The sequence below is a fragment of the Rhamphochromis sp. 'chilingali' genome (genome assembly GCF_963969265.1).
Source record: "Rhamphochromis sp. 'chilingali' genome assembly, chromosome: 7".
Lineage (NCBI taxonomy): Eukaryota > Metazoa > Chordata > Actinopteri > Cichliformes > Cichlidae > Rhamphochromis > Rhamphochromis sp. 'chilingali'.
The window spans coordinates 36,538,642-36,610,730 of NC_137934.1; the positions used below are offsets into that span (position 1 = coordinate 36,538,642).

A 72,089-nucleotide genomic window follows, 5' to 3' on the forward strand; every position below is an offset into this window, starting at 1 on the left:
CTGGCTGACAAAACTGCGACGAGGTTTCTAAAACGGGACTGTTATGCCGAGGTGGCCAGTGTAGCAGCGGCTGATGCATCAGTGCACCGATGCCAAAGGACACCTTGACAAAACCGTGCTACATCACAGCCCAGTGACTAACTTGACTGGCCTCAGACCTTTCGGCTTGTTGGGGTCATTGTCTTCCTGCTGAATAAACTGCTCTGAAAAATGTGACCCACTTGCAGAAGTGTGGGCCACGTATTCTCTCCTGTGTGTGTGTTTTTTAAACTGATCTGTTGTTACCTGCTTTCTTCTCTTCCATAGTCAGTCCTCTGAATCTTCAGATAGGTGTTCACCTTCTGGTTTGAAGGCAATCTCGACATATAGAAAGAAATGATAAACATTTCCACATTTATGTGAACATTTTTTTAAAGCCCCTCGGCTTACTTAACTCATTAGTTAAATTTATTTTGCACATAAAAGCTGCAGGAGAAGTTTGCCTTCAGTGCTTTCTGATGAGAAGGGTTCTGTAAAATGAAGGTTTTAAAATGTTGCACTAGACTCAAACTATGATCTTTTTCCCAAAGTCATCAAGATAGTTTTGTGCCTTTAAAGCCATTAAGGCAAGCCTCACCCGCCAGCAGAAAACGGGGACATAAGACACGAATGGCTCATAAACAATGATTCAAAAAAAAGAGCAAAAACAAGTTTTTAAATCCATCTTCACTCTAGTGTTAAATTACTGTTGAAGAAATCTCAGAGGTGTTAGAGGCCCTGAACTTTCCGATTTAGGATAACACATAACATACAAAGTACAGAAGCATATAAGCAAACAGAGAAGCACAGGCTGTCCTGTGTCTTTTAAAGAGTGATTTACTGATCCAATACAAAATATCCACATCACCAGATTATTGCAAAAATAACCAAATGTTCTTGTTATCATTAAAGCTAATGAAGTGTACCAAAAGCATTTCACAAACACATGATGAGAAGAACTAAAAATGATTTCTCCCTCCATTAGTTCTGCTCATTTCTCTGGATAAAATGATCTTCATGGCTCCTGCTGCTGCTGCTGCACTAGTTTATGTGTTTGGCAGATTTAGTTCTTTGTGAGGGAAGCTATGTGCTTCAGCTATTGCTGTTTTTTTATTGTGTAAAATATTACTCGGAGATTAACAGTCTCAGCTCTGATCCTCCAACAGATCCTCCAATCCACCGCCAATCAAAGCTTAAAGAAAATCACATTTCATCACAGGGTCTTTGTCCCATTTAAAACAATTCTTTTGTCTGTCAGATGAAAGACTCTACCAGCTGGAAACAGCTTTCTTAAATGTGTTGACAAGGCATTTTGCCTTTATGGAGAAGGATTTAACATTTTCAGTGATTCTGCAAATGCTTTAAATAATGTAAAGTTTTTCTTTTTAAAGGCACTATCTGCTTAACTACATTGAGCAACTCATGTGGTGTTATTATTATGGAGAAACAGCACGCTCCGGTGGATATATGAGGTACCTCTCTCTACTGCCTACTAAGCAACACATGTATAGTGACTCATTTTCGCTTTAAGATATATATATACACAAATTATAGCCTAACTATGTTGACACCTATTAGCTTTTGGACTTACTTTCTGAGAGTCTTCCATTTTGGTTGTCCTGGTCTTGTTGAGAGGGTGGAGCTGGGAAATTGGAAGGGTTGGTTTTGGCTGAGAGCCCAACTATGTCATCCACACACAGATGTTGACTTTTAAGTTGCAAGGTACACAAACCCTTAATTTACAAAATTATGAGACTAGTTAGTAGTGGGAAAAGACTAGTAGTAGTGAAGACTTGAAATGTGAAGTAGTAAGGAAAAATTTAATTATAAATCACGTTAGCAACTAGCTAAACATAACTACCTTTATCTGCTTTACATACCTGTGAGCTGACTGCCCAAGCTTTCATAACTTATGTTCATCAAATGACAAACAAGCAGTCCCTCTCAGTTGAGCAGATAACAGTGTCAGTGGTAACACATGTCAAAAGGGACATTTCTATCAGGTTTATCAGTACTGTTGGCATTTTAGTCAGAGATCTTGCACTGCCTCATTCTAAATCACATGGGTACGGAAGAGGATTAGGGCCACTGGGAAGAAAAGTCTCAGAATTCTGACTTTTTTCTCAGATTTTTTTTCCAGTGGCCCTAATCCTCTTCTGTACATGGGTCCCTGTGAAACCTCTGTTTTTAAATTTGTGACTACAGTCACTCTGTACAATAGCTAGTTAGCTTTGTTACAGTTAACTTGCCAAGTAAAAGAGTTTAGCTACTGGTATGTGATTTTCTGATTCAGGGAACAGTATCATATGAGTGTGATTAACATCACATCCACTGGCTGGTGTGTAAATATAATTCTGATTTCATAAGATCTTTGAATGGTCCTGTTTTCTAAATCAGGACATTATTCTTTGTCAAATATAAATAATATCAGGCTGATCCTGCCACAATTTGTTCCCCCTGTCCAAATCACAGACAAACAGTACCCCACTGTTGTTAATAATTTTGAACGCATTTTGCACAGAGAGACATTTTTTGAAAAATGTATTGATAGTGTAACCCAACCAGTGCAGGGGCCTCCCTACAATAGCAATGTTGAATATTATTACACAGGAGAAAAAACAACTACACATAAAATAATTACACCGTGACGCCTCTGCCTTTCTAAATGGAGGTACAGTAATTGCGTGTGTATATGTAATCGTGTAAAATCTGAAGATAGTAAGATTAACAGTAACAGTATTTTGTCTCTATCCGCCATTGTAGAAATTCATTTCATGTAAACAATAACGTGGTGCACGGCGTGAGGTGAAAAAAGGCACATACCTTTGATGTTGTGAGACGAACTCCGGGGTAAAACAAAGGGGGGCCTAGCAAAAAAAGTTGAGAACCACTGTTTTAATGCAAGATAAATGTCTTTATGTCTGTGTAAAACAATTCCTAGTATTCTAGTGGACTAGATTTTAATTATTTGACATTAACTTTTTTAGACAGACTGTGGTGGGACTAACAGCAGAGTGTGAATGTTAGATAGAAAGTACTTAAGCATATGCTTCTATGAATTGGTGAATGAGGCAGGCTGTATTAAGTGCTTTAAGTGCTTGAGCAGAAAAAGGCTATACAAAAACTAGACCAAGGACCACAAAAGATATGTTGAGAAATAGAGATAAACTCAAACGTATTTATAAAGCAAACTATGTTATACAATCAAAGTGTTCAAACATCAAATAAATGAAAAATTAAAAAGATAAGAATTTATAGAAATAATGTTTCTAGTCATATAAACATAACATTACCGCAAAAACATGTTATTTAGACAGAATTTAAGAGCAGGCAGTGTTGAGGCCCTCTCAGCTCGCAGAGATAAGTCACATTCCCCCCTGTGGTTCAGGCTGGATCTTGGGATAACCAGACCCAACTGGTCAGTGGACATGAGTAACCTTGTTGGGAGGTTGGAGCTAGCCCATCGAATGATTTGTAAGCAAACAGTTAAGTGAAAATCAATCTGAAACCATACAGAGGGCCATAGAAAAGAGGCCAGTGCAGGGGAATTGAGCTCTTGGCCGTGTGCTTATGTGAAAAAAAATCATGGCAAATAATTACCAAGATGACATAATAGCATGTATTCTTCTTCCAGAGTCATTAAGCAATACAAAGGTCTTCAAGCTCCACAAGTGGGACCAACCCCACAGTTTAAAAGTGAGGGGATTATGTAACGATTGGTTAAATGAAGCCTATGTTAATTTTCCATTTCTACTTATACCACTATCTGCTTTTTTTTGGTAAAGGATACGTTTACTACATTTAGTTAGCTTTAGTTCTTCAAATTTCTGTACAGCATAAAACGGTTAACCTAGCAGAAACAGGCTTTATTAGACATGCAAGTGTTTTAGCAGCTAACCAGGAAGCAAACTCCATGAATATATAGAATAACCTGTTCTGGTCATAATCTGTAATCACATCAGATACATTCTGCCTTGCCACTGTTGCTTAACATACACACTATCATTTTGTGAATGCGTAGCTGTACGTCTATGCCTGTTTGTCAAGATTTGTGTGTGCTTGTGTGTGGCGTTTCCTGTGAGGCATCGTTTTCTTTTATCGCTGTGTTGACACATGTGTGCTCACCCTTAAAACTACGTGGGGGGGAAAAAAAACAATGTGCAAATCATACGTCATGCTACGGTTGCTGCATGGGAAGACAACTCCCCACTATACACTATACACACACTCTGAGAGACTTCCCAGCATTCAATGGGGAGCGGTATAGGGCACTGAAGGTGAGAGTTGGCATTCTAGATAGAAAACATGTAAACTGATTGTGCCCTTGAGAGAAACGAAAAGCTACAATGGTTTGTGTTTATTATTCCAGCTTTTCGTTGATGCAATTTTAGAATTTGATCATTGCAAATCATGAAAAATGCTGTTTTCAGAGACACGTTTTTTATTCCCCTCTGCAAAGTAAAATGGTTTGCCCCCACTTGTGGTCAGTTTATTAAGCCAAATGTTCATTTCTAAAAATATCATGTTGACAGGAAGGGGGCGGGCCCCATTTTGCAGGTGGCAGGCATTTAAACAAAGCACTGGCTTCACACTCAGCAGAGTCGCTAAGAAGCATGCCATCCGTAGCTCCGGAAACAATAACAGTGTCGCTCAGGGACTTCTTTGAATCCCCTCCTAACCCCTCCTGACCATCCAGGTAAAAACTCAAGGAGAGGAAAACGAGGGGAAAAACTCATTCCTCTTGATAAGACATGGCTGCTTAGAAAATTCAAGAGGCCTTTGCAAGTTGTTCGACTGTCTGATGGAAAAGTACAGGTCTTTGGCCTGCCACCCACACGCCTAATCATCATCTGTATGGGAGCATCATCCTCCTGAGCCGCTGCTCTGTGTATAGAATTAGCACAACTCAATTTGAGAAAAACAACTGGCGCATGACGTTCCATCGCACAAATCCCTGTTTGTGCAGACACTCTCACGAGGGGCGACTTCTCATTATGAGTGGTGACACAGCAGAAAAAACAAGTCGGGGAAGGACACTGGAATATTGTGTTCTCGATCCAGGTGTTTTGAGAAATTAAAGCCTTTTTTCTTAAGTACAGGTTATTAAGTAAAGGATCTACACAGCTTTCTGCCAAGAACAGTTTTGATTATTTCACTAAGTTCATGTTTTCCTCATCTGACCTTAAACCCTGTTGTACAGTCCCTGCTGACAGTTACACCCATAACTTCTCTGATAATTGCACAGTTTTTGTTGTTTTGCCTGTCTACACCACCACAGTGGATTTCATACAATCAATATATGACTGAACGGCTGACTTTCAACTTTAAGTCAAGGGGTTTAACTAAAGTACTGTATTTACTATTTAGGACATTTTTATATGCAATAATTGTCATTTGAGGATTGCTGCTAATATTTTTATAATTTAGATTAAAATTAGTGCTGTCAGCGTTAATCTCGTTAAAATGGCGTCAACGCCATAACCGCATTACACGGCAAATCTCCGTTAGCGAGTTCACCCCGTGCATGGGGCTGCACAGCACTAACGCATTAACGAGCTAACGCGTTGACGCCGTGCAGCCGCACGCACCGGGCGATCTGTGTTAACTCGCTAACAGAGAATTGTTGCGTTAATGCGGTTGTGGCGTTAACGTCATTCTAATGAGATTAACGCTGACAGCACTAATTAAAATCCTTTGAAGTTTGTTGCCTGAAGTCTAGAAGCCCAGGGACATCACTAAATGTTTCTTCTCTTGAGATGATCTGGAAAGCCTTTATTGCAGCCACCTTACTGCATGTTTGTGGGTCTCCCTCTCCATTTAGTTTTCTATTTAATAACTGGAAAGTGTGCTCTATTGGTTTGAGATCCGGTGACTGCCTTGGCCATTGAAGAATATCTTGTTTCTTTACCTTAAGAAACTCATAGGATGCTTTTGCAGTATGTTTTGGGTCATTATCCATGTGCACTGTGAAGCAATGTCAGATGGTTTTGCAGTTTTGAGTATAGCCCTGAACACTTCACTGTGCAATTCATTAACAAGGTCCGCGTCAGGTGTCAGGTGAACCAGGACACTCTGATGATAAGTGGGCTACAGGAGCAAGAAAACATAAATGGAAGAGGGCCAAAGCCATGGCCAACTACCAAGACTTTGTGAAGTACCCTCTGAAAGTCTCCTAGAAGAAGTGAATGCAGTATTACAGACAATCTCTACTGCGACCATCATTGAAACCAACCAGCTGATATACACCACAGCAACAGTGATCCTTGAGATGCTTGGCTACAATATAAACGCCTGCAAGGAGCAGGACCCTCCCTGGAGAAGGAGACTAGAGGCCAGACTAGATCACAAATACTGTAGATTGCACTAAAAGGTATAGAAAAAAGTGCTTGCTTAAATTAAACCTTGGCACACATGCTAGACGAAGAGAAATTCACTAACTATCAGAACCGCAGAAAGGTGTGGTAAAGAAAGAGGTTCTTTAGAAATACAACAAGCTGAGGCCTTAGAAACTGCCAAGCAATGACTAACAGCCTTGGCTAGCTGCCTAAAGAGGTATACCAGAGACAGAAGCCAGGAGAATAAACCAGATTTTCTGCTCTGAACCACCCAAGGTGCGCTTTCAGCGGGAACAGCCCCACCGAGGCTTTAGGTCAAGGTCAAGGTCAAGGTCAGATTTATTTATATAGCACATTTCCAACAGCCGATGCTGCACAAAGTGCTTAACAATAACAATAAAATTAAAAACTACAGTGTAATACAATAATAACAATAGAAACAATAAAATAGAAGAATTGAAACAATACTAACTAATTCAGATAAATCCAAAATGCTTGGGTCATAATGTGTTAAAAGCCAGAGCGTAAAAGTGTGTCTTTAGTAAAGATTTAAATTGCTCAAGAGTTTGAGCAGATCTAATATTAAAGGGGAGACTATTCCAAAGTCTGGGACCTGCCACGGAGAAGGATCTATCACCACGAGATTTGAGGTTAGTCCGTGGAATGGACAACAATAGTTTTGAACTAGATCTCGTGTGTTTTCCTGGAGCATAGGCAGAGAGGAGCTCTGACAAGTAGGGGGGGGCTCGGGCGTTGAGTGACTTAAAAACAAAAAGTAAGAGTTTAAATTGGATCCTGTAGGGGACAGGGAGCCAGTGTAAAGAGGCTAAAATTGGGGTTATATGCTCTCTCCGTTTGGTACCGGTTAGCAGGCGAGCAGCAGCATTTTGAACCATCTGAAGGCGATGGATGGTGGCATGATCTAGGCCATAATACAATGAATTGCAGTAGTCCAATCTGCAAGTAAGAAAAAGGTGGATGATACGCTCGAAGACGTCAGCCGGAAGGTATGGCTTTATCCTGGCTAGCTGTCTTAGCTGAAAAAAACAGGACTGAACTACTGCACTCACCTGCTTATTCAATTTAAAAGAACCATCAATGTAAACTCCGAGGTTTTTTACATGTGTTTTACAATACGAGGAGAGGGTACCCAACGTGCTGTCGATATGATTGAAATTGCCAAAAATGACAACCTCAGTTTTGTTTTCGTTTAGCTGTAAAAAATTTAATGATAACCACTGTTTAACGTCGTCAAGGCAGCGTAATAAGAGCTGCGGTTGATCTGATCCTGATTTTAAAGGTAGATAAATCTGTAGATCATCCGCAAAGCAATGAAATGAAAGGCTGTACCGCGAGAAGATGGAGCCCAATGGCAGCAAATAGAGTGCGAAGAGGGCGGGACCCAAAATAGAGCCTTGAGGAACGCCGTATTTAAGAGGAGCTAATTTGGAGTTGTGGGGGCCCATATTGACATAAAAGAACCTTTCTGTCAAGTAGGAGCGAAACCACTGAAGGGCAGATCCTTTTAGGCCAGCATGCGATTCTAGCCGTGATAACAGGATGTCGTGGTCAACCGTGTCAAAAGCTGCTGACAAGTCCAACAGTAAAAGGGCAGCAGGGCTGCCAGAATCCATAGTTAAGAGAATATCGTTAAAAATCCTTAAAAGTGCTGTCTCAGTGCTATGTAATGATTTAAAACCAGATTGAAATTTTTCTGAGATCATATTAGAATCGAGGTGTGCCTGCAACTGTAGATAGACCACTTTCTCCAAAACTTTAGATAGAAAAGGAAGCTTTGAGATGGGCCTGTAATTAGACAGAACAGTTGGGTCCAGGTTTTGTTTTTTAAGAAGAGGCTGAACTACAGCTTGTTTGAAGCATAGTGGGACGCAGCCTGTAGTAAGGGACGTATTAATCAATTTCAGAATAAAAGGGCCAACAATATTAAAAGTGTTTTTGAGCAGACTCGGGGGAAGAGAATCAGAGGGGCAGTGTGATGATCTTAGGCCACTAACTATCGCGGTCAGGTCCTTAAGGGAGACGGGATCGAACTGCTCTAAGACAGCTGAACACACAGGTGGAGGGCTTTGAACTGAGACAACAGACAACGAAACAAGGGCCCTAATCGATAAGATCTTGTTATTGAAAAATGCTAAAAAATCATCGCACATACTTGGTGAAAAAGTAACTCCAGGATTATCACATAAACTAAAAAAGCGATTAAGAATGTTAAAAAGTACCTGAGGCCTATGACCGTTTGCTGATACTAAGTTTGAGACAAATTGTGTTTTTGCAGTTTTTACAGCTTCTTGATAAGCAGAGAGACAAGTCCTTAAAATCTGTAAGGAAACATACAATCTGTCCTTTTTCCATCTCCTTTCAGCGCGTCTGTAGTCGCGTCTGAGGGAGCGGGTATAATCGTTCAACCACGGTTCTGATGAATTCTTAGCGCGCACAGTTCTGAATGGTGCAATAGAGTCCAAGATATAAGTGCAAGTAGAATGAAGAATAGCCGAAAGGTCCTCAACATTTTTACAATTGGAGTTCAATATTCCAGAGTCCATAAAGGCAGCAGAAAAGGCAGGTGCTGTTAGTACATTAAGCGCTCGCTTTTTGCGCAGTGGGGCGTTCGACTTGTCCATCGAGCAGCGCAGAGTTAGAGTGAACAACACAGGAAGATGATCGGAAATGCGTAATTCGGATATATCCGTGATGCACACTTCCAACCCGTGGGAAAGCACCAAGTCCAGTGTGTGACCTTTTTCGTGCGTGGGACCAGAAACCCACTGGGTCAAGTTAAAGGAATCAATAATATTTAAAAAGTCCTTGACCAAAAATTTCGAGTCACAACAGACATGAATATTAAAATCGCCAAGAATCAAAAAGCTGTCGTATTTAAGAGCGATTCCAGCCATAAAATCAGAAAACTCTTTGATAAAATCCTTATTAAACTTGGGAGGGCGATATATAAGGGCACACAGCAGAGGCGCAGCAGGATTAAGGTGTAACTCAAACAGCTGGAGTTCAAAACTAGAAAATGAGTCATGCTGTAATATTTGATGGCAATGAAATCGAGGATTGAACACAGTGGCTAGGCCTCCCCCCCTGCCAGAGGACCGAGGGAGGCTGAAGAATGAGAAATTGGGAGGGACCAGTTCCGAAAACGCTACAGACTCACCGGGTTGGAGCCATGTTTCCGTCAGAAATAGAAAGTCCAACTGTTGTGACTTTATGAAGTCGTTTAATACAAACGTCTTGTTTGCTAATGATCTTACATTTAGCAAGGCCATTTGGAATGTGTAGATCCTAGCATCGGACGCTCCAGCTCGGTTAAGTGTGCGAAGATTTCTGTGGTCCACACCGCATCCACGGGTCCGAGGCCGCTTAGGAAAATAAAAAGCTGAGGACGGGGGATCAAGTGACGTGGAAGTTCCAGGGACAACAGGCAGGATCCATCTCGAGATGCACTCTGCTGGTCCAGTAGTTCCGCGAGAAGCGCGGAGAACAGCTCGGAGTTTGATGAGTGTACCAGCCCGCTTTCCTCGTTTCCTCGGACGCTTTTTCCAGGACGTTGTGAAGGTGTGTTGACACAAGTAGGCCGGGATACAGGGCTCTAGGAGTGGTGGAGGAGGCCCATAAGCATTTCCTACCACCGATTGTTTAAGAGCGAGGTCATATGAAGCTTTGATTTCAAGGAGTAACTGGCGATTATACACACGCAGAGCGAGAGCATTTTGGGATAGAAAGGAGAAGGATAAGGCTAGCCAAAGCCAAAGCAAAGTTAGCAGGGTTAGCGGACGTGTCGCCGTGCATACTGCTGGCGCCATCTTGTCAGCTTTAGACAGAAATGCCGGAAGAGCATATGGGAAAGGGACGCAACGCCTATCAACAGTGCTGTGGATAGTGCATCTAAGAGCAGAGCACAGAAACCTCCCTAAAAAGTAATCCAGTAACCATCACAGTGGCAGACATCCAGACAGAGTCACAAGCATTGGCATAAACACCAGAGGGACTAAACACCAGCTAGAAGTAGACAGAGCAGTCGCTTGAGACCGTAAGACCAGACTGACGAACATGTGCACCGCCTGGATTGACTACAAGAAGGTCTTTGCCTCACACATGAATCCTGGAATGCCGAGAACTGTACAAGAGGAATTCAGGGGGATGCGGGAACCAACACTAGAGGGAAACTTCAAACCAGCACTCTGAGACATCCTGAAAGAAAGAAAAGGAAGAAAAAATGTTCTGACTAATTTTAGACTTGTGGACAAATATGTATGATATGGTTTCAAAAAGGCAAATCTAGTTTACTTTAACTGAAAAAAGCATTTTTCTTTCCTTTCTCAACATATGTCTTAAATAGCCACCATTTTGAGTTTTCAAACAGCCAACGGGGTTTTATCATAAAAGTAACCATAAAAGTGTCATGAAACGCTGTGTGGCAGGCAGGGATTGGACCCAAACGCAAACTCACGGGGACAGAACTTGAACTCAAAAGCACAGCTTTATTGCTGGAAAATAGAAAACAAGCAATACAAAACTAAACTGGGAAAAGCTAATTATAACACATACAGAAGACACGGGGAGACTCACACACAGCATGAGGGACAACACGACACTGACTCAGAGAAACACAGGGTTTAAATACACTGGGGAGTAACAAGGGGAATGAGACACAGGAGGAGGGCACAGCTGGGAGAAATCAGGACTGACGAGACAAGCAAAGCAGGACACATTCACATAAGACATGGACCTTCAAAGTAAAACAGGAAGGATCACACAGAGACACGAACTTGACACAGTGGAGACAGCAACTAAGAAACACAGAGACATAAACCATAAGGCAGAGGACTCTAAGAACCGAAAGACACAGAGGGGAACTCAAACATGCAGACACAGACTTACACAGAACAGAGGGGACATAGAGAAACATGAAGGGCAAGGGATCGAAACTAGAAACCATAGAATAACTCACACAAGTACAATAATACAAACATCACAAAGAACTAAAAACGCTGGGTCAGGAGACCCAGGACCGTGACAAAAAGAGTCTGCACCACTCGTTGTCCTTGTATTTCACCATTAACGATTTCCCTGTAACAATATCTGTTACACTCTTTCTTTGGGCCTTATATTTAATACACCCTGAAGCAAAGTCTGGACTTTTCGATTCTATGATGTAAAATCCACTGTGGTGGTGTACAAAGGCAGAAGTATAGAAAATTGTGTCTTTGTCGAAGAAATTATGGACCCAACTATCACTGAACTTAATCTCCAATGTGTTTAGCTCAACAAAGCATTCAGACTATGACTCTGCTTGCTAAATTGGCTGGATGGAACAGGTCATAATAAATAAATAATAAATCTGATAAAGAATTATATCAGAAAGACTAAACCTAAAATTTATACTAAAGTTGCTTGTGTATAAGTAAATACAAGTTTTTAAACAAGTGGCTGTTTTACCTTCCTGGTTCGTGGTCACTGGCTGGTGTTTATTAAAGGACAGGAAATGTTATATGTGACTAAACCCATCTATACCCTTAGCACTCTTGAATGGTAACTCCCACAAAGGTTTGTTCTTTCCATATTCACAGTGTTACTGATTGAACTGTCATAATAAGAGCTGACATTTAAATGGAATGAGAAGGACAAATCCACTTCTACTAGTAAATATCCTTTCTGCTGAAGGATCTTTGAGCAATATATATATTGGCTTCCCACTGGTTCGGGGAAGGCAAAAGACTAAGGGACCAATCATATTTGCTCATGTGAACAGTGAAGGTAGCTAGAAGCTGTTTCTGTAAGTCACATGAGGACAAAGATAGCTGATGTCTATTTTGGTGTCCCCGTTGCCCCTGTTGATTCCTTGTATTTATTATATTACAAATAGTGAACATTTGCATTATTGCACATAACCATTTTTAAATGCAGTAATTAAAATAAACGGAGAGCTATTCGATACTACAAATCAGTGCCAGATCAGAAATATTCTGTTTTAAATCTGACGAGTATTTACAATCAGTAGTTGTGGTAACCTTGAGTACAGCGTATATAGCCAGGATAAGGTGTTCTGCCTGTCAGGGTCCACTAATTACTTTTCAGGCTTTCTCCCAGCTGCACCAACCTCTAAAGGAGAGGGAAAAAATAAAACAAGTATCACATTATCACAGTATTACCAACTAGGAAAGGAGGCTAAAGTTCATTTCCTTAAAATAACCCCAGAACCACAGGGCGAAATATGTGAACATATGACAGTTTTAAACCTGCTCTTGTGAATATTTTTATGTTGTCAAAGGAAAAGATGAGTGACTAGAGACATGTGGACGATGCTGTCATTGAGGAAAAACAAAAAAATGTACTCTCCTTTAAACCTTTATTGTCTTTGAGCTCATTGTTTCAGTTTTAGAGTCATAGTTTCAGTCTCATTGACTCTGTATTAGTGTTAAAGTCCTGAAAAATCCCCTGTATTTGTCAACCTATAGACAGCAAGTAGCTGATCTATCCATTATACTCCCACTTTGTGTCATCAAGAAGTTATTACTAATTAATTATTTCACTTTCCTTTATCTTAACAGACAAAACAGACACTGTTAATCCAGATTACAAATATGTCACACCAGATTGCTCATGAATCATTCTTTTGTCTGTCGAGTTTCCAAACAAAAATAAGTCTACCCACAGGATAGCCCATGCTGCGCTGTAACTGACAAACTGCATACGTCCCCTGTTTTCTCCACACACGTGTGGATCGTGACCGGTGGGCTCTCCGACACAGCCGACTGTTTATGGCCTGTTTGGGTTCATCAGAGCCAAACATCCACATCAGGAAGGGGAGCAGGGGGTGAGCTTTTGAATATAAACAGCATCTTCAGCCATCAAAAATGTGCCCCCGGACCTGTTAGTGAGCGGAGCCCTGAAAAATAGACATCAGACATTGCATAATATCTTATGTAACAAGCCTCAGAAATTAATAGATGGGGCAGAGAGGCGGAAGAATTGGGAAATTATGCCATGGCCTTGCAGTATTGTATCGGTGCCCTGGCATGAGGGGCACACAGGAGGGCTCAAAGGATTTTAGGGGGGAATGTCAACTGCTTGATGAGAACAGAACGTTTGAAGAGTTTCAGACTTTCAAGATAGATTAAAAATTCACAAATTATTAGACTAAGCGTCTTTTAGACTAAAACAACCTGATGCTTTTTCCAGTAATTCCAAGTCTTTTGGTTCATCATAGGTTGATAAATTCCTGACTAGTTAAGATAAAAACATGCCATAAGAACAGAGTAAGATAGGAAATGTGATCTATACCTTGTTAAACATTTTAACTCAAGACTGAGTTTGAGTTAAGAAGAAACTTGCTAGTTTCCTGTCTTTGGTTTTAGGCCAATGACAGTTCTCCACACCAAGGGAAGTGGGGTGATTGGTATTGATAACAATGCATCGAAGTGATGTGGTGCAGCACATGCATGCTTGTGCAGAAAAGGGAAGCATTGTTTTTGAAATTTTATTTTGACACTAGCAGGGCTGGCTTCTGCTTTAGTAAGACCAGAAGGGAAGTTTTAACTAATCTAACCCATAGCAAGCCTGAAGACTTTGTTTTTCATGATAATGAGTGGTGCAGATTGAACAGTATAAAGTGGCAAGTGTAAAAGATTTTGATGAATTGACGGCTCAAGGCATCTGCTAATGAAAACAAACTTTGAACTTGGAGCAATTTCTATGTCTTTAAGTTACTACTACTCAGTCACCAAGCCTAGAGACTGAAATCTGACCCTCTTGGCAACCACTGGTCAGTCAGGAATAATGTGTATTCACCAACTGCTTTGCAAATTGTGAATTTAACTAAACTTCGTGATTCCTTTGGTCAGATTGCCATAGTCTCCTCCAGTTTACATAGAAGATGCATACTTGGCACTTAAGCGTGATTGAGATTTCTATCAGAAATTTATTTTTAAACCAGAAATTCCTTATAGCCCGACACTGTAACCTTTCCACACCATGGGGTATGTGTCGACGTGATTTGTAGTTACATTTCTCAAGAGGTGCACATCAAGTTATGTAGAAGGTTGTGGCGTGGGGTTAAAATGGGGTTCAGGCTATAACGTAAATTACAACGTGGATCTGATGCAGAATATGTATTGAGCTTTGACAAAGGACATAAACCTATGAAAGAAATTTGTAATTACATAATTAGAGTTAAACATTATATTGTTAATTAACAACTCAAGTAATGTTTAGAATTAGGTAAATGTAGCAAGTGCATGATAATAATAGTGTAAGAATATGCATTACTATAACTAATAATATGTAAAAACTAATTTAGTTATGACACTGCCTTTTCTAATCTTAAGTGGTGTAAGTGTAACTGAACTGATATTGCAAATGCAAAGTACAACATCTGTAATGCGCATTTATAAACCCTTTCTAAAATGCTTTGCAATTAGGCATTCACATTTATTTAGCAGCACTTGATTCCTGAATAGAAAACAACATTAAATTGGTTAAATGTAGTTAACTCTAGGTGAATTAAATCTTTAACCACAACTCATGTGCAGGGTCTGTGTTCTTCACACACAGCAGAATATATTTCCTACTTTAACTGCACTGTTTTCACTAATGCAAACTGATATCAACCTATGTGAGCTCAGCCTTAAATAGCTGATAGCATTTTATTTTTGCATTGAATGAAGATGTGTATTATTCTACACATAATATTATATATCTAAAAGGAACATTGGACAAATTATATACACATAATTTGCATGTTTTGAAGCATTTTAGGATCAAATCTGACAAGTGCTAAAATAAAAATTTAAAACAGCCTATTATACCAAAATATTCAACATAACTGTATGAAACAAATTTACCATATGGACACACTGCATAATCAAGGAATTTATCTTCTGTCAGATAAAGCTTGACATATACATATGCAGTTTTACAGGGGGTGTGGATTTCATGCCAGCAGATCTGATTTTGTTTCCTAGTACTATTACACAACTTTATTTGGTCTCACGTGTGCAGTACATCTGAGCAGCCTACACTGACGTTCAATTAATTAAATGTGAATTAACCAGGAATCTGATTACTATTATTTGTGATTTTTTTGTGCGACTTTCTTACCACAAGTGAGTCATAAATAAAGTTTTATCCTCTGTAAATCAATTATGTGCTTTGGCTCTTATGGTCAGAAAACACCCATCTGGATAAACATCTATTTGTAAGAGGTGAAGGGTCTTTGTCAGGGTCTCGCTTCTCGTCTTCAAACACTTCTTTTATGCTAAATCGGGAAGACAGATGTTAGATTTAACAAAAACACTCTGGGGTCCTACGCGTTTGCCCTCCCCTTTGATTTTTGTAAACATTGTTCAGCCGTGTCAAAACACAGATGTGGTTATTATTCAGAAAACAGGGTCTGACATTGAACAAGGGCCTGCAGGGCCTAAAAGTTCCAAATTCCAAATCTAAAGTTTTTATCTGTCCCAGCTCACGTGCAGTAAACTCAACCTGTCCCAGCGATCACTCCAGCAAAAGTTCAGAAAGTTGGCAAATGCATTTGTGCAATGTCTTTCTCAGTTTGTCAGTTACATAACGCAAGCGTTCGTTTGACTGGTTTGCTGAGTGGGAGTATTATCATGCAGCAACAGGTATGTTCCAGTCTAAAGTTTATCTAAGTTCTGTTTGCTAATATTACGATCCAAGTCCAAGTTATGAAGTTCAACAGTATTTGAACAGAGAGGGTGGGATGGCTTTGAGCAAATAGAACTCTTACACCGTTGTTGGGCCAATCACGATAACCGATAAACGGGATACACATGTGTAACATCAAATCAAAGGAAAGGTCACACTGCTTTTAAATAGCTTATTAATATATACTTAAAAGCAGCCAGCCCTTTAATTGCAGCATGATAAAAAATGTGACATTTGTCTTAATTTGTAACATTTTTTAATCTATATTTAATTGTTGTTACTTTGTCACTTGAATTGTGCATGTGTATCCCACCACAGTGATCACTATTAATAAAATATTAATAATCAGTTTTATTCTTCCTTCTGTAACCACTAAAATTGATTGCTGTAGATTTTAGTCACAAGGTTTGTTGATATGTCCAAAGTAAATGTACCAATTATTGTTATTATGTACCAGCCGTGGTTACACCAGCCTCTTATTAGCAGGCAAACATCAAAGTAGCATAGCAGCATGTAGCTCTACAGCACAAATATTTTTAGCTCATTTTTTTTGTTTAATATTTAAGCAAAAATCACAATTCTGAGAATCATGTTTTAGTATTTTCACCCTCTTTTCTTTTTCTGAAAGTTGTGAGTATAATATTATCTTTTACCTTCAATTAAAACTTAAGTGCTAGAAAGTTTATTATCATTTTTGCTAATTATTATCTTTCTGCTCAGCATTAGCACATTCTTCTTTACATGCTCAACAATAAAGAGCGATATTTATCATTATGTTTATGTTACTTATCCACTTTAGCAAGACTTTTGTTCTGCTTACCCCAGAGCAAAATCTCTTCCTTCTTAGCTAACATAAGGAAATATTTTGGTTTGGGGTTTTTTCCTCAGCTAACATTACAGCTAACTGTTCATCTGTCATTTGCTAATAAGTAGTTGGCTTTTCTACATGGAAAAGAAACTGCCACACCAGACAGCAGAGGCATAAGAGGCATAAGTCAAACAAACCTAGTGATATGCTATGCTATAAATTGCCGTTTTCCATTGAAAGTATGGGCAACTGTAGCAATCTTCTAGCAACCAAATCTGTCACAATGAGTTTTTGGTTATACTATGTTCAACACAGGCATGTCGATACCTGTGAGATTGCTTATATGGTGTTTGCCACACTGCAAACTGACATTATGTGTGTTTTCAACGTTATACAAGTCACAAAGAGCAGCACATTTCAGCAACATATAACAGAATTTTAGTAGTAATGTGATTAATTGTTTCACCTTGCTCTTAAATACATGCAGTATCTGTACTGCAATTGTTCAACATCGTCCATTATAAAGTGTTTAGTTTTAATTGTGTTTTGTTTCCTGCTTTTTAGATTTTGATTTTATTCTCCCATTTAAATCACCAGTAAATTCAGAAGCTAGGTAGTTGACATCAGGGAATAGACATTTTCCCCTTGTCAGCAGTGATTAGCAGGAAGTCCCAGCCAGTCTTTAGGCTTGTGTGATTGGGCCTCAATGTTCTATGAAGACGTTTGGAAGGAATATTTTATATTTTAAGAGTTATTATTTGAATGAAAGTATGAATGAACCACAAAGCCTAGCATTTTTCAAAGGAGAAGATCCTGTCACAATCTGCTGTAAACAGTTAACTAACCATCAGCATTCATTCCTTTTCAGGTAGGAAAGAACAAAGGTCATTACAGTTCACTTCTAAGATTCTATGTAATTCATTTTGTAATTTCAAAAGCTAAAATAAAAATTGGCCTTGAAAATGTTAGTTCTTTAGATCCATTGACTGCTATTTATAAAGGACTAATTTTCCTCGTGGTAACCGCATCTAAACATAGAAGGCACTTTTAGGTTCTGTTTCTCTTCTGAAAACAAAAGAAGCACATGATGGGAGTGTTATGATGAGAGTGTTATGATGAGAGTGTTATGATGAGAGCGTTATGATGAGAGTGGCTGGATGGCTTTGAAGCCCAATTTTCTTTGTTTCTCTAAACTGTTTGCTATCAGTCTCAGGTGGAATTGCTGCGCTGGCTTCTCTCACTGGGTCCGCCTCTGGGCAGCATTTCCCTATAGTTCCCTCCTTCATACACCTGCTTCACATTTGCGATCGAGTGCTGGGTATATCTGGCTGGTGGATTCACCAGTTCTTTGCAGGTTTGTTACAAATAACAGGTAATGAAGGTGGCTCAATGGGCGCCATGATGGTGATGACAATCTGTTTGTTTCCTCCCAGTTACCTGTCTGAGCTGTTGTGGAAACTTTGGCTCTTTGGAAATACAAACCTCCTCCATGACTCCATTCACCTAGAAAACAAGTAAGGCTGACACAGTTTTCACCTCTGTCAACAGTGTCCCACTACTGGACTGCTTTTAGCTCCCTATTTAAAGGCAGTGCTCACTAATGAACTGCAGAACCTCCCGACCATCTATCCACTACTTCTTCATTCAGTCGTTGTCAATAAAATAAATCTTAAACTTCCCAGCTGTTCTTTGAGTCTGCTCTCTGGGTCTACAATTAGCCACATTATTACAGGAAGCAGTCATCTATAAAACTGAATAAATCTCATTCAACCTTTATGATCCTGTACATTAAACATAAAAGTTTTTAATTAAATGTATTCGTGTCAAGGTGTCAACTTTTGCACCATATCTATTTATAAACGGCATGTTGCAATTAGAACATCGCTCATGTGTGCCGGTTTTGTTTTTAGATACAGAATGTAACCCGCAGCTCAAAGGCTCTCAAATAGTTGCAGCTCTGCTATTGAAATCCATTTTTAGGTCAAGTCCCAGACATGCACTCCTTTCCATTAATCTGAGAGCATTTGATCAGGTCAGCTTCATGTCCGAATGTGCACACTTGTCGCTCTTCTATAAAATTAGCGACTACAATCTTACAAGGTTGATCTGGCACAGTAAAACTGTAGTAACATTTATGTGTCACTGTCAGCACAGCACACGTCACATTAATACGATTACAACTGCAGGTGTCCTCTGCTCAAACTAGTTTAAAGGGAGACTAATATTTTTTTGAAAAGCAAATATTAACAGATGCTGCCCTGGACAAAGCCTGAACGTGGTGCATCAGGCCGTTTTTTCCACATTTTGGCAGCAGCATTGTTTCATAAACATAAAAGTGCAGAGCTTCTAAAATCCCATAATGGTAACTTGGCTTAGTTCATCAGTGTTGTAGGTGTGTTTGAACGAAAGCATGAGGAGCATAAACATAATCTATCAAATCCCTGCGCTATGCGTGAGTAAGTGTATAGTCTCTGAGTTTCATACAGGTGGGTTCTGCCTGGCCTGCAGTGCTTGTTTGATCACTGAAAATGTGGCACATACTTTGAGTTTAACAGTCTTACTTGAACTGTTATCACCTAATGATGGTCAACATTGCAAATATATTTATGTAATATACATTACATTTACAATAAAACGCTTTAAATATATGGTACCAAAACTTTACTTCAATTCAACATTCGCCTCAAGGTCCTTTATACTGTACATTCAAGACCCTACAATTATACAGAGAAAACACCAACAATTAAATGATCCTCTATGAACAATCTCTTGGTGACAGTGGGAAGGAAAAATACCCTTTTAACAGGAAGAAACCTATGGCACAGCCAGGTTTATGGAGGAGCAGCTATCTGCTTTAAGTGTCTGAGGGTATAAAATATTACTATTACACTGTACTAAGTGTTGAAGCATTGATGATGAGTTGTAGATGATATGATGATGATGATGCTCACCCAAACTCCTACCTCTTATCCCGATGTTGTTGACATCTGCTCTGCTGTGTTATGTTCCTACCTTGTGCTTTTATTAGCTAATATCAGTAAGTTAACGGCCACTCATCTGCACTGCAAAGATGGCAGTTTTGCAGTGACCATAAAGATGCATAGCATAACCAACATGCACAAACTACAACAAACATAGCATTCGAACACCAAACGTCCAGAAATGCACATGGTGAATGCAGTATTAAGGTAGGTAGGTAGGCAATATTTATGCAGTTTCATTAAGATCTGACTTCTTCCTCGTTTGCTCTCTCCTTGGCTCTCCTCTCAGTGAGCATGAGCGTGTGTCTTCCAGGAATTGGCCCAGGCGCACCTGTTTTCCATCTGTAGTCACTGGCAATATTTAAACCCAGCTTTCATCTCCACGTTTCGCCAGATTGTTAACCTACTTCATGTGGCTGTGAAGTGCAGGCCGCTTGCATTTCAGATTTATGTTCTACTTACCTGCTGTTAACTTGTGCTTTCACTTACCTGCTTCTCTCCTCCTACTCTTGGAATAGCATACACATCTACATACCTGCCTGACCCACTATCATCCCAGACTAGGAGTCAACCATGTATCATCGATAGAGGACAGAAAGGAAAGACACTTCTGATTCAGTGACGAGTTACTTACCTGAATAAAACATTCAGGTGACTGCAGAAACTTGTCTGATTTTCTAACAAGAAGCCTACCTGAGTGGCTTATTCACGTTTCTGAGACATCCCAGGAGTATCACCTGTTTCTTTGTCGTAAAATTCTCACCTAGGTTGAACACCCAGCTTTTAAGAAGCTCCATGGTTAACTTCTATTGCTTTTGTAAAACCATCTTGGCTTTTTTCATTAAACGTTATGAATCTGTGATCAGCGATCTGCGTGTGTGTCCTCTGTGCGAATAGTGACACTAAAAGTTATCTGCATGTGTTTTACCTGCACTTTAACAGCGTGGAGAACCCAGCAATGTTCTGTGCCTGAAAAGGAACTCGGAAAAAGTAGGTCATCTGGCTTCATGTTCATACACGTGTTGCACTGTTGGGATGTGCAGTTTATAATATCTGCCTGCAAATCCTCTGGTCTCAGATATAGCTGCTCCATGGACCAGCTATCGTGTGACAATAGTTCACATGAACTTGTTACCTGACAGAAAAAGCCAAAGTGATGTAGAAGCGGACGAAGATGCCAACTTTTGGATGGTTAACTCGTTGAGGTATTAGAGACTTCTTCAGGGGACTTACTTCCTGCTGACAGATGCTCCGTCTAATTACTGCCAGTGTGGTTCAAGTATTCATAATCGCTGTCAGCTGAAATGAGCCGACTCTCATGAGATGATTTATAGCATTTCTGTGCTGTTATTCAAAACATGAGACAACACATGACACGTAGCACCAAAAAGGGGGAAAAGCATGTCGAGCTGGCCTGTAACACCACACACAACTATTTCTGACCTCAGTGGGCACGTTGGCTAATAATAAGAAGGCATAATAAGAATAAGAATAATAAGAAGCTTATTTTTTAATGCAATCAATCACCCATGCTATTCCAAAATATTGTTCTGCCCACTGTTATCAGCTGTACTGCGCATATAATAAAGAAAACTATCACTTGTTGCCTGCTTGTTGCCACATGAATGCCTGCTGAGAGGTGAAACCTGAAGGCGGATAAAGTCGAACCAACATCAGCTTCCTCTTTCCATCCTGTAAATACGGAGCAAGGATGTAGCAGAGAACAGCAGGTCAACAAAGCACACTTGGAATGTTTTCATAAACAGACGTGTTCAGTGTGTCGTTTCGGTGATGTTTGACGATAATGAGCTTTCAAATGTAAAACCAAAACATGCACAAAGGTGCACAGCAACAAACTTGAAGTGACAGCTGATGAAAGTCAGTTAAATGAAGAAAATGGCCTATCTATATAAAAATCCCCACTCACCACTGTAAGCAGTCTTCCTTCATGCTCGGGTCCTCTACCATAAGCCCGGGAGGTTGAGGGTGCTGCACAGTATCTTTACACTTCTTAGGACTGTGCGCTTCTGGACGGAGAGCTCAAATGTCATTCCTAGTATCTGCTGGAGCCACTCGCCTAGTTTGGGTGTCGAACAAGCTATAGGTTCATGTAACCTGGCTGGAGCCTACAAAGCCACACCCCTCCCCCACATTGGACAATCGGACCATCTCGTGAGGACACCTCGGTATTCACCACTCATCCAACGTGTGAAACCTGCTGTGAGGACAATTAAAGTGTGGCCAGAGGGGACAGACGCAGTGCTCCAGGACAGATTTAAAAACACAGACTGGAATATGTTCACCCACACAGACCTGGACCAGTACGCCTCATCTGTACTGGATTACATCTCCAAAACCACAGACAGTGTCACCACCCAGAAACGGTTCACCATGTACCCCAACCAGAAGCCTTGGATGAACCGGGATGTTCGTCTCCTCCTGAAGGCCCGCAACACTGCCTTTAGGTCAGGAGATGCACACGCCTACAGTACAGCCAGGGCTAATCTAAAGAAGGGCATCAAAAAAGCCAAACACCATTACAAAAAGAAGGTAGAAGAACACTTCTCCAACTCCAACCCCCGACGCATGTGGCAAGGACTCCAGACCATCACAGACTACAGGACCACCAAACCCTCCCCCGCATCCTCTGATGTCTCCTTCCTCAACGAGCTCAACAACTTTTATGCTCGTTTTGAGCGAGGGAACCCCACAACCACAACCAAAGCAGACATGACGCCAGACCACCAACCTATGACTCTCTCCCCCACCGATGTAGGAGCGGTGCTGAGCAGGATCAATGTCCACAAGGCTGCAGGCCCTGATGGCATCCCCGGGCGTGTTCTCAGAGCGTGTTCTGGGGAGCTTGCAGGAGTGCTCACAGACATATTCAATCTGTCCTTGGCCCACGCTGTGGTACCGGCCTGCTTCAAATCCACCTCCATCGTCCCGATACCCAAAAACTCCAACCCATCTTGCCTCAATGATTACCGCCCAGTAGCACTCACCCCCATCATCGCTAAGTGCTTAGAGCGACTGGTCCTAGCACACTTCAAATCCTGTCTCCCCCCCCACCCTGGACCCCCACCAATTCGCATACCGCCGGAACAGGAGCACAGAGGATGCAGTCTCCATCGCAATGCACTCTGTCCTCTCACACCTGGACAACAACAACACCTACGCCAGAATGCTGTTTATAGACTTCAGTTCAGCATTCAATACAATCCACCCCTCACAACTCATCAGGAAACTGACAGACCTGGGTATCAGTTCCCTCATCTGCAAATGGTTACTGGACTTCCTGACCAACCGCCCCCAACATGTCCGGCTAGATAACCGCTGCTCATCTACCATCACAATGAACACCGGTGTACCACAAGGCTGTGTGATGAGCCCTTTCCTCTACTCCCTCTTCACCCACGACTGCAGACCTGCTGATGGTTCCAACACCATCATTAAGTTTGCAGATGACACCACGGTGATTGGCCTCATCAGTGACAACGATGAGGCCGCCTACAGGGAGGAGGTGGATCGTCTGGCTGAGTGGTGCGACACAAACAACCTGCTGCTTAACACCGAGAAGACCAAGGAGCTCATCGTGGACTACAGGAGGAATGCTGACCCACATCCACCCATCCACATTAAGGGGACGGCTGTGGAGCGTGTGAGCAGCTTCAAGTTCCTGGGAGTCCACATCTCCGAGGATCTCACCTGGACGACCAACTGCTCCAAGCTGGTCAAGAAGGCTCACCAGCGCCTCTTCTTCTTGAGGACTCTGAGGAAGAACCACCTGTCCTCAGACATCCTGGTGAACTTCTATCGCTGCACCATCGAGAGCATCCTGACCAACTGTATAACAGTCTGGTACGGGAACTGCTCTGCCTCGGACCGGAAGGCGTTGCAGAGGGTCGTGAAAACTGCCCAGTGCATCGCCGGAGCACCACTTCCTGCCATAAAAGACATCTACAGGAAGCGGTGTCTGAAAAGGGCTGGGAAAATCATCAAAGACCCCAGTCACCCATCACATGGACTCTTCACCCTCCTGCCCTCTGGGAGGCGCTACAGGAGCCTCCGGACTAAGACCACCAGGTACCGGAACAGCTTCTTCCCCACAGCTGTCAGACTCCTGAACTCTGCCTCCTGACATCTGACCCACGTTAAACTCATGGACTGAACATACACACACCCACAATGGACAACTGTACCCTCAAACACAATAATAACATGGACTGAACCACCACTCACAACCACTAGCACTTTATATAGCCTCTGTAGAAACTATCTACACCCTCACTTATCTTAACTGCACTACTGTATAGCTCTGTGTAAATAATCATTCTGTACATTCGATAATCTTTAATCCTACAACTGTTTACAACTTGCATAGTTCCCATTTCTGTATAGCTGTATATCCCAGATTCTGTAAAGTTATTTATTTCATATTCTGTATAGTTTTTCATATTTATATCCTGTTCATATCCTGTACATAGCTTGTACTCACTACAGCCTGTACATACTTATAGTTATAGAATATTCACAACATACTTCATACCGTGTACATTATAACATACCATAATAGACCCATTTCTGTAATATACTCACATATCTATATTATTGCTAATATATATTGTAATATATCTATATCACTAAAGCACTTCTGGATGGATGCAAACTGCATTTCGTTGCCCTGTACCTGTGCATGTGCAATGACAATAAAGTTGAATTCTATTCTATTCTATTCTAACCCCTTCTGCTGGGATTACTTGTGTAGTAGCATTCCAACAGCTCCCTATTCCCATCCCTTGTCTACGTTCTTGTTCCAGTAGCCCACTTCTCATCAATGTGCCCTGATTCCGTAACACCTGATGTGGTACTTGTTAATCTAGGAGATGTTCGAGCCAGCATGGCATCCTGTATGGTTTAGGTAGCATGGGGGGCCTAGCCAGATGGACATCATGGTCGAGATTGGTATCCCCACCCTGTTCTGCTATATATATATATATAGAGAGAGAGAGAGTGAGAGAGAGAGATAGAGAGAGAGATATTGTACATATATAGCTAAGTTATCTGGCAGATAATTGTTTGTAATGAAAGACAGACAGAGAGTACCGCAAACACTGGAAGAAATATTGAAAGTCTACAAAATGTAAGAAAAACTGTTGAGTCCATTTCATATTGTTTTAAAATGTTTGCATTAAGTTCGATGTATTACATACAAACACACCATATTGTGAAGACACCCAGTCTCAATAGGCTTATCCAGTAATATCTCCTTTAAATCGGTCAAACAGTGTTTGGCCCAGTGATGAGGAAAAGATAGCAAAGAAGGTTTTCAGCAACAGACCTGTCGCATCAAGAAATTCTTTGACAAGTGGTTCCTATTTTATTTTCATGGAAGAAAAGGTGCTCAAACTGAGCACCAAAATGGGGAAGAAAGGTGATTTAAGTGACTTTGAATGTGCCATGATTGTTTATGCCAGATAGGCTGATCTGAGTCTTTCAAAAACTGCTGATCTGCTGGGAGTTTTCCACACAACCATCTGTGGTTTTTCTAGAGAATGGTCTGAAAAACAGAAATGAGAGGCGGTCAGTGTTGGTCAAGTTACTTGAAAAAAGTAATCGGTAACTAATTACCGATTACTTCCCTTAAAAAATAATCCCGTTACTTACTGATTACTTATTTTCAAAAGTAATTAATTACTTAGTTACTTAGTTACTTTTTAAAAACACGATTTACAACCTGAATAGGTGATAAAGCAATAGATCTTTCAGCCCAATTCTACTTTTTCTACATAATCCATCATACAAAATGTAATCAAATGGAAAAGTCTCTTTTTAAAACTTGTTTTATTAGTTTTAACCTTTTAACTTTATGCATCAAGCAAAAATGTAATTATATGCAACATTCTCTGACTGGAAGAAATTTGTTAAACTTATTTTCTGCACATTCCAGCACATAAAATATTTTTGTGTGTGTGTGTGTGTGTTTACACTCACTCTTTCAAATAGATGCAAGTAAAACACAGCAGAAAATAAATAAAGTCAAAGACTAGCGGTCCTGTTGCTCTATTTTCACCTGTAAAGCAGGAGTGGCGTAGGCGGAGGTTTACCCTGGTGCAGGTGTGCCGAGAGTTTCTCTGTGAGTTTCCCATTACGTCATAGCGCACTCGGTGCTTGCTTGGAAGTTTAGGGGTGGGGGGGGGTTTCGCTTTAAAAAGAAGTTTTCATCCCACGCACAACGGACACTAATGTTTTTGTCACTTTTTATGGAATCTAACTCAAAGTAAGGTCAGTACTTCCACGCTTTGAATGCTGCACGCTCATACTCTCTCCCGCACCCATATAATCCATTGTTGATCTGCACACAGCTGTTGTCAGGAACGTCGCACTCGCTTACGTCACTGTTATGAGACATTCTCGCAAAAAAATCACGTTTTAGTAACGCAGTAACGCAGCGTTCCTACGGGAAAGTAACGGTAATCTAATTACCGTTTTTGCAATAGTAATCCCTTACTTTACTCGTTACCTGAAAAAAGTAATCAGATTACAGCAGATTACTGCCCATCTCTGGTGGCGGTGAGCGGCAGTGAGCGGCAGTTGGACAATAAAAGACCGGAAAAAACGCTGCCTGATGGGCTGAGTCTTAATTTCTGCTGTGACATTCAGAGTTTGCCATAAACAACATGAAAGCATGGATCTGTCTCCTGCTGCTGTAATGTGTAACGTGTGGGAGATACTTTGTTGGCACACTTTGCCAACTGAAGTTTTGTTCTAACGCAGCGGTCCCCAACCCCGGGCCTCGGACCGGTACCGGTCCGTGAGTCGTTTGGTACCGGGCCGCGAGAGTTGACGCTCAGGTGAGAAATGTATGGTTTTCAGGGTTTTTATCGGTTTTCAGCGTCATTTTGTTATCGTTTTTATCGTTAACTCGGTTTTCCTGGGTCTTTTCACGTGTGTTATGAATAAATCTTCTTTTTTTCGGTACCGGTACTAGTTTTATTTTGTTGTATTTATCAGCGACACCTTAAAGGCCGGTCCGTGAAAATATTGTCGGGCATAAACCGGTCCGTGGCGCAAAAAAGGTTGGGGACCACTGTTCTAACGTGCACTAACCAGTGTCACAGTCACCAGATCCCAATTTAATAGAGCACTTTTGGGATGTTACACGGGAGAGTCGCACCATGAACGTGTAACTGATAGATCTGCAGCAACTCTGTAATGCTGTCACACCAAAATCTGCCAGCAATATTTCCAACACCTTGCTGAATCCATCCCACAAAGGCTTAGATTTCTATGCCTGCTGTTAAAACTCACGACACTAAGATTTAATGTGTATTTGTGTAATATTTATTCCTTTTGGGGGGAAAGTAGTTAATGCAAGGCAGTAAAATAATACAATGGATAATAAATGCATGGCAAATAAAGGCGACAGTAAACTGCAGCTTCCTCAAACTTGGCCACCACCACAGGAACGCCCAAATGATAAGTCCGTTCCAGGTCCTGCTCGCTTTAAAAGCAGTGAATTGCACTGAACTGGCAGCGTGAAGCTGTTTTTCTCCAACAATGTGGTCAGCCAGAATGTAAACAACGACTCCCTGTCATTAAACCTGTATTTATCCTAAACACTGCCCAAACATAAAATTGGACACTCATTATAAATGGCTAAGACTACAACGCCTGTTTCAGGTGGAAAAACTGGTAAAAGACTGACTGAGCGACTCCACTCAGACCGTCACTTTCTGAGCTCTGGGCTGTTTAAGTGTATCCTCAAATCAAATGAGGTAATTGGGAGAAGAAGGAGCCCCCAGCAGCGGTGGGTGTAACACGACGCTTAAAGAGTTGCTATCATCACATGGCAGATGGAAATTTCCATTCAGTGTCCTTGCTTGTTAAATGGGAAGGGTCTGAAGCGCTCGTTTCCAGTAGTCCGCTTCCTCCTGCGCCGCTCTTACACAGTAGGTAAGACCCCGACATTTCCATTAACATCTGCTCTTTACTTTAAGTTTTTTTTTTTTTCCATCCTTCTTGTGATTAGCTGCCTAATCATTACCCTCCCTTTCTGATACTCTGGAAGCGGGCAGTTTGACTCGGAGGGCTTCCCCCCGCCTGGTAAGCAGTGTGGTGAGGTTTAATGACTAAAATTAGAACATGTAAGTCAAATCATAAATAATAATAATGACAGAGAGCTCACTTGTGCGCGGGTTTATTTGGGTTTGCATGCATGCTTATTCGTTTGTTTGTTTTTTGTTTGTTTTTATCGGGTTTCTTTCTACAGTAAAGCGTGTCTTTAGATAAGGAGCGTCTGTGTGCGGAGGCTTCCTGCAGGGTGGTGCCTGAAGTCAATAAACAGCGCCAAACGTGTCTTTATTTATAAGAGAAAATTGCGCTTTTTTCTTTCTTTTTTTTTTTTTGGTGTGAGCATTTATTGTCTTAACAAAAGGGTTTCTCGAGCCACCAGTTGATCGCATGCAGCAAACGTGGATTTTGCGTGGAGCTTGTGTGTGTTTTGCATGCTTTTCCGCGTTCACTGAAACCGCAGGAAAAAAGCTACACAAAGGCGGCTAATAACGTTTCCAATTTTCATCTCGCTTTTTATTTAACATTTCCCTGCTTTTTTTCACTTTCCATAGTTTCTGTGACTCATAAAGTCTCTCTGTATATAATACAATTCCAGTAATGATTTTTGAAGCGGTGAGCAGCTGGAGAAGATGCTTAAAGAAAGAAAGGATCGTGGTTTATGTAACAGCGGAGCGAGGCACGCGGAGCGTGGCTTGAGGAAGCCCTCTGAGGACTAATAGATATGTTACGACTGCAATCACAAGCTCATACTGTCCCCATGCTTTGATGGAGATGCTTATATGGTTAATCTCAGTTTATTTTGACGAGATTTCATGTCCACGCTTTTTGTTTTTTTTTTCTTTTTCTTTGTCTGTCATGGTGTGCCCCTCAGTTACCACCTGGAAGATCATTTTTTTTGACTGTGGGCATCATAATAGATTACAGATTGTAAAGAGTGAGGTTTTTATAATGGGATGCTTTTCACTTTCCACTTTACTCTCTTGAGCGTCTTTTGGTTTGAAATTGGAGAACACTGGTCTTAGTGGCAGACAGCCAGGTGACAGCACAGGACTGAAAACAAAGACTTAGATTGAGCCTGGAGAATCTGCAGGCTTGGGCGTATTCAAGTGGTGACTTAAGGTTCTGTCACTGCCATTCTGGAAGCTAAAAATACCCAGTTGCTACTCAGTGACCGTACACTTTCAAACCAAGGCCTAGATTTTTCTTTTCAACCTACTTGCATAATAGAGGTCTGAGTATGACTCCACCTACATGGATATTTAAGTTTCTAGATGTGGGCGTGTTTTCTTTGAGGAATGTGGTGGTGGCAGTGGTACACACTCGTGTCGTAAAGACTGTGTGGAGACATAATGGCTATCAGTTATTGAAGAGAAGTTATTACCTTGCTGCAGCTTTAATAATTACTACAGAGTAAATGTGTAACCTAAGTTTATAAGAAATTTGAAATGACCCATTGCCTCAATGGCAGTGGGTCATTCCAGCTCTTGAGCAGAAGTGCACTTTAATGAAGTTTGACAACTTCCTAAACTGTAATTTTTTTAAAGAGTATGGTCAGAGTCAAAGGATTGTAGAAGCATAACATAAGCGTGTTTCCAGCTTGGAAAAGGTTTTGTGGATCACGTACCAACTGAGCAGTTTCCAAATATTTCACCAGCTGCACGCTGGTTAAACTAACCTCCATGTTTAATATCCGTGCAGTGCCTTTCAGTCTTACACCAGCTGACTGTAAAGGTCTCTGTGAAAGCAGCCATTACAGTTATTTTAACTGCTTTTCCAAGATAAAGGTGGGAAGGAAATTCCTGCACATGTTAGAGCTTGGAGCTCGTGAAGCCTTACTCCTCACTGACCCCATGGATACCTGAATGACACATGTAGGTCAGATCCTGCTGCGCAGCTGGGAGCTGAAATATTGCCTGCACTGGCTGATCTAACTTGGAGTATGAGCAAATGATCCACAAGCCAGATGCCGTGTCAGTTTCAAAGGAATGGATATCATACAAAGATGCATTGAGCCAGTGCCACAAAGCACAGAAGCAACTGGCAGTTTTCCAGAATGCTGTCGGCACATTCAATGCGAATGTGAAAAGGTAAATACACTGTATAATGTGTGAACTGAATGATTGCATAATTCACAAACCTGGGCTGTTCACTGAGGTAACCACCTGCCTGTATGCAGTAATCCAGCTTTTTTCTAATGTAAAACTTAGCAGAACCTTGGAAGGAATTTACCCCTTTTCTTTTTCTCGCCAACAGGGTGGTCAGGGGTCAGCTGCAGGGGTTCAGTGTCCTCTAAGCACTGTGGGATGTTTGCCAACACAACTGCTTGAGCACTTTAAAAACTCCTGTGGAGGGAATAAGGTGTGATTCCTGATTAGGTTTTTTTGTTTTGTTTTTTTGTAGTTTCCTCAGTTGACTGATTGTGGTACACCTGGGGTAAATGTCAAGGAGAAAACCACAAAAGGAAAAGAAGGCAAAGAGAGGGAGTGATAGAAACTCGTAAACTATTTTTTTCAGCTAGCAAGCATATCAGGTGTCAGTCACATAGCCCTGGAGACCTGTCGACCCATGTATTTCCCGACCGTTTGACAAGTGATTGCTGGAGTTTGCTAGCTTTCACCAGGTGAAACAGGTCATAAAAAGAGTACTGCTTCAAAAACCTCCTTAATTGTTATCCATAGTTGCACACGTCTTTGCAACGCAATTTCATGGTAGTGACAGTGCAACCACTTGCTAAGCATTCGCAGAATACACAGCAGGACAGGTGACTGCCAGCTCTCAAGGCCTGTGTGAATGGGGCAAGTGATATCACATTGACTGCTCTCAACCACTCGCAACTTGTTGGGGAATGTACATTTTCCCCTCATGATCAGTGGTTTCCTTGCAGTTAACAACCTGGCTATAGGCCTGTGTGACTGGGGGCTTAGCTAGGCTATCTGTCTCCCCATGCTTACTCTGCCTTCATATTTGTCCTGCAGACTTGAGAGTTTTAGAATATTCTCATCTAAAACCTCTGAAGAAAGGACAATATACAGACTTCCCAAGATACTTCTGCCTTTCCTAAAAATGTAGCATTTATAATTTACCCAGAGTAACTCTGAGTTTACCTAATGTTAGCAAGTCCCTGCAAAGGTAAACACGAGTTTCATGTAGGCAACACTGTGCATGAGAGAGGTAATATATTTAAATATTTTCTTCTTTTATCTGTCTGCCAGGAATCAGAACTATGAGTCAGTGCCTTAGCAAGAGATTAGTGCAGAGCACTTGATATGATTGTAGCTCTAAATATCCCACATAGCACCTCTGAATAATCAGAGAACACCGGGTTGATGGTTACTAAAATATTCTCCATTTTTCTTCTACAATTCCTTCCTTAGACCCAGTTAATGTAATTAAAGTGACCTGAATTCATGCTTGTGTAGTGTAAAGACTCTTTTTCTGTTTCTCCTAATTCAATATTGTATGCTTCAATTACACTTTATAAAGCTACTAGGGACAAAGGTGTCAGCTTTACATAAGCAGCCAGAGTAGTTCTGTGTTAAAGTGAACTTAAAATGCAGACTGTTATGTGGAAAGTTCTTACTATGGCGTGATGAAGATATCCAGAGTTCAAAATGGTGCCAACTAGAGAAACATGAAAAGAAGCAGGTTATTTTGTAAATGTGTTCTCCTACTGAGAGAACAGTCTGTCTCCTCTGTGCATCAGGTAGTGACGTCTTTATACAGGTGACCTAACAAAAGTTACTGGCTCCAAGCTCTCAAATTACACCCACGGGTTATTTTTCATGGTGGAAAAGACCACAGATGGAACTGGTTTTAGTCTTTTAGCTTAATTTTAATCAAACTGAAACTGAAGACACCGAGAACTGAGCCTTTGACGTAACAGGAAACAAAAACCCTTCTCTGGCCCATTAGCCCCTTCTGAAGTCATCATCCACACCTCCAGCTAGAGTCAAGGGTGAAACCTTGAGCTTGTGAAGAATTACACATTGTTACAAAACAAAATGCTGTCGTCACTATTAGCAGACATGAGCTGGCAAATCAATATTAACTGATAAGATGGACAGAGAGAGAAAGTCTCCAGGGTTCACAAACAGGTTTGGACACACCAGGTTTATTCCAAAAGGTCAATATGGTGTTTACTTTAGGTCTAAGGTCAAAGTTTTTTGTCAATATGGGCTTTTTTTTTGGTTGTTTTTTGTGTGTTACTTGTTTGATATTCGTCATAGAAATCTCCATCTTTATGTAACAGTTTCTTTTGAATAAATGAAACGATTCATTCCTTCACTTCCGACACTGCTGTCGCCTAACAGTGGACGCAAACTGGTATCTTAAATGTCACAGGCAATAAGGGCCGTTCCATATTATGTTAGAAATAGGTCACACCATGTGCGGTTTGGCTACGTCAAAAAGTGTTTGCAGTTGTTTTCAGTGGCCACATACGTCACAGTGATCGCATGAAATGACAGAGGTGCGTTCAAACCCCGTCTTCTTCTTTACCTTCACACATCTAGCCCGTCGCTGTGAAACGATAACGGGAAATGAACAGAAAATGTTGGAAAACAGTTGAGAGGAATTATCTAACCAGCTAACCTAGCACTTTGGATGTAGTATAAAGTTGCCCTTATTCAGGAGAGTCGTTGTATGTGATTATTTGTTCCAGACTAGAGGGAATACCTCAGGACTGAGGTTGAAAAAATAGTTACCAGCCACCACACCTTTTCTGGGAACACTCAGTCCTCTGTGCTTACTTTACCCTACAGAAGCAGAACATTAAAAATCAAACTTCTCTATGGAACATCAAAATCAAGAAATAGATTCCTAACCCTTCCATATGGTAGCAGTTTCAAACTAGATATGAATAGCATGAACGCAGCCTTCCAGGATAGTCTGTTCATATGCTCTCAACATGTGAAAACGTGATATTCGATTCCAGCGCAACAGCAAGGGAAATTTACAGAAGGGAGGAGGGAGTTGTCGTCCACATGTCACACATGATGATTCGTCCCAAATGCAAACAATGACAAACTGGATGATCTGAAGGAGCATGCGTGCCTCTGTCACACTCTCTCATATGTGGTTATAGTTCTTGCTGCAGGGACACAAGTGAATGTTAAGCCATCCACAGATGACACGCCTCACCAGTAGCTATGGTTAGGCTGTCATAATTCTTTGCAGATTCAGAACGCTTTGATTTCTGTCACTGTTCTTAGGCAGCAGAGGCAGATGGACTTCACTGGTTTAATGGACAGTTTGGTATTTTTTGCGCTCATGAAAAAGAACTTTTAGCTCCGTGAGCTTCAGCTGTCCTTATCTGTTATCAGTACATATTCAGACTGTTTACAAAACGAGTTGCAATCATAGCAAGATCTCTCGTTGGGGATTCCAGTCTTGGCTGTATGGCTCTTCACAGATAAGACTTTAGAGATAACACTTTATTGTTCATCCATCTATCATAGGGTTTCATGTTTTGGCAATTGTGAAATGACTGGAAAGTGTAAGCAAACCTAAGGTTAGCAAAACTGTTTTGTGCTTTAAAAGTTTCACGAGTTTTAGAAAGCAGGGATTGTCCGAGGTAGTAACACTGTTCTTCTAGGTCTTGGTGATATTTCTGGTTGGAATGTGGCGTTTGTTCATCGGGTGTCATCGTGTTACTTAGCAACCTCCGACCAATAGGTTAAAATGGCTAGTTTCTAGCATTTATGAATAGTAACACCTTATAAAAGTGTCATATGATACTGATTTTATAACAGTAACATCTAATTTAACAAATATTGAGTATACTCATTTTTGACATCTCCAAAGTGTGCCATATTAGTCCAGTGTTAGTATTAGTATTACATCATTTCACAGGGTAACTTAGTAAGTCAAGTTAACTGTACTTAGGAACCATATCAAAAGGTTGTCAGATAACTGTATGCATGTATTTTAGGCTACGTGATCTAATCCAGCTTTCAAAGTCACCTTTGTTTCAGCATTTTATGCATTTTTGTCTGGTGCATGTTGCTGATGTGCAGGTAAACCATAATTAAACGATAACTTAATGAAAATTAAGGTATGAAAATCTCCTTTCCTACATGGATGTTTATTTGATTGAGCAAAATCTTGCATTCTAATTTTTTATTATGCACTCAATGGAGGTGGTCAGTGTCTGACTGAGTGTAGTAGTTGAGCATTGATGCATGCATGCAGGTAAATAGAGTTTGCTGCATGTAAACATACAATGAGGCCCATATTTATGTCGATTTCTATAAACTATGTCTACCACCCTGTGGCCCTGTGACAGACTGGCGATCTGTCCAGGGTGTACCCTGCCTCACGCCTCTCTATGACACCATACAGTTTGTTATTTAATCTGTTACCCAGAATATTGCTTTACCTTCACCTAGTGGCAGGGTACCCAATTGCTTCTTAACAGGAAGTTTTGTGGCCGGTTGTAGCACAATTTTTAAAGCAAAGTGCATCATAAGAAGAACAGTTTGATTCTTAGTGACTCATTCTGTTGACCTGCAAACAACTAGCGGCCATTTCTGCTGACTGATAACTTTTTGTTCATTTTAATTGTTTAAAGCCCAAGAGAGGCTGGCAGGCTACTGGTGTCAGGTATGAACCAGCTGGTTCAACTTCTCCTTAACAGCTACCGTTGTACATCCAAACTGCCTCATTAAATTGAATTTGTGGTTTCAGGTGGAGGAATGTGGTTGCAATTTGCAGCTACTGTGACGTGTGTGACTTCTTTTTGACGTAAGCACGCCAGAACAACTTTGCACTAACTTTTAGAATGTTTACAAAAAAATGTTGAAAGTAACTTTAGTCATTTGAATTAAGCTTATATTTTTAATGTATGTGTTATTGAATATTTTTGAGATTATCGTGAAGGGATCTCCACAAATATAATTGCTAAGTATCATATGATGTACATAGCACTTACTTAGAAACACATGCTGACAGAGGACAACTAATGATTTACTTGCAAGTTGTTTGGTATTTGCACCCAGTCACATCGAGTTGAGAGGTTTGGGCTTCACTAACAATAAAGATATACAGAGAAGTTAAAGTTGATGGTGCCAACGATGTTTTGGTCAAAATGGGAGGTTAATAAACCCTCGATCCATGATGGAAACGTCCCTCGTGGCCTCTTGTCAGCCACCTGATTTCAACATACTTTGTTATTCTCCCGCTACAGACATGCAGTTAAAGCGGGAGAGTAACAACGTGTACTCTCTAATCTGGAAGAACCACATGATTACCTCAGCTCTTATTTAGGCAATCACTTTAGCAAACTTTAAGAATAGCCAGAGTGTGGTGGCAAACACCAGCAGTAGGTGGGCTCTGCCAGTTAAATGACAAAGTGTTCCCAAAACATTGACTGGGGACATGCTAATGGCTCAAAATGTGGGTAGAGATATCAGCGTGAGCAATGATCAACCTTTACTGAACCCAGTGAGAAGAGAACTGAGAACATGAACTCTTACACCCTGTTCTGTACAAACCTATCAGTAAATAAGTGAAGTTTCAATTCCAGGATTGAAACTTATTATTATTACTCAAAAAAACACCTAAAAGAAAGAAGAATCGGAAGATTCAAAAAAGGATAAATATCTGTATTTGTAGATGCTTGTAGCAACTTTGCAATATTTTCAGCCACATATTTCTTACTAAAAACCTTCATTTTAAATGAGCAAAGTTGGTGGACTGGTCCTTTGGGTTTATGTTTTTTTAGTTGTAGGCTGGAACTGAGGCAGATACAGATCATTGAATGGATTGGCTGAAGCCAGCACGTGTCTTTGCCTCCGACGGATACTTCAAGTCTTTGTTTTGTTTGCAGTGCTAATCATGTGACCTCAAACTCTGACCTCAGACACTTTGGTTGGTAGTTGCTTTTCAGCTCGGCTCAGAAGTTTCTTTCCCAACCCCCGAATCTCGGGGTTGATGCTTAGTCACAGGTGATTAGCCGAGCATGTGTGTGAAGACACCCCCCCCCCCCCCCCCACACACACACACACACACACACACACACACACACAGTTTAGCTTTCACAGAAATTGTCTCTCCTGTGCATTTTTCTGCTTCATCATTTTTCTTCTTTGTGTCAAACTTTTGGGATGAATTTGATTTTACTTGCATTTAAAGTGAAATTATTATTACTGCTTTCTTGCTCTGGTACATTTTGAAGTTTCTCACATGATCTCACACACACATTGCTCAAGATTTGTCAGGTTGTGCTCGCCTTGCTAACTACTAGACGAGTGGTAGTGAAACGTGAAAAAGTGCAACAGAGATGGTAAAAAGTTGAGACGATAAGAGATAAAGTTGTGCAGAGCTGCAGGTGACATATTTCAAAAGCAAACTGTCCCCGTTTCCCATTTTAGGTTATACTTTTCACAGTTTCACTACAAACTGGACAGCAGCTAGTCCTTATTTGCAGCCAAGTATGCGGACTAATAATGGCTCGTGTGGGCTCAAGTAAATTTTCTGATTTTATTTAAACATTAAAACACAGTAAAGTATCGTATAAACGAAGACTTTGTAGCAGTTCAGCATTTGGAGTCTATATTTAAAACATATCTTTTCATGTTCAGCATTTACAAGCTCAGTGCCCGATGTTCTGAGGAAGAAAATAGTGTCTTTTTACCTTAAGTGATTTGTACATGTGTGTGTTTTCTTCTATTTGAACTGCATTACAAAGTAAAAAAAAACCCATCTCTGACACAAACATGACCTTGGGCACGCCGACATCCAGACAGTGAGCCATCTGATTGGTCAGCCTGTGGCACGGCCTACTACTGAAAACACTGACAGTCGCCTACAGTATGTCTGTGTCTGGGCATCTGTGTGCCTGCTGCATGTGCAAGCAATTTTGTGTGTGTGTGTGTGTGTGTGTGTGTGTGTGTGTGTGTGTGTGTGTGTGTGTGTCAGAGACCAGTCCAGACAGCAGTTTTCTGTAACCTAAATCATACAGACCACCTGTGTTTGATCTGTATGATTTAGGTCCATTTATAAGTGGTCATGTGTCCTCTCATGTGGTCGTGTCTTGAAGCTGCTGAGGGTATTTAGGAGTTGGTGCACGCTGGTATCTTCAGTCCGATGCCGATGATCAAACTGGCCACGTTACAGTGTAGCTCTATCCGTCCTTCAGTGAGTGTATATAGTTTATTCTCCGTGTGCTCTCCTCGATTATATTTGTTGAGTCAGATGTGTATATACATGTATGCATACCAAGTGGGTGGTGTTGGTGGAGATTGGGAGTGAGCTATCAGGGTTACGACCCCGCTTATGACTGATCAAAAAAGGAGGAGTCTGAGCAAACTGCGCATCCTGATTGGCTGACAGAGGCCCTCCTTCCTCTCTTTTAAAAGCTTCCTGTCTTACCTGAGTCACAAAAGGGCCAGAGCACCTCACCCATCCACTCGTCTCTCTTCTGTCTGTTTTTCTTCAAATCTATTCATTCAAAAAGGGAGGACAAACAAGGAACCTTCCTAGAACCGCTTTAAGAAACCTTTCAGTAAGTGAGCTTGTTTGTTTAGGGGGATTTTTTTTCTTGAAAAAGTGAGCCATGCCATGCACAGCAGGTAGGACCTCTGTTGTGCAAATGTTGAGTGGGGGGTAAAACAGAAACACGTGTAATGTTTGCTTTCAAGGAATTTTCTGTGTAACACGTAGCAGTTTAAAGCATTGACTTCACTCACTTAGCTATAAAGGGGTGTGTTTGCTCGTGCCAAGACTTGTAGACCGTGGCTGATGCAACAGCTTGTGTGTACACTGAAGGCGAATGGTTTCAGACTAAATAGGTAAAGGGCTCTCATTCTAAATTTACAAATTACTGTATTTTTTTAAGCCTGGCTTCTTTTCCTTTTTTGCCAAACACTTTAGATAAGACCAATATCTTATCTTAACATGACTGCATACAGTCTATATCACTATAGCAGACATTCTATATATGAGAAGAAACTTAAAATGACTGCTGCTGTGTGATTTGCCTTGAAACATGTTGAAAGAACCAAGTCAAAATCTTTAAATGCATATTGTATGAACTGTGTGTTGTCTCTGGAGTCTTTAAAAATGTTTTGGCCTCAGGAGTGAGATAGATGGGTCGGGTTTGGAAAAGAAATGAACAAATTCCAGCAACCTATAAAGATTAATTTTACCGATGGTGGGAAGTACTTAATGTGGGTTTCTATAAGTAATGGTTGTATCAACACATCATTTTAACCCAGCTTGACAGGTTAATCCTCTTGGCTGCAGAGAGCGAACCCCAGTCTCCATTTCCCTCTAACAGCACGGCAGACAAGGACTTTGAGAGATTAGGTGTAGCGGCGTGTGTGATGTGGCTTTTAACGATGACACAGCCACCTAATCTCTGTTGGCTCAAAACTATTATGGCTTTACTTCACAGAAAGTACAACAACCTGTCAGTAACAATAAGTTTTTGTGAAAGAAGGTCTCAACTGCATCGGCCAGGACATTGAACACCCCTGGTAGTGTATCTAAAAGAGCTCAAGTTTTGACTGCAAACGCTTGTTTACACTTTGAAGTGGCTCAACCGCTTCCCTCTTTAAAAGCTGTTGCTTAAGTTGCAGGTCTTTGTATTTCTATCAGCTGTCCTTAAGACTGACCACTTGCGGATGGATGGTAGCTCAACTATGTTTTTACTGCTCCACTTGATCATCACCAGGTGGTTGTGGGAAGGTTTTTGTTCATCGTTGATGTTACAGTTGTTGTCGTATTGTGGCATTATCAGAAATTTGCATGAAAAACCCAATGATTGGTTTAAAACATAAGACCTTTTTAAACAGAGAGAAACACTGTTTGATTCAGTGCAAAGAAGCAAAGCTATCATTATGCATAAAGGTAATCAAGGTAGAATAAAGACCTGTCCATATCTAGTTAGTCATTACAGGAAGTGTTTGTGAACTAAAAATCACGAATGTGGGATACTGTTTGTCCGTGATTTAAACAGCCCAGTGCTGCTCCCAACAAAGGGAAAACCAATTCTGCAGGAGAGACCTACCTCGGCACTTGTGCAGGTGAAGCCAAAGGGAAGATATGCTTCACCATATTTTCTAGTCTTTGGCTTAGAATGAAGTTGGTTTGGAAACACATTCAGCGATGCTTCATCTCCTGCTTTGCGTTTCTGTAGGCGCCCGTGCTAGCAGTGTCCAAGCGTTTTGTTTTTTTCCCCCCTTTTCATCCCGTGCCCCCCCTGCCATGGCTCTGCGCCCCCCCTAGGGGGCGGGCCCCATACTTTGGGAAGGTCTGCATTAGTGTATGTTAAGTTCATGGCAGAAGAAAGAGCTGTGTGAATAGGTAAATGTGGTTTGCCGAGCTGTTCCTTTAACTTTACATTAACATATTTGTTCTTCTCAATGCATTACACCACATCATTACTGCTGCGAGTGCCGTGAAACAAAAGAGGATGTCAGAAGTGTCCTTTCTCATGGGTTCATCGGTGTCACGGCTCTGGCTGGTCCTGTACACGTTGCATTAGTTTTTCATTAGTGAGTCGCCCTTAGGCTCTTTTCTTCCAACTCAGTCAAAGAGCTCTTTGTGTGAGGGGGGAAACAGCACTGTAAATCACGTTGCTGCTATTTTCGTTTATAATCACGTTGTCTTCTTTCAGTGTGTTGAGCTCCTTCTTACATAACTTAAACACTACAGAAATTGAAGGCGGTGCCCCTAAGTGGAGTGTCATTTCTTTTCTTTGATGTTAAGGGTTAAGTTGTGTAAACCAGCTCATGCATTATCAAGGGCACAGCTGATGGTGGTCCGACGACCCCACGGACATGCTATATCCATGACCTAGTTTCACGTCACTGGAGCTGACTCGACTCCGCTCAGCAGTCATTATGTACGTCAGCACTTGGTTGTGATATCTTCCTAAAGAGACAAGAGATACAAATAACTTTAGTCATTAACACAACTAATTGAGCCTGTGTGAAATGTAAAAGGCAATAAAATTAACACAAAGTCACCCTTCCTGGTACAGGTGAAGCTGCGTAACAAGTGCCAAGGCACATATAATCTCTTAGGAAGCCCCTCAGTTCCAGGAAATGGTTTCCAGAGTAGAGGGCTCCATTTTTACCTTAAAGGATTTTTTTATTCTTGTGGGAGTGGTCTTCCCCCGGGGCTTTCTACAAGAAACCCTTTCTGCCATAAAGTACTTGGATAGTTAAAGGTTAAACATCATGGTTAACCATGTTTAAGTTGAAGTTTGCCTTCAGGGCTTTCTGCCAAAAAGGCTTTCTGTGTGCCTTCCTCATCATGGCCAAAAACCTGATAAGGGCAGATAATAAAACCACTGACAGCCCCTGTAATCAGTTATTCCAGTTCTTGGAACAGTTTAAGACCAGCAAAAAAAGGAAAGCAACATATAAACAGACAAAAAGCCAATTCTGTTACTGAAACTTTGTCTTGTTTTTCCTTTATTGTTTCAGGACTTTTCTCAACGGTAACAAGATATAGCTGAGGTGATTGACAAGGTTCTTGTATCCTGTGCCAGTGAAGTCTAAACCCTGAAAATCCTAGAAAGGTACATTTCTCTGCCTCTGGTCCTCCTCTCTGTACCACTATGCCGGGAATTGTGGAACGCATGGAACTGAGGAAAGTCTCCACAGTGGCTGACGACGACAGCCTTGATGAACAACTCACAGAGCCCACCGACTGTGAGAAGGCCACCATGAGCAGGTCAGTGACTGTGATGTCTTTCTTAATATCAGTAGACTAGAGAAGGCTGGATTTTTGTGGGCAAGCCTCTGGTTATGGCAATCTAATCACAAGCGGATCTTTGAACTCCTGCTTTACCATGATTGGGTATAAATTGGTGTGCATTGGTGCGTCAGAATAAATGACAGAAGTTGTAAATTGGTGTCAAATAATCAGCGTAGACAGCTTCTTCTCTGCTCGTTGCACAGAAAGGTGATTAAATCATAAATCGTAACACGGTAATGTTTTCAATGAATGACTCTCTGTGTTTGCATCACTTCAGGACACCTGCTTGGGATGTTTGATCTGTTTCTAAGAATAAATTGCATATGTTTTAGTCTGAAGCAGCACAGTGAATCTTTTTACACATAGCTTCCATATATAGTTGAGACGTGGACACACAAATGACCTCAGACAAGTGGCATAACCAGTTCAGCTTCTTTTCTGTTGCTTGTACTGGCACTTGCATATAGACATAAAGATTACATCTGTTAGCAGTTTGCTAAAAAAAAAGAAAAGTTAAACATAGCACAGAAAGTTGATATACATTTGAACTGAACCACTGTGTTTGTGTCCTAATGCATATCTTTTTCAATCCTATCAGTCAGTATAATGTGGATGATAATGACGATGGAGAAAGCAATGTGTTCCTGACAAATGGGATACCAAAGAGGCAGAAGTATGATAATAAATACTCTATATTACTAACACATGTCTATGGGAAGCTGGATTTTCAATCTCTCTGACAAATCTTTCACCAACAGCACCAAAGCCTTTGGTTTGCTGCACATTGACAGTGTAAACTTAAAGCTAACACTAATGAAATAAATAAAAGTCTTTGTCTGGTGAAGGTTGGTGTGTTTGAGGACAACCGCTTGACAAAAGCTATAGACTCTACTTTATTTTCTTTTGCTTGCACTTAAGACTTGCAGTTAAACATAAACACTACAACAGCTATTGGCAGCTGGTTACAAAAAAGATGTGCCACAGTTGACGTATATTTGAACTGAACCATTAGCTACATTTGCATGTCCCAACGTATAACTTTCAATTCAATTCAATTTTATAGAAGACCCTACAATAATACATACAAACATTCTGTTGCTTTCTCTATTCTGCCAGTGAATATAACATGGATGATATGTTCCTTCCAAATGAGATACGAAGGAGGAAAAAGTATGATAATAAATAGTTTTTCCTTCTACTGGTGAATCTTTCACCACCAGCAGTACCAGGCTTTGGTTTGCTTGCACATAGCATCCACTAAGACTAGCAGACTTGGCAAACACTAATGAGTCATAGAATAAATATAAACATATTTTATTACTCATTTTAGGTTGGTTTATACAGATTATTACAGATTCTTGTCCATTCTTTTCTTTCTGGGCATAGGTTGGTGTCCAACTTCTTTTCTGTTGCTTCCACTGACACTTGCATTTTAACATAAAGACTACAGCTGATGGCAAGTGGTTAAAAGCAAATTGTGGGGCAGAAAGTTGATTCATATGTGACATTAACCATTAGCTGTGTTTGCATGTGCTAATATATATCTTTCTCAATCCTCACAGTCAATTTATGGATGATAATGAAGACGGAGAAGGACAAAGGTGATAATAAGAACTTTATAAAACTAGCACAGGACTATGGGAGGGTGGATTTTTCCTTGTGTCTGACAAATCTTTTACAGAAGGTTCAGATTCATGACAAATAACCAACATAGATAGTCCAGTACCTTTTCTGCTCCCTGCACTTGTGCTTGCACTTGCGAAGTTACTCCTCATTTGGCATGTCTATCTTTTGGCTTTAAGGCGGCAGATTAATTGCATGTAAATAATGTGTTTATCAGGGTGAGGCACACTGGTGGTTATTGAATTGGGAAGGTGTTTCAGTCCAGCTAGCTACTTTCTGCTGCTCCCTTGCCACAGCGGGTAGCTAGTTTTTAAAAAAAAACTGAGTTGTTAGAGTTGATGCGTTTTTAAGAACAAATGAAGAAAGGCATAGGTGTAAAGAGGTGCAGTTACAATTTTTACGTTTACATTTAAAACCCTGACACACACAAATGTCGTCAGATAACCAGCATAACCAGTCCAGCTTCTTTTCTGTTGCTTGCATTTACACTCGCACTTAAACGTAAAGACTACGGCTACAGATTTAGGTAGTTAACAGTAAATTGTAGCACATAAAGTTGATACAGAGACTGCATGTGCTAATGTATATCTTTTTCACAGTCAGTTTATGGATGACCATAGTCCTGGATGGAGGACTATGTGTTGGTAGATTGTTTTTCTTGTGTCTAACAAATCTTTTATAAGTGGCACCAATGTCTTTTTGTTTCCTGCACATTGTCAAGTCAAGGTACACTGAATGCTAACACTAATAATTTGCAAAAGAAAATCTACATATTTCATCACTCATTTGAACTTGGTTCTACTTCAGAGGAAGTCTCTGGGTTGAGAGCAGTGTAGATCGGTATAACCATATAAACAGTTGAGCATCTTATTGCTTGCACTCACGCTTGCACTTACGCACAAAGACTGCATTTGATGACAGGCGGTTACATCATAAAATATAGCACTGAAAGTTGATACACATTTGAAGTGAACCTCTCACTGTGTTTGTCCTAACGTGTATCTTTCTCAATGTTGACAGCCAATTTAATGGGGATGATAATGACGATGGAGAGAGCCACAGGTTTCTGTCAAACGGTATACCAAAGAAGAAGACATATGAAGAAGAATATGTAAGGATTTAGTCACATCAACTATGTATCTCCTTTTGACTCCCAATATAATCTGTTATATTATTTTTATATTTGGTTTTACTCACCATATAATGCATATGCACATGTCAACAATTCATCATCCTGTCTTCATAATTCAAGTAAATGAAAAGTATTAATTATACACACAGACGCACTTACTGTTCTACATCAATTTTTCATGTGTTCAGTTCACTGCTCATTATTTTAAATTAGACCACATGGCAGACCACAGTCTCTAAGTTGTTAGCAGTTATGAGATGCTGTAGGAGAGTGAGGTCAAAACCATAAGAATAGTGCAGAAGAACTGCAGCTTGTCTCCTAAAGCTTCTATCTGTCTGTAGGTGGCTTACTATGCCAAATGTTTAGCTCTTTCTTTTTCTAAAACAGGGCGCATATGATGCTAACATTAATGATTCATGTAGTAAATATCAATAGTTCATCACTCAACTGAAGGTAGTTTTACCTTAAAAAGCTCTTGTCTTTTCTTTTGACTTTGGGCAGCATCCTGGCCACGCCTCATTCGGCATGTCCGTCTTCAACTTGAGCAACGCCATTATGGGCAGCGGCATCCTGGGCCTGTCCTTTGCCATGGCAAACACTGGCATCATTCTCTTTACGTAAGTATGTTTGGACTAGCGGATATATAGTGCATTGTGTTACATGTTTGATAGAGATTAGGTGTTAATTTGGTTATAAATGCCAAAAACAATGATTGCTCCACAGGATATACTTTGAAAGATTATTAAATTTCAGTTCAACTTACTTATCAAATTACAAAATGACAACAACAATAACCTCAATGCACTTTATATTGTAAGGTAAAGACCCTAAAATAAAGCAGAGAAACCCCCAACAATCAGACCACCTCCTATGTGCAAGACCCTGGCAACAGTGGAAAGTAAAAACTCCCTTTTAACAGAAAGAAACCTTCGGCAGAACCAGTCTCAGAGAGGGGCAACCATGTGCCACGACCAGTTTAGATCGAGGGGAGGGAGACAGCACAAAATACATGGATTAATAATAACTAATGCAATTATAAGCTGAAGCTTGTTAGAGCTCCCTGTCAGTGTCACCCCTCCTTACAGTCCTGAAAAGAGACCTAAAATAAACACCGGTTAGCATTGCATTGTTCTCCACAGATTAATTCATGTCTTCTTAGAATTTATTGTAGTGGAGTTTAAGATGACAGAATTATGGGTTGGGCAGGAAAGACAAAGATTTTCTGCTGCGTCACTAGGTGGAGTGTTTAGTGTGTGTACTAACTAACTTATACCAAATGATGGCAGAAAGTTCTTTTCACTTTTTGTTAGAAAAGGTGACAATCGCGTGTTACCACAACAACCATGACAATTCAGCATTTTGGAATCTTTTGTATGGTATAATAGTGTGATAATTATGGTACAGCTAAGGCTGAAGGGAATGTCACTAATTTGTTTGGAAATCAGAGTGTCTGATTATTAATTGTTGCACTGACAAAGTAAAAATGATTTTTATGACTCTTTTAGATATAGACTGTGGTCACGTACCACTCGGATTAGGGGGCACCTGTTCCCCACGGGGACATCTGAGCTTCAGTGGTCAGTTCCCTCACCAATCTGGTCCCATGCATATGCATTATTGGACTGTGGATGACTTCCATTATCCAACACCCCCTAAATGCCCCCAGTGTACCCACCGCAACTCCCTCTGTCATCCACTGTCCACGCACATGGCTGCAGTCCAGAGCCTAAAAATGAGAACTAGCTGGGGGTGTGAAATAACTACAGGAAGCTGTACAACTTTGTCCCTCTTCCGTCATAATCTCACTGCTGACACACAGTATGGTATTTGAAGAATGCAGCAATGGATGTATTTGTAGCATTTACGTGACACAGACATTAGTCATGCTACAACCATGCCAAAGTCATTTTGAAAGGACAGAATCCCCCCCCACCGAACACAAACATGAGCCAGAGCAGCTTCAAATGTCATTACGTTTTTTTTAACAGCAAGGGGTAGATACTCAGTTACACAGTACCAGTTTTTCATACTTCTACACCTCTCTCTCTCTCTCGCTGCGCAGAGTCCTCCTCATCGCTATAGCCATTCTCTCCTTATACTCTGTACACCTGCTCCTTGTGACTGCTAAGGAAGGAGGTTGGTATTTGCTCTTTAGACCTTTAAACATTTTTAAATGTTACGACGTTAAATGTTATGACTGCTGATTAAGGGATTACAAGTGTATGTTTCCACAGATGATAACATTTTATATACAGTATTTAATTGGGAGGTTACTGTAGGTCACAGGGAGGAGTATGACGCATGAGAAAATGCTCGGACAAGTGATTGTAACAGCACAAAAAAGTAATTGCTGTTATGCCAACTTTCGTTGGAAATCTCCACACCCTTACCTAAAGGCATTTGAAGAAATGAGAATGAAGTAGTTATTGCAAAGATAACTTTTTTTTTTTTACAAAGAAGGGGCTAAGTAAGAATTGCAAAAGAGACTGTGTAACATACACCTGATTGTCTAGTTAAGGCTGGTATCCTTAGTCACTCTCTCTGTTCTGGCAGGATCCCTCATCTATGAGAAGCTTGGAGAGAGGGCATTTGGCTGGCCCGGAAAAATGGCTGCATTTGGATCAATAATCATGCAGAACATTGGAGGTAGGCCCTAAATCAGTGTATTTCAATGAAACATATGTGTTTTTAATTGCATTACTGGAGCTACAATAATATCTGTAATGTGCACCTCTAAAGAAGTATTTGTAGTTTGCATGAAACCTGAAGTTGCCCTTGTTGTCCTCTTGCAGCGATGTCCAGCTACCTCTTTATAGTGAAGTATGAGTTGCCAGAAGTGATCCGCGCATTCCTGCACTTAGAAGAAAACTCTGGGTGAGAATGGGCTCCTCTAAAGATGAAGCAAACTAATGTTCGTGTGCCATCTCTTGTGGTCTAACCTTGTGTTGTGTTTGCAGTGAATGGTACCTAAATGGAAATTACCTGGTGCTGTTTGTGTCCGTCGGAATCATTCTGCCTTTATCCCTCCTCAAAAATCTGGGTAGGAACACAAGTGAAAACCGTCATATTTTCTCCTTCACATGTTTTGTAAACTTTATCCACTTGCTCCCACCACAGACTGACTTCCAGTTTCACTAAAGTTTCTAAAGTTCGCTTCCTGCTATGTCTCGCCAAATTCCTCAGTGCCTCCATGTTCTTGCAGCTGTCTGTAAAACATACAGACAGCTGTATAAAGCAGCAGACGGGATAAATTCTTTATGTTAGAACTGAATTTGTTGATGATGATGATGGTGGGGTTTTTTGCATCTGTCACTATTTAAATTTGTTTCTGCTCAGATCACACTTGGTTGGTGCGTTTCTTTAATAGGGCTGACAAGCAAGAGTGACACATATAATAGAAAAGGCATCAAAATGCATTAAAAACAGCTATCTAGGTTCAGAGTAAGAAAGGAACTCACTTTTTGTTTTCTCGTTTCTTTTTTAGGCTACCTGGGCTACACCAGTGGTTTTTCCCTCTCTTGCATGGTTTTCTTCCTAGGTGTGGTAAGTTGAGTGTGAGCAATCGTAATATGTGCTAATAATAATGTGATTAAGAATTGTATGTCAAGAGATCAGTATGAACATAAACCATCTGTACGTAGGTGTTTGTCACTTGGGGTATGTTAGCATCTTTCAGCTAATAGTTTCTGTGTTACGGCCTGTTGCCAGTTACTCAGATTTCCGATTTGCCAGTGTCAGGACTACTAACGGAGGAAGTAGATTTTTCTTTCTTTTCATATTTACTTTCCCAGGTCAACACTCAACTTGTTGCCTAAAAGAACAAAAGTGGTAGGGAAAAGGGTCAAATAATTTTTTTGTTACCACGTTTTAATAAATTTTAGTTGCAACTTCTTATTCTTGAAGAAGGTGCAACTAAAACCTAAGATACAGCCTCACACCTCAACTAAGCAGTAAAACAACCGTCCTTAAATTATTTGTTTTAACCCTTCAGTATGGTTGACGCTATAATGGTATCTTTTGGCATTTTCTTGCTAGGTAGTATGACAAAATTACACTAAATGCAAATTACAAAGATGACATTTTTTAACAATATTAAACTCTTGATTCACTGTCACTCCTCACGTGCACCTTCTTTGGTAAAGGAGCCTGCTTCAGTGAACAGTCTTGATAAACCCAGCATGTGCTACCTCCGCAGCATCAAAAAACAGATAATTTTAGCTGCTAACTGGAGAACTCAGTCAATTATTTAGCAACTAAGTTGCCAGTTTATTTTTCTATGGAGTTGAAGGAAACTAGAAAAGAGCTAAAAGGAGTTTGAAATCACTAAGTTGCTGAGATGCTAATGTTGCTCCGTATCTTTTGGATGTCGTAATAAAAACTGTTAGCTAGTACGTTAGCATACAATATGTGACAATTCTACTTTGAAGAGCACAGTCAGACTTCATGTCAATCTTTTTCAGATAATATACAAAAAAACCCAGCTACCCTGCCCTCTGCCTTTCCTCCATGGCCACTCATCCAATCTCAGCATAAATGGCTCGGACATGCCAGGGCTCTACGCCTTGCAAAACAAGTCTATACAGATGGATTTCTCCCACGCTGACATTTCCCCAGCAATCATTGGCAGCCACGATACCCAGCACTCCACGGGAATACACTCTGAACCTCACTCAGACGTTGAGGAGATGTGCACGCCGAAATACTTTGTCTTCAACTCACAGGTTAGTTCGTTGTACTGGTGCAGAACCTTTGATTGCCTTCACAGTCCATTGCTTATTTGTTATTTTAAGAGGTTTTAGCTTCTGAAATGGAGAACTGTTGGGTTTGTCATTGTACATGTGCAAATATTCACCATTGATCAGTTCCCAATTAATTAGACACTCCAAGACTTTAGTAAAGTTGAAGATAATCTTGTTGCTGGGGTAAAGTCTTGAAAACATGTACACAATGTATCATGGGGCTGTAGGGGTGGAATAGACAAGACACCAGTATGCCAAGCCAAGACATGTTTGACATCTTTGGTGCTGTGTTTTCGGCCTTTGAGTGACAAATGTTTTGTTTAATCTGTGGGCAAATATAATCATAAATCAGGGTACACATTTTAAATGTGGCATTATACTTCATAAAAGCGAGTTAATCCAAATCCAAACTTTGTGTAATAACAGCTCTTACAAATAAAATTTCACGATGATACCTTTCACATAATTTAAGTAGAAAAATGAGACCGTTCAAAAGTAGCAGCTGGTAGAAGTAAAGGTCATTGTATTGTCTGCATGTCATGCTTTGATTGGAGACAAAGAAAGGAAACATATTCCGTGTCTTTTTATGCATACCAGTTTTTATGACCTGAGCAGACAGCAGTGCAGCACTGCTGTGTTCAACTGTCCAGTGCATCAGAAGTCTTAAATGCTGAGGAAAAGGTTTTTTAGTGCTCTCCCTCCTCTCTTTTCTCCTGAGGCTATATCAGCAGGCATTTCTGTTTTACAGCTACTTTACCCAGTAGAAGAATACTTCTCATATATATTACATCATGTTAATGGCTCGTTTCCGTACTTTTTTCATCCTTCCTTAGACTGCGTACACTGTTCCCATCCTGGCCTTTGCTTTCGTCTGCCATCCTGAGGTGCTGCCTATCTATAGCGAGCTTAAAGAGTAAGTATGTTACTTACATTTACATCATCACATCCTGAAAAACCATCAAACATCTTATACATACATTTAAATCATCATATGCTGACCCGTTGCAATGACGTCTTCCAAGAGAGAGGAAGCGAAGAAACAGTTAGTTCTCGATATTCTTGATGTGTTCAAAGCAAAAAAAAAAAGTTGATTAGTAATTCTGACATGGCAAAAATTGTGGTGTCTATGTGGGGTACTCCTAATGTGGATTAGTGGATGCCTCCTAGTAGTGGACCTCTGCCAGAGCTGGTATTGTTTACATTCATCTGGTTTCAGATACCTCCTCGTGCACTGCTGTCAGGGACTTTAACATGGATTTCTAATTAGCATTTTTCAGTAATACTGTCATTTGGGAAGTGCTAGTTGTGAGCTAGCTCCCAGCTACCGCCTCCACCTTATTCGAGGAAACACCAGGGCATTCTGAGGCCAGTCAAGAGATATAATCTCCCGAGGACACACTAGAGAGAAATAGGGGCCTCCTTCCAATAGGAAATGCCTGGAACTCCTCACATATGAGGTGTCCGGGAGGCGTACTCGTCACTTTCCCGAACAACCTCAACTGGCACCCAATCGCTAAGGGGGAGGCAAGTCCTTTGGAGAAAAGTCATTTCTGCCACTTGTGTCTACAATCTTGTTCTGTCGGTCACTACCTAATTTTAACAGACCACCTCCTGCAGAAGTGGCGTGATAATGGTGTTACTTCTGCAGGAAGTGGTTTGTTTTCGACACTTCCTTTTGTGTTCACCCTTTTGTCCAATCCTTATATTTCGATCGTGAAGTCACCTCTCTAAAAGTCTGTGTGTTTGCCATCTACAGTCGGAGCCGGAAGAAAATGCAGAATGTCTCTAACCTGTCCATCCTGGCGATGCTCATCATGTACATGCTGTCGGCACTTTTTGGCTACCTCACCTTTTATGGTATAAGCAACAGTTTAACCAACAGAAAAAAACGATTGGTTTTTGTTTGTTTTGTTCTGCCATTCCGTTCTTTTGTCCTGCTAGAATTCCTATTTTTCCATTTCTTCAGTCTCAGTATTTCTCACGGACTGCTCTTTTATCCCTCTGCATCACAGACAACGTGGAGGCAGAATTGCTGCACACTTTCACTAAAGTGTACAAGTTTGACACGATGCTGCTGCTGGTGCGTTTGGCTGTCCTCACTGCTGTCACTCTTACTGTCCCCATCGTGCTTTTCCCTGTAAGTACAACCTGCATAAACACACAGTCTGTCTCTGTCTTGTCTTCTGGAAGCCGAAAAAGTTGCCTTTATGGTAAAATATCATGCCTAGAGCTTATTTCTAACCTCTTTCATCACTCGCCTTCATCATTTGGAGCCTCGTTTAGGCAGCAGTTTAATTTGATTTACGTCAGAGCACACGAGCACAAACACCACGCCTGTAAATGTTGAACATTGCTGCCACTCTCTGTCAGTCTGCTTACAGACTGTGTTTTGTATTCACTGCAGTCATTCAGAATGTTTTGGGGGGTTTTTTTTGTCATTTTCTGGACACAGCTGCTTTTTCCCGGCGTTGGTAAAAAAGAACACACTGTTCAGTTTGGAGCTCCATCTTGTGCCGTCACCTCAAAGCTCAAATGCACAGACGAAGGCTCTTTAAAAAAACAAAACTTTTTTATCACATTAAGGCATACACACTGTAAGATTTCAGCAGTGAGGCCCGACTCTTTTTTACACCCGTTTATGTTGCTCTTTCTCTCAGCATGAAGTCAAAAGTCTGCATGTGTGTGATTTCCAGTCACCACAACTTCACAAGCCACATTCATTCACACGTACGCTTCCCCTCTTACTTGCCTGTCCATACATGGTCAAGGACTAATTTTAGCTTGACCTTTATCTGACTTGAGGAGAACAAGAATGGCTGCTAGACAGAGGAAGTTTCCTGACCCGTTTTGGCTTCCAGGCACTCACGCACACACACACACACACACACACACACACACACACACACACACACACACACACACACACACACATCTAAACTGGGTTTAATATAGAGAAGAGCAGCTGGGGCATGAATTCTTCTCGGAAATACCTGAAGTTACAGCAGACTGCCACCAGGGGGCAGGAGCATTCAATCAGAGGAAAGTGCTGATGGAGAATGATGCAGCAAGTGATGGCATGTTATGGAAACACACTGCGACACCGCACTCACACACACGCACACACATTTATACAGACACATTTCTGTACATCGGTGCTCTCTTACATACAGCCTACACATTTTGTTATATTTTAGACGCATGGATGGAGCTTATGCCCGCACAGTGCCACTTCCGCCTCAGTTCCTTTGTTGTGTTTTGTTATGTTAGAGGGGAATCCCTTCAGCCCCCTCAGTCTCTGCAGTGGAAGTTTACAGACTCGGAGTGGACAGTGGAAAAACCCCGACTCTAACTGCTGCCTTCCGGGCGATAGAGAGGTGGAGCCAGTGAGACGAGCTAGAGAAGAGAAACAGACACAAACCTCTGCCAGGACCGCACAGTCCTCCAATTGTGTAGTTTTGTTGATAAGAAATATGCATCTGTACCCACTCTGTCAATGAGGAAGACAGTGTAATGGACTTACTTTGTTAGCATTATTGTGTTATCGTATTGTATTATTGTAGGGTCTTCACCTTACAATATAAAGTGCCTGAGGCAACTATTGTTGAAATCTGGCACTATATAAAATACATTGCATTGAATTGAATTGAATATTGCGGCCATATGTGAAATTATGTTCAAATCATATCAAAAAACGTAATCCTGGGTATTTATGATCCATGTCTAGTCACTGTGTGAAACATATCCAGCTGAGTCCTTCAAGAGAAATAGAGAGAGTTTGACAGAGGACATAGAAAACTGATAGCAGCAGAGAAACACGAGACTGAAACGGGATGCTGTGATGAATTAGGAAAAAGGCAGCTATGCAGCCTTGGCTTGGAGTTAAAAAACTAATGTGCACGTGGCTGTTTTATCAGCGTTGAAGCTGTTACAAGGAGATTTCTTTTAGTTATCCTGCTTTGCAAACTGATTTTAGATTGAATATGCCTGCATGTAAAGACATGACACATAACATTAGTCAGTCTTGGGTGTACTTTTAACTGGTGACAGTGTGAATGAAGTGACTGGGAAAGTTGATTAACAGCGTTCTGATTAAAATACACAAAGTTGGGGAGGTTTTAATTAACTGACCATAACTATTCCTACAATCACCGTTGCCATAACACTGCCGGAAGACTGGCTAGATCTAGATCCGTGCACGGCGTCGGATCAAAAGAACTGCTCAGTCACAGCAACGCTTATGCCAAGTTTCCGTGTGGCATTTGAGAATCTTGTCTTGAATGCTCCTGACCTTCATTTTGTAGGAAAATAAAATAACTTTAGCTTTATCTGCAGCTGTCTTTGACTCCTGTAGAGGACTATAAGAGACGAGACAAGACTGTATGTGTGGGAGATAAATGTCCAGATAAACGTTCAAGCCTGAAAGTGTGTGTGTGTGTGTGTGTGTGTGTGTGTGTGTGTGTGTGTGTGTGTGTGTGTGTGTGTGTGTGTGTGTGTGTGTGTGTGTGTGTGTGTGTGTGTGTGTGTGTGTGTGCATGCAGAGGGCGGTGCAGTCACGTGAAGGATAGATGCTTACAGAGGCCACATCACATAAGGCTTTGCCAGGATTCAGGATATAATGAAAGGGTTTTATGTGGAGTCAGACGTGCTCCAGTTCTCAGGCTCCAGCAGGAGATGGAAACCACAAAAGACGGCTGTAAGAGAGCTGATTAACACTTACAGCCAGTAATAACTTACTATCATCAACATAAAAATGTTCCTTTTGTAGCTCTGGCTTAAATACATGTATGTAAAGTCTTGTATGCTACAGCTGGTTTCTCTTTACTTCCTCTGCTCCTGCTTTAGTAATGTACATGTGACTGTGAATATTTGCAGATAGCCACTCAAGCTAAATATATTTAATGTGTCATGAGTGGTCATTTCTGGTGATTAATCCAGGCGTGTGAATGTCTTACTTTTTAATAAGTGTGCTCCTCCTAAGTGTGCTTCTGTAAACAGTTGTGTTATTTCAGTCCAGATGTGCTGAAACGCTTCCAAAAGAGCCGAGGGCAAACAAGCCTGAGGGGTCTTCTATTGAATTTAGGTTAAAAGGATGACACTGGTGTCATGCTGGAGGGGACAAACACCACCCAGACAGAAATTACACAACCTCAACACCCGAATGTTGTTCTTGCTGAAGTACAAAGCGTGTTCTGTATGTAAACCTCTGGGAAGGCAGGGCAGTCTGTGCCTCACACAGTGCAGTTGTTGTCCATCAGGATCGGTGTCACCGCTAGAGAGCACGGTTCACAAATATTCTTCTTAGGTTTGCTTGGCTGCATTAAAGCCTTTTGCCTAGAGAAGAAGTCATGGTTTGTAAAGCTTCAGTGGTTCTACAGCGAGGCAACACTTTTTTTTTACATATATATATATATATATATATATATATGTATATATGTATATCCGAGAAGGGGCTTTCCTTACTGTGCTGCTTGTAGTTTCAGTTCACACTTGGTTTTGTCAGTCACACATTTAACTTTGCTCAGAAAAAGTCACATATGCTTGCCTATTTATTACCTTAGATCTTCATCTGTGGTTTGTTTTGGACTGACCGAAGCCTGGCCATACTGATAGGTTAGGAGTGCGCAGATATCAAAGGGTGCACTCCCAAGAGTCATAGTGCCAGATGACAGTCAGATGCTGAATAACTTGAAGCTTTGGAGTGAAATGCTGCGTCCAGGCTCTAGTTTTCCAAGCAGTCCTAATTACGCTGGTGGGAGTAAAGTGAAGGTATGGGTTGGGGCAGTGAGGAGGGGCTGTTTTAAAACGGCTAAGAGAGAAACTTGGGTTTGAATCGTTCATTTTATCTGTGCTGTGAGCCACTAGTTTGTCACAGAGAAGAAAGCACATGCTGGCAGCAACAAAAAAAGAGAAAAGGCGTAAAGACACGCCTCCTCCTCCTCCTCTTCCCCCCCCCCCCCCCCCCCCCCGGGGCTGAGCCCGCCCTCCTCTCTGCACTGGCTGATGCAATCCCATAGTTCCATTGCGCTGCGGGAGATAATCCCAAACAGTTTTGAATGGGCGCTGTAAGCAGGGCTCTTTGTGACCTCTCTCCCAGAGGCTTACGGGCTAAAGGGGCCTCAGGTTTTACCTGATACCTGCGACCTTTCACCCAGTTCAGGCTTTAACAGGTTGCCTGTAGCTCAAGGATCTCCTGGTTTTCTCTGACTCACACACACACAAGTTCATAACTCTTGACACACTTCAATCACTGGCCAAATGTGAGGAATCGGCTTCAGTCGCAGGCTGGCAGCCGTGCATATTTGTTAATGATTCGGTTCTTTGACTGAGACAAGAAGAGAGCAACTGACTTTAGTGTTGGAATAAATTGTTTTTATCAAACAAACGTTTATTTCTCTATTTACAAGAAAGCTGAAAACACTGTTTCACCACATTCATCACCACTATGTCACTGTTTCTCCTAGATCCGTTCGTCCATCACCACGTTACTGTTCAGCGGGCGAGAGTTCAGCTGGACTCGCCACTTGCTGATTGCCGCCTTCATCCTGGCCTTTAACAACGTCCTGGTCATCTGTGTCCCCACCATCCGGGACATCTTTGGCTTCATCGGTGAGTCCTGACACTGAGTGTGAACAGAGAGCAACATTTCTGCCCTTTCAAAAAGACACATGAACCCAGAGTGAGTCAGTGAGGTTTGCCGGTTCACGCCTGATTGGCACCTTCAGATGAGGGATTGTTTAATTGGATAAAGCCGCTGGAAGTACAGAGAAGCTTAAAATGTCAGGTTAAATCCTTACCTGGTGAGGATTCTCAGGTTTAAGATTGTCAGGAAGAACACTTTCCTACTCACCCCCTTTTTAATAAAGAGTTGCCAGCAGATGCCTGTGCACATGTTCTGTTGGAGCAAAGACGATCACTTCGAGCAAAGTTTAAAAAAAAGAAAAAAGAAAAATCAGCTCTGCAAAACTAATCCCTAAATCAAACCGAAGAGTACTACTTTGTAACTGAGTACCAGCACCTCAAATCAATACTTAATGGCATGCCTATAATATATGAGGCTTGATGCTTTATTAAAGGTATTTTAAAAGCTTATGTTATGCACCTTAATTATTAAAAAGTCTAAAAAACACAGCTGTCACTCAACGTGTCACTTAAAGAATTCCTCATAGTGATTGGTCTGGCTGTTTGTTTCAGTTGTTGTCACCTGATGGCAGATTCAGTTTTCCTCTCGGTTTAATTGCAGGCGCCTCTGCAGCAACAATGCTCATCTTCATCCTACCCGCTGCCTTTTACCTGCGCCTGGTAAAGTCGCTGCCGTTGCGCTCCCCACAGAAGATTGGGGTAAGTGTACAGAAACACACTCGCAGTCACACACAATGCTTTCTGCTGCTGTCTCACTGTATTGGCTTTCTCCATGTATCCACTGAGGGCCAGATGAATGTGATCTGCCAGAAATTTCCACAGACCCCTTCTTTCTTCTGTGTATCTCATCAAGCTGAATCCCTTCTTGTTCTGTCTCTCTCTCTCTCTCTCTTCAGGCAGCCATCTTCCTGGTCGTGGGAGTCATCTTCATGATTGGCAGCTTGACGCTTATCGTTCTTGACTGGATCCACAACCCCCCAGGCTCTGGGGGACACCATTAAAACACTTTTCTACCGTCTTCAGTTTCCCATTTAGAAGTGCAGCCACTTCCTTGACTGCCCCACAGCAAATCACTTGTTTTCCGTACCCACTGGTTTCCTTCATTTCATCAAATCGTTATAGAACCTCAGGCTATAGACATGAGTGCAGCACTGGGTTAAGACATCTTCAGTATCCTCCCAGAAAGTCCCACTGGAGGGGATCCTTTTAGCTTAGTTTGTATTTTTTTTTCTTTTTTCTTTTTTTGGATGTGAAACGACACAAATGAAAGAATCACAACAAGGGGTACCGGTCTCTGGTTTAAAATGCCAACATGCCACCGAGACAGCTTTAGATCGTCACCATCATCTTGATGATCATTCTTTTCCAGCTAAGAAGAAACAACAATGAACAGATACTCTGCAGCCTGTACTTGAAGCTGGAAGGGCTGGAACGATCATGTAGGTCCATCAGTCCTCTGTGAACTTTAAGGAGTCTTTTGGAGTGTGCCATCATCCATGGAAAAAGGAGCACATCTAGCATTGTGTTCAGTAGTAGCTGTGTAAGAAGCCATTACTATAATTATTACTACTATTTCCTAAAATTCCTGCGGTCGATTAAGCATTCATCTCTTCTCAAAATGACGGTTGATGAGCAATTTAATTCCATTTTTTATTTGGGAAATTCAACATCGATTTGCTGCTGTGTTACGTATTAACAACCAGAAGCTTTGCCAAAGTTGGCACGCACAAACAATTTTCTTTAGTAGAGTTATGCTAGATATTTTCAGCTCCAAAAAGACAAGGATCTTCCTTGCTGGTCTTTTTTCATTTCGGCTGTGCACACAAGATTAAGTGGGTGCTTTCAGTATTACTGTTCACAGATGGATCTAAATATGCAAGATACGAATGTACATAATTAAGTGTATCTACTGACAAAATGGTTGTTGTATATAATATCTTACTTGGCCTCTTAAGGCTGTTTCCCATTCAGCTGGATGATCATTTCCAACTAGCAGTATACATATACCTGCTGGAATCATTATTAAGGCACATACAGTAGAACTCATGAGATAAACATTGAATTGTTTTTTTTTTAAATAAGTAATTATATGGGGAAAAAATAAGTATGCATTTTAGACAATTTTTAAAAAAGATCAGCTAAAAAAGATACATATGAATAGGTTGACCTAAATATTACAATTATTTTAACTCGTGCCATATTATGCTCAAGAAGAACTTTATTCGAATGTACGTCCTTTGTTTTTGTTTTTTTGCATAATTATATGCTATTTAGTTTGAAGTAATTGTTTGACACTTTGTAAAAGTTTATGAGTTAGATGCGAAGATTGATAACAATCTCATGTAGGCACGTTAAGTAGGAAGTTAACCTTTTACTGTCAGGCCTGTAGGGATTGAAACGCTCCATTAAAGTGTGATGCAATGCTTAAACATTTACGGATATATAGAAATTAATTTAAGGAAATATAATATTTCAGTTATTAAGCTTTAGAGGCTGTGGTAGGCAAATTTTAACTTTACGCCAAACCATGCTAGCTAGTCAGTCAATATGCTAGCGAGGGCTAACAAGTCTCCAGGTTCCTTTGTTTTTACTTGGCATATAAACGAGATTGTTATCAATCTTCACGTGTAAGTCTTGACAATTAAGTGAAAATGTTCCCTTCACACACAAAATATCAAAGAGCAGTAATTTTTAGAAGTAAGGGTGCGGTAAATAATAACTAACAAAGAATGCTTCAATACCTAGATGACCATGCTAAAGGTGTCAGCCATTTTTAAGTATGTTGTGAAGGGTGTCTACCAAGATCCCAAGTTGCAACTCCAGATGTTTTACCTCAACATCTAAAGCTAAACATTTGGATATCCCCTAGCAATATATTTTTTTATATATATATAATTCTTGATGTTTTTTTTAATTTAAAAGAATAATATACAACCGGTAATCGTATTCATTATTTTATTGTGCCTTCTGAATTCTTGGTATTGTAATTGGCTTTTGAAACAGGTGCCTTAAATGTAACAGTGAATGGCGGCATCACAACCTCAGACTTGTTCCGTTTCACCGCTTCTCCCGTGCCATTGCGAGTCACACGCAGCCAAAGTGGACAGCATTTATAGATCCTTTGTGGATCTACGTACATAAAAACAAATAGATATTTCAAATGAAATAGTATATAATGTGCATGTTTTTGGCCTACAAACATGGTCTTTTTGAACAATTGTATATGCTCTGTAAATAATCTTTATTTTATGGTACACTGACACTCATTGCTTGTGAGCGGGTTGATGGATGAATTCTACTTGACTTCTTCTGCAATCCGTGTTTGTTTTAGTTTCTAAGTATGTATTAGACCTTTTTTTTCTCTTGCTGTCAGACAGTAGTTTGTTCTGGGTTTTTTTGGTCCTATATTTGAAGCTTGTATATTTGTAGAAAAGTTGTTCGCTATATATCTGTTTTCATATTTTAACATTAACCTGTCGTCACAATGCATTAACTCAACAGCCTACTTCCCAACACGGTTTTCCCAGGAGTCTCAGAAATAAGGCAACTGGGTTTATGTCACTAGCTGACCGTCACTGGGTTGAATTTTAAAGCCACGATTAAGCCGTGTTGATATTAAACATGTAATTTAACACTCAACAAAATTAGGACGAGACAAGTATTTTATGACCACACTACAGGAAGTTTCTTACAAGACACGTTAGTCATCTGTTACAAGACCAAGTGGTTCTTTTGCTATTGCACTGTGCAATGCAGTGTAGCCATCACTTAAACTAACATGTACTGTAAGCGTATATCTTTATGCATAAGAATCTTCCACGTTCACCAGCTCAAAGCTTTACCAGGACAATCATACACCATTGCTGGATGTATGTCAGTGGCTTGTGACGCATTGGTGTCATAGACATCTTTAAAAAGCCCAGTTTTTGGTCAGGTTTTATTTGCAAGGCATTACTTGAATATTTTTACAGCCTGATAAAGTCACCAAGCTTCTCGACTAAAGGGTCACTTGACCCGTGCAGTACTCACTATCAATATTCAATAATAGGTGTTTGAAAATCTGCCTCACTCTCTCCTCTGGGTCTGTTACTAATGTAAGAGTTTTTCTCAGTTCCTCAGGATGAGTTTTGTCTTTTCAAGCAGCTCATCCAATAAAAAGAAGAGACAGCAGTTTTTTATCAGAAAGCTCTTTCAACCTACTTTAGTATCTCAGGTATTCAGTCTGGCTGAACTTTTCTTCTCACTTTCGGATAGACTCGTATCATATCTCTTTTCCTTTTTTGTGTGATCGAGCCAAGCTGTACAATGCCGTGCTGGTCTAAATGACAAGTCTTCTCATGGATTTGTAAAACAGACAAGTCCCCAGAATGTGTTTCGAAAGAAGGTGTAGAAAAACCACCTGCCTTATTTTTCTATGGAGCCTCAGCCGTGTAGAAGCACTGGCTTAATGTTTCTGCTGTTCACAGTGTTCCTATGGATCAGATTGAACATTCAGATTTGTAATTTTACCTAAACAAAGGGGATTTTTTTTTCCTTTTTTTTGTATCGGTGATGCTGTTTCATTATGATGAACAATAAAAATGTGAAATAAAAACCATGTTTTTATCATTTTTTAACTTTTAAAATCATAGTTCTTTAAAGAAATCCAAAGCAAACGAACAAGTGGTAATAATAGAAATGCAGTATATTATAAAATGTTTGTAAATGTGGATATGGGAAAAATCCCTTATGTCGCTCCAGATTTTATATAACATGCTGGGGTGGGGGTGGGGGGGTTCTAGTTTGTGTCTGAGAAGGTAGTGACCAGAACCATATTTCTGTCATAACAATTAGATGGTATTGGGCCTATAGAAATAAATCTTCAATTTCCTGGATACCTAGCATCTGCTGCTGACATGTAACACCTGCTTGTAATGTCCCAAGAGTCAAAATGAGGAATGTTATAATCTTTCCATTTTTTTCTTTCTCCAAAGAGTTTTTCTCCTGCATTTTGCAAATACAGTAATAAAAATGCATAAATTTCATATATCTGCCACAACACTGTTGAGCTTGAGTAGTACAGTGACCAACAATACTTCATAATGGTTTGGAGTGACTGAATGTACTGATGCTTGTACACTTCTAATGATGTGCAATTCATTTTAAAAGGTTTTGCAGAGTTTTAAAAAAAATCCACTGATACTGCATATTTTCCTGTGCCAATGAATATAAAACTACTTTAAAAAAAAAAAAAACTACTCAACAGTTTATAATTAAACTCATCTCCAGCTGGAGCATTAAAATGGCTATACACATCAACAAATCAATAATCCTAATTTAATATAGCACTCAAAGGCTTTTAGAGTACAAGCGCTTTACCATCTATCACACACTGTGTCCAGTTTAGAATCTCTAATTATCCTAACATGCATGCGGCTGAATTGTGGACAAAGGAAACCCACAGAGGCACAGCAGTCTCCACACAGAAAAGCCCCCAGCTAATATTTAAACCAGGAATCTTATTGCTGTGAGGCAAAAGTGCTGACCAGTGCCATATGTTTCTGTATGAATACTCTTGTTGCTGCTTTTCTTTCTATTTTCTACTTGATGCTAAAACTTCCTGTAACTTAAGTGTCATTTTGACTTTCACTGAAACAAAGATTATTCTTAAAATAAAAATTATTTCACTTTGCAAAAGACATAAAGTTATTTTCTGACATTTCTATGCTCAAAGCAAATAACTGTATTGTACTTACCATAGTATTTTTACACCATTATTTTAACAATCATTAAGAACTCATTAACAGGCTTATTAAAGCCTGTTAATGAGTTCTTAATGATTGGTGGCCCATGCTTCAGTTTTTCATCAATGCCATTAAAAATGCCTCTATGAAAAATTGTGTTGTCCAACTGAGATTTTATGTGTGAGCACGGCATCTTTACAAGACAATGCAGATTCCACCACATGGAAGTTGTAAATCTGGTTATGCCACACGTGTGAGCTTTGACCTCTGATTGACAATCTGTAGAAACCTCCCTTCACCTCATTGTGCTGCTCCTTTGCCTCATATACCTGTTAAAACATTTTTGTTCTCTTCATACATAAATAATGAACCGTGTGCATTCATAGATTAGCATCCACAAAAATAGTAAGAATGTCTTTCAAATGCTCCCATTTCCCAGAAGTCCAGCTTGCTGCAGTGGCAAAGGGAAAGGATAGGATGCATGAGTAATAAACTGAATAGCACATTTATCTTCCACATTAGATATGTTAAGTAAACACAGGATATACAGCAAATATGACTCACTCTACACACCCAAATCCATTGTTAATGGAGCTTTTTATGAATAACTTAATTTATAATGTTTAGAACTGTGTAACCAGTCAGTAAGCCGTAGCTTGATGTTGCTATTTGTTGTTTCTGAAGAATGTAAAGCTTTAAATGTATTTAGATGGAAGTGTAATTGAAAAAGGGAGCAAATAAAACTGGATCAAGGTGTGCCACTCCAATGTAAATAATCAAAACAGACCTGCTTCTTGTGATTCCTGTTGCTGTTCTCTTCTCTTCTTTTTTCCTCTTTTCTGATTCACCATTCTCCACCAAGACGTTTCTTCTTAACTATATTCTTCTCTCTTCCTCCTCTTAACTCTTTACCTTTGGAACTAATAGTCCCCCCTTTCCAAAACCCTCTTTGCTTCCTGCCCCCCTCCCATACCACCCACTATCTTAATTTTATGAGGATTAGCTGTACCGTTCTGTAAATTCCTGGAATACACTCACCGTTAATAACCTACTATCTGTGTGGGAAAGAGGCTCAGCACAGCACCACTAAACTGCTGAGAACTGAAGTCACATTACCCAGATTTTTTGACCTGAGAAAGTACCTGGCCATAATTAAAAGCTCCCACCATGATCTAATAAGAATTCCAGTTCTGATCATCAAATTCTCCTAATGCAGCTTATAAACCACAAAGTGATTTATCTGGTATGTTGGGTGTGTAAGCAAACTCTTACAAGTGTACTAGACCCGATCGCAAATGTGTTACATGTGAAATATGCTACTTGGCTTCTGTTTTGTGTCCAAATATTTTGTAGAAGTAGCTGCTAAATGAGTCATCTAGTAGGTGATTAGCTATGTCAAGCTAGAAGCTAATTTTCTCAGTGCTTTGTAGGTGTAAAACTACAAATGTGTAACAGCTTTACAATTTCAGTATAAAAACTAGAATTATAACCAATTAAGTTACAATTTACATCTATGTGTGTCCAGATTTACATAATACTTGCTTCATACCAGGGATGGGCACCTCATGCAAAACTACTGTTCCTTATTTGCAACAATAAACCCCAAACCACTCCAGATTTGTGACATGCTAGCTGTATTTGATAGAATTTGTACTGGGCCATCATAACTTTTTGACAGCTTTAAACATTTCTTTTGCATTAGCATCTAATCTCACCACTCCACACACCACACCACTAGTGTTTTTGTTCCATGCGCAATACTGTCACACTCTTGGCAGGAGTAGTGTATTTCCAGTATAAGGAAAAGGGTTTGTTTTTTTGTTTTTTTTTAAAGAAGCTGCATAAACTATTGGAATGTTTTATGATTGAATTACTATGCAATTATGTAATTCAAAATGCATGATACTTCAAAATGCATGATCATCGTCTTCACAATCTATTTTGTGAGTTCACATTGCCAATTGAGAACCAAAAGATAATCAGTTCATTAAATCAATCGGTTCATGTGAAAGTTTGTGACAAATTTGAGGAAATTCCCTCAGGATGTTCCTGAGATATTTTGTTAACAACTGAACAAAAGGACAGACAACTGAGAACATAATGCCTCCTGGCTATAGCTGTTGCCAATGTGGAGGCATAAAATCCCCACAACAGCTCATCTGAGTCATGTGGCAAAGTTGTCACAGTAGTTTTCTTTCTAGCCACATCCTTCAGATTCTCCTGGGGGAACACAATACTAAGTCTTAGCCCACCTGGGTCTATGGCTAAAAGTTATTTGCAAACATTTACCAATACCTCCACAACGAATGTGAGAAGCATTTCATTTGGGAGCTTCCATTTGGCTCTGTTTACATTAAGATTCTTCCAGATATTTGACCCCCCCAACATGCCATAAGGGTGAACCCAGAAACTAATTCTGGACATTTGTGTCTGTAGTATAATCCTTGCAGAGGCCAAATCCAGGTCTAGAAGTCTGGAGACTCCTCATCCTGTGTATGAAAGCTCCTTGTAATAAAACTGCTAACATTTAAACTAAAGAAACAGTAATAATACTATCTCCTATCATAACCAAGGACACCTTATACTATGCTACACAAATATGCAGTATATGGAAGCTACAGTATTCATTTACATACACTGCACAGCATGAAATCAAATTAAAAATAGTGTACAAAACATATGCCATGATTTTCAGGTTTATATGCAGCCCTATAATGATACACTGATCCTATTTCAGGGGGAGCCGATGCCACCTTTCTGGACATGCCCCTGGGTGTGTCTGACTGATGAGTCATTCTAATTACTCATATATTACGGTCAGTGTGTTCAGAAAACTCATTTTAAACTGTAACATGTCTCCACACGTTTTTGATCTCCCACTGGGTTTGCTCACTTACAAAGAAATGAACAGTCTCTTTTTTTGACAGTTTTATGAAGGAATATCAACCAAAAGACCAGAAAAAACATAAACATATAAAAGGTATAATCTAACTTCCATGTCATTGAGTAAAATGAATATTTGTGTCATGTTCGCGTACCGGCAGTCAAGGAGAAAAGGACCCAAAATGCAGGTTTCAGTGAGGCGAAGTAGAACTCAAAATAACCGCTTTATTAGCAGGTTGCCGGTAAACAGAGTCCAAAAACAAACCAAAAACCCAGGTGGTCAAGAAAAACAAATCCAACCAACAGTTCAGGGGGCTGACCCGGAGGCCGACAGTGCAGGAGGCCAAAACAGTTCAGTTCCGGGGGCCGACCGCGCGGACGGCAATGGCGGCGTGGAAACAGTTCTGGGGCCAACCATGCGCACGGCGGCAGCGGCAATGCAAGTCCAGAGGCCGGCCACGCGGAAGGCAGTGGCGGCGTTCAGGAGGTCGTCCACAGTGGCGAAGATGCCCAACAAGCGGCCTGGCAGATGGCCGACGATGTTGAGCCGGCAGTTGTAGACCTGAAGGCTGCGTGGCCCCCGCAGCACCAGGCGAGGTGGAGGCCGGACCAGACGAGGCAGAAGCGGATGCGGAGGCCGGACCAGGCGAAGCTGAAGCGGAGGCCAGACCAGGCGAAGCGGGCGAAGCTGAAGCGGAGGCCGGACCAGGCGAAGCCGAAGCGGATGAGGAGGCCGGACCAGGCGACGCCGAAACTGATGAGGAGGCCGGACCAGGCGACGCCGATGATGCTGAAGCTGATGAGGAGGCCGGACCAGGCGACGCCAATGATGCTGAAGCTGGACCAGGTGACGCCGATGCTGGAGCTGGACAAGGCGACGCCGATGCTGGAGCTGGACCAGGCGACTTCGATGCTGGAGCTGGACCAGGCGAGGGTGAAGCCGGAGCTGGACCAGGCGAGGATGAAGACTCGGAGGCTGCAGCTGGTGAGGATGAAGACTGGGAGGCTGCAGCTGGCGAGGATGACGAGGCTGCAGCAGGCGACGGCGAGGAAGCCGGAGCCGGAGGCGCTGCAGGCGGTGGCATGGAAGCCGGAGACGGTGGCGCTGCAGGCGGCGGCGTGGAAGCCGGAGACGGTGGCGCTGCAGGCGGCGGCGTGGATGAAGCTGCTGCTGCTGCTGCAGGCGGCGCTGAAGCAGATGAGGAGGTTGCTGCAGGTGGCATGGATGAAGCTGCAGCTGGCGAGGATGATGAGGCTGCAGCTGGCGGCTGGACGGGCTCCTCGGGCCCTCCAGCTGACGAGGCAGGAAACTGGCTAGGTTCTCCTGAACCTCCAGCTGACGAGTCTTGGGGCTGGACGGGCTCCTCGGGCCCTCCAGCTGACGCGGCAGGAAGCTGGCTAGGTTCTCCTGAACCTCCAGCTGACGAGTCTTGGGGCTGTACGGGCTCCTCGGGCCCTCCAGCTGACGAGGCAGGAAGCTGGACGGGCTCCTCTGGCCCCCCAGCGAAAACAGTCTCAGAACCAGTGGGCACCGGAGCCCCTGGCACACACAGGACAGAACCAGCAGGTGCGGAGACCCCTGGCATAGACAGAACAGAACCAGCAGGTGCGGGGACCTCTGGCAGAGACAGAGCAGGACCAGCAGGTGCGGGGACCTCTGGCAGGGACAGAACAGAACCAGCAGGTGCGGGGACCTCTGGCAGGGACAGAACGGAACCAGCAGGTGCGGAGACCTCTGGCAGGGACAGAACAGAACCAGCAGGTGCGGGGACCTCTGGCAGGGACAGAACAGGACCAGCAGGCGCACGGGCCTCTGGCAGCGTTGATGCTGACTGGGGCTGAGCAACACATAGGTTTGGCTCAGGAGGCAACAGTTGGGTGCAGTCCTCGGCTGACTCCTTAGCCTTCAGGGGTCCAGAGTCGACTGCGGGTTGAAACTCGGACTCTGGGGAGGCCCTGGAGGTAGTAAATGTCTCTAATCGGGCCAGCTTTTGAGGAACGAAAACAGTCCTGTTGGGAATGTTTTTCTGCTTAACACGAGTGAGAAAAGATGGCTGCTCAGCAGGAGACTGGGTTGAAAAAGGCTGAAGTGACAGTTGTGGTGAGAACGAAACTAGTGAAGGAGCAGATGATTGAGCTATAGGTAATGGAGGAGCTAACTGGGCAGCTGACTGAGCTGAGGGCAGCTGAACAGCTAGCTGGGCTGCTGAATGAGCTAACAGTTGAAGAGGTGTTTGTAGTGAGCGTGATGCAGGGGGTGGTATAGGCTCCCCTGAGCCTCTAGGGCTCGGTTTTAACTAGCTGAACGAGTTCAGAAGAAACAGTTCTGCTTAGGCTTCTCTGCTCTAAGAGAACAGGGCAGAAACAGCCCGTTAAGTCTCCCTCCCCATTCTTGGATAGCGAACCCACAGCGTCATTCATAGATTCAGCAGTACATGTCAAAACTGAATTCAAACTGTCCGGGGTTAACTCTGTATCGACAGAAAAATTCTTAGTTGGCTCCAACAGAGGGTGCACAATCAGAGTTTTGCCCATACATTCTGATACTTCAGCGGAAAAAGCATCAACATAATTAGTCAGGGAGTCTTTTCTTTCTACAGGGCCGGGATGAATGTCCATGGAACAAACCGCCTTCACCTCACTACTCTTAGCCGTGAGAAGAAAACAGTTCCCATTACTATTCGCAGGTGAAGCAATAGGGGTACAGTCAACATCACTCACCATTGCCTGCTGTTCTGACGAGTGATTGGGCTCCGGTTGTAGTGAGGAATGACGGCGGTGGCGCTGCTTCCTCCTGGCGGCAGGGGCTGAGGCGACAGGAGAAACTGGTGACGATGGAGAAAAGACGTCCTCGTCCTGCGACCACATCGCCGCCAAGCAGGAGGCAGGTGAATTAAGCCCTGAGCGGCAAGTAGTGGAGCTCTGTGGCCGCGGTGCGGAAACCCCTCTCCCCCGTGGCAATTGCTGCTGTGCGGCGGGCGACTCCGCGGAGAGCTCCTTATGTTGCGGCCGCTGCCGATGCGATGGCTTCGGCGAAGAATACTGGGCGCGGGCAAAGGCTGCAAGCTCCCGAGCCTGTAGCACCTCCTGGGCTTCATGCAGCTGGTCCATGAAGCCCATAAATCCCTTTAGTGTGCGCAAATGAGGATTCCCCTCCAGGATCGCTTCGATTGCATTAATCCCAACTGCCATAGTCTTAGTGTCCTTAGTGTGGGAAACCCACTCGATCAGGCGGTGGATGCGGGAGAGGTCATGCTCCCGGGATGAAACCGCTGGGTCCAGGAAATGGTCGCATCATTCTGTCATGTTCGCGTACCAGCAGGCAAGGAGAGAAGGACCCAAAATGCAGGTTTCAGTGAGGCAAAGTAGAACTCAAAATAACCGCTTTATTAGCAGGTTGCCGGTAAACAGCGGACCAACTAAACTGGGAAAATACAAGATACAGGCCCATCTTAATTTTGCCAGTGAACATATAATTCATTCAGAAAAGTGCTGTAGTCAGATCAAACTAAAATTAAGCGCTTTGGCATCCACTGCATTGAGGGGCCAATGGACAGGCCTATATGCAATAAAATCTTGGACGAGAACTTCCTTCCCTCAGCCAGAACACTGTAGATGAGTCGTAGATGGGTCTTTCAGCATAACAATGACCCAAAACATACTGCTTAGGCAATAAAGGAGTGGTTATTTAAGGAGCACATTACGGCAATGATGTGGCCTAGCCAGTCTGAAGACGAGAGCTAGGAAACCTAAAGGATTTAGAGATTTGGCCTTTCTCAAAATTCCTTTTTGAGATGTGCGCAAACCTGGAGACCAACTATAAGCCAAAAAAGGACTCTCCACCAAGTACTAATGGATCCTTTGCTTTGGAAAAATTAGTTTCAAATTTCTTTATGGTTTAATTTGTTGAAAATATATATATATACACAGGAAAATGCATTAAGCTCTGTCAAATAAGATCACATGGACTTATTGCTTTCACTATGAGAATCAGAAGTCTAGCCACCAACCAGAAGCCTGTTGAGCCAGGAAACCCTGGTATAGGGTAACTGGAGACTCATAACATGGTTTATTTGTAGGTGTAACATTATATGTGAAATACCTTTCAGAATTTCCATATAAAAATGAGAATTATATAACCATTTAAGTTATAGTTTCTATCTCTGTATGTCCAGATATACATAACATTTGCTTCATACTAGGGATGGGCATCTCATGCAAAAGTGCTACTGCTTCACTATTCTTAAACAATTGGCCCAAGCCTAAACAATGCAAATTCTGTCCTGAGATCTGTGCAAACCTTGTGACCAACTACAAGAAATGCTTACCAACAAGGGTTTTTCCAAGTCATGTTTTGCTTTGGGATCAAATATTTCTTTCACTCAACAACATGCAAATCAGTTCATAACGTATTTAATGTGTTAATGCTTGACATTTGGTTGATATACTATCTTACTTCATTAAAATGAAACTACCCTAAAAAGAGACTGTCCAAGTGTAAGTGAGAAACTTTAACAGGAGCTCAAAGACGTGTGGAGACGTGTTGCAGTTGTATGAGTTCTCGGAACACACTGACCTTATAAAGAGTTCTCATTTCAGTGTCAAGTTTCATGACTGCAGCTTACATAGCTTTGATGTTAATGTCTTGATAAAAATCTTTCCATAGCTAGACAGACATGCAGTACAAACATCTGTTCTATTACAGCTGGTAATTAGTAAAAGCAGAGATTTAATTCAGAGGTCACTTAAATTAATATTGAGTACCACAAGTAAATAACTCAATGAGAAAATGGCAACAATAAGCATATATCTATATCTATATAGATATATATAGATATAGATAGATATAGATATGGCGCCTGTGTCCGGCAGCCTCGCCTCTGTCTGTAGCTGTGGCTACAATGTAGCTTGCTATCGCCAGTGTGTGAATGTCCGTGTGAATGGGTGAATGACTGAATGTAGTGTAAAGCGCTTTGGGGTCCTTAATGACTAGAAAAGCGCTATACAAATGCAGGCCATTTATAATAATAATAATAATAATGGATACTTTATTGATCCCCATGGGGAAATTACTTGTTTTTCTCTGCATTTGACCCATTCACTCAGTGAAGCAGGCGCCCGGGGAGCAGTGTGTAGGGACGGTACCTTGCTCAGGGGTACCTCAGGGTAGCCGTTAAGTGGATTCGAACCGCCGACCTTCCGATCATGGGGCGACCACTTTACATACTGAGCTATCCCTGCCATATATATATATATATATATATATCGTAGCGTAGTGGTTAAACTACACGCCTTTGGAACGGAGGATCGCAAGTTCGATTCCTGCCTGGGGGCGTCTGTATCCAGTAAGGGTCCTAAGGCTAGACCCCCTATGCTAAGCAAGCCTACCGCAGACATGAGCGAGACAGATAAATATGAAGGCATGCCGGCTCGGACGTCGCCCGGATCAACAAGGTCCGCGTCAGGTGTTGAGGAACCAGGGCACCCTGACGAAAAGTGGGCTACTGGAACAAGAAGGCATCGGTGGGCAAGGGACGAAAACAGGGCGTTGTTGGAATGCTACTACGCAAGTAACCCCGGCGGAAGGGGCTACATGAATAGGATGAGGGACCTATGGATTCTTCGATACCCAACATCCACAATGACGGCGAAACAACTAGTAGCTCAGTGTTCCAACATTCGAAAGAAGGGACTGCTCTCACAGCTAGAGATTGACGAGGTACAACACAAATGCTACGGCAAGGAGGAGTCAGGACGCCAGGTCAGGGGGGAGATATCATCACCCCCACCCGAGATTGGGTACATAGCCCCAAGTGCGATAGGAGAAGGATCGTTGAGTGCGAGAGGAACTGACCTGAAAAATAGGATCATGGCCAAGCTTGAAACCTGGATCCCCCGTAGCAGGTTACCAAGATTACGTGAAGTACCCTCAGAAGGTCTGCTAGATGATGTTAATGCAGCACTACGGGCAATACCTACAACCACGATTACCGACACTAACAAGCTGATCTACAATACGGCAGCAGTGATCAGTGAGATGCTTGGCTACAAGTTGAACAGCCACAAGGGGCAGTACCCTCCATGGAGAAGGAGGCTAGAGGGCAAGATCAAAGTAGCACGGAGGGAGGTTAGCCAACTAACGGAGTTGCAGAAACGTGCGACAAATAAGGTGCCTAAGAAATACAGCAAGCTATCCATACCTGAGGCCTTGGAAACTGCCAAGCAAAGACTCACAGCCTTGGCCAGCCGCTTGAGGAGGTACACCAGAGAGATAGAAGGCAGGAGAATAAACCAGCTGTTCTCCACAGAACCAGCAAAGGTGTACTCTCAGTGGCAAGGGAACAATAAGAGAACAGCACCACCAAGGCTGGAGACGGAGCAATACTGGAAGAGCATATGGGAGAAGGATGCAACCCATAACGGCAATGCTCAGTGGCTAGAGGATCTGAGGGCAGACCACAGCGACCTCCCTGAACAGGGTCCAGTAACCATCACAGTGGCAGATATCCAAGAAAGGGTCTCCAGTATGAAGAGTTGGACAGCACCAGGGCCTGACATGGTTCACGCCTACTGGCTGAAGAAGCTGACTGCACTCCACGAGCGTCTGGCAGCACAAATGAACCAGCTGCTAGTTAACGAGAGACACCCGGAATGGCTAACTGAAGGCCGGACGGTCCTGATCCCCAAGGACCCCAAGAAGGGACCGGTCCCCTCCAACTACCGACCAATAACCTGCCTCAGTACTACATGGAAGCTCCTGTCAGGCATCATATCGGCTAAGATGAACAGGCACATGGGTCAATACATGAGCGGGACACAGAAAGGAATTGGCAAGAATACCAGAGGCGCAAAACACCAGCTACTGGTAGACAGAACAATCAGCCGAGACTGCAAGACCAGACTGACCAACCTGTGCACTGCCTGGATTGATTACAAGAAGGCCTATGACTCAATGCCCCACAGCTGGATACTGGAATGCCTAGAATTGTACAAGATCAATGGGACCCTAAGAACCTTCATCAGGAACTCAATGGGGATGTGGCGTACAACACTAGAGGCCAACTCCAAGCCCATAGCACAAGTCACCATCAAGTGCGGGATCTACCAGGGAGATGCTCTGTCCCCACTGCTGTTCTGCATAGGCCTGAACCCCCTCAGTGAGATCATTAACAAGACTGGCTACGGATACCGACTACGGAACGGAGCAGTTGTCAGCCACCTCCTGTACATGGATGACATCAAGCTGTATGCCAAGAGTGAACGAGACATCGATTCACTGATCCACACTACCAGGCTATACAGCAATGACATTGGAATGTCGTTCGGACTGGAGAAGTGTAGTCGGATGGTAACAAAGAGAGGGAAGGTAGTCAGAACTGAGGGGATTGAACTACCAGAAGGCAACATTGCAGACATAGAGGACAGTTACAAGTACCTGGGGATCCCGCAGGCGAATGGGAACCATGAAGAGGCCGCTAGAAAAGCTGCAACCACCAAGTACCTGCAGAGAGTCAGGCAAGTCCTGAGGAGTCAGCTGAATGGTAAGAACAAGATCCGGGCCATCAACACGTACGCCCTGCCCGTGATCAGGTACCCTGCTGGGGTAATAGGCTGGCCAAAGGAGGAGATAGAAGCCACTGACATAAAGACAAGAAAGCTCCTTACCATGCATGGAGGGTTTCACCCCAAGTCCAGCACCCTGAGGCTGTACGCTAAGCGGAAGGAAGGGGGCCGGGGACTGGTGAGTGTCAGCACCACAGTCCAGGATGAGACAACGAACATCCAAGAATACATTGGGAAGATGGCCCCAACTGACCGAGTGCTCAGTGAATACCTCAGGCAGCAGAAACCCAAGAAAGAGGAGGGAGACGAGGAACCATCATGGAAGGACAGGCCCCTGCACGGTATGTACCACCGGCAGATAGAGGAGGTGGCTGATATCCAGAAATCCTACCAGTGGCTGGACAAAGCTGGACTGAAAGACAGCACAGAGGCACTAATCATGGCAGCACAAGAACAAGCTCTGAGCACAAGATCCATAGAGGCTGGGGTCTATCACACCAGGCAAGACCCCAGGTGCAGGCTGTGTAAAGATGCCCCAGAGACAATCCAGCACATAACAGCAGGGTGCAAGATGCTAGCAGGCAAGGCATACATGGAACGCCATAACCAAGTGGCCGGCATAGTGTACAGGAACATCTGTGCCGAGTATAACCTGGAAGTCCCGAGGTCAAAATGGGAGATGCCCCCAAGGGTGGTGGAGAATGACCGAGCTAAGATCCTGTGGGACTTCCAGATACAGACGGACAAAATGGTGGTGGCTAACCAACCGGACATAGTGGTGGTAGACAAACAGAAGAAGACGGCCGTAGTGATCGATGTAGCGGTTCCGAATGACAGCAATATCAGGAAGAAGGAACACGAGAAGCTGGAGAAATACCAAGGGCTCAGAGAAGAGCTCGAGAGGATGTGGAGGGTGAAGGTAACGGTGGTCCCCGTGGTAATCGGAGCACTAGGTGCGGTGACTCCCAAGCTAGGCGAGTGGCTCCAGCAGATCCCGGGAACAACATCGGAGATCTCTGTCCAGAAGAGCGCAGTCCTGGGAACAGCTAAGATACTGCGCAGGACCCTCAAGCTCCCAGGCCTCTGGTAGAGGACCCGAGCTTGAAGGATAAAAAAACCGCCCGCATGGGCGTGCTGGGTGTTTGTTCTATATATATATATATATATATATATA

At 41.8% G+C, this 72,089-nt stretch overlaps 1 protein-coding gene across 2 annotated transcripts; it reads left to right on the forward strand.

Annotated features, from left to right (window-relative positions):
* The first annotated feature begins 27,643 nt into the window (after positions 1 to 27,643).
* On the forward strand, positions 27,644 to 59,340 carry slc38a4 (solute carrier family 38 member 4). 2 transcript variants are annotated; one of them, XM_080887073.1, is made up of 18 exons: positions 27,644 to 27,788; positions 40,340 to 40,589; positions 41,212 to 41,286; positions 42,176 to 42,214; positions 43,257 to 43,347; positions 43,870 to 43,985; positions 45,431 to 45,504; positions 45,922 to 46,014; positions 46,161 to 46,242; positions 46,326 to 46,408; positions 46,853 to 46,911; positions 47,829 to 48,089; positions 48,941 to 49,020; positions 49,864 to 49,964; positions 50,120 to 50,244; positions 54,569 to 54,713; positions 55,348 to 55,445; positions 55,643 to 59,340. In XM_080887073.1, the coding sequence occupies exons 2-18, from the start codon at positions 40,474 to 40,476 to the stop codon at positions 55,745 to 55,747; spliced, it is 1,743 nt and encodes a 580-aa protein (XP_080743199.1). In that variant the 5' UTR covers positions 27,644 to 27,788; positions 40,340 to 40,473; the 3' UTR covers positions 55,748 to 59,340. The 2 variants fall into 2 exon arrangements, with proteins under 2 accessions (XP_080743199.1, XP_080743200.1); XM_080887074.1 differs by lacking the exons at positions 41,212 to 41,286; positions 42,176 to 42,214 and having other exon boundaries at positions 27,645 to 27,788.
* The last annotated feature ends 12,749 nt before the right edge of the window (positions 59,341 to 72,089 follow it).

Excerpts from the sequence above, each read along its gene's own strand:
- slc38a4 (XM_080887073.1), top strand. The coding sequence starts at position 40,474 with ATGCCGGGAATTGTGGAACGCATGGAACTGAGGAAAGTCTCCACAGTG. Across the intron at positions 43,348-43,869 it reads AGACATATGAAGAAGAATAT|CATCCTGGCCACGCCTCATT; the intron begins GTAAGGATTTAG and ends GACTTTGGGCAG. Across the intron at positions 48,090-48,940 it reads ACTTTGTCTTCAACTCACAG|ACTGCGTACACTGTTCCCAT; the intron begins GTTAGTTCGTTG and ends ATCCTTCCTTAG.